General features: G+C 41.3%; 1 long non-coding RNA gene across 1 annotated transcript; it reads right to left on the minus strand.

The window, feature by feature from the left end:
* Positions 1-10897: 10897 nt before the first annotated feature.
* Positions 10898-47411, minus strand: LOC133569870 (uncharacterized). Its single transcript, XR_009809955.1, has 6 exons — positions 47279-47411; positions 37984-38070; positions 37795-37918; positions 27630-27702; positions 22232-22452; positions 10898-12748 (listed from the first exon to the last, which is right to left on the minus strand). It is a non-coding gene; the product is annotated as an uncharacterized LOC133569870 (long non-coding RNA).
* Between the last annotated feature and the right edge of the window lie 7499 nt (positions 47412-54910).

Below are 54910 nucleotides of genomic sequence, written 5' to 3' on the forward strand. Positions count from 1 at the left end.
ATCCACTCTTCCCTCACTCGTGAACAAGACTCCGAGGTACTTGAACTCCTCCACTTGGGGCAGGGTCTCCTCCCCAACCCGGAGATGGCACTCCACCCTTTTCCGGACGAGAACCATGGACTCGGACTTGGAGCTCCTGATTCTCATCCCAGTCGCTTCACACTCGGCTGCGAGCCGATCCAGTGAGAGCTGAAGATCCCGGCCAGATGAAGCCCTCAGGATCACATCATCTGCAAAAAGCAGAGACCTAATCCTGCAGTCACCAAACCGGATCCCCTCAACGCCTTGACTGCGCCTAGAAATTCTGTCCATAAAAGTTATGAACAGAATCGATGACAAAGGGCATACTCATATTAATACTTGTAAAAATGTTTATTAGTTTATCTAGGAGATCATTTTGCCATCTATTGCTGTCACAATGTGTTCCCGAGACTCCGGCACCAGCGGTGGTTGCGCCACATTAATGGCACCGGAGACGGTGGAAGAATGTCCGGGCTTTGTGCCACGTACAGCTGTTACCGCAAGTCGCTCTCCTGGGTTCTAATAATAAATTGAGTAGTCAAACAAGAGTCAAAGTCTTCCGTATCGTTTTTGATATGCCGACATGAAAAGATAGCCAACAAAATATTACATAATTTTCACATGTGACCAATCTGGCTGTAAGCAGGCCACTGTATGAACACATGTTGTTGTAAGTTACACAAATTATATTTATCTAGGGCAGGGGTAGGGAACCTATGGCTCGCGAGCCAGATGTGGCTCTTTTGATGACTGCATCTGGCTCTCGGATAAATCTGAGCTGACATTGCTTAACACAATAAGCAATTCCACTTGTAATTACAGTGTTAAAAATGACGTTCAAAACATAAAACATTTTCATGCATTTTTAAAGCATCCATCCGTTTTCTGCCGCACCTGTTCAAGAAGTTGCGTTAATGGTAAGAATTTATTTATTATTGGTTAGTGTGGGCTTGCCCTCCTGGGGGTTCTTCATACCACCAAGTACCAACATGAGAGCCTGTTTCAGGGTTACAATATTGTTTTAATTTTAAATAGGTCTCTCAGTTGCTTTCCAGCAATTGTCTTTTTCTCTTTCGTTCTCGCTCGCGCTCTGGCTCCAGCCCCATCTCCGTCTCTCCCCCTGGCTGCTGCTTATAACAGAGCGACAGGTGATTAGATAACAAGAGCCAGGTGGGCCATTTATGCACCTGTCGCTGATTTCGAGCCCGATCCTGGCAACACCCTGCTTCGCTGCAGGCCCGCAGGCCACGCCCCCTCCAGTTAGCTTCAGAATAACAATGTTATTACAAAGAATAAGAGACCTATTATACTCTAGAAATGTTGGTCTTACTTAAAAATGCACGCGTTTAGTTGTGTTCAGTGTTAAAAAAAATGTTATATGGCTCTTACAGAAATACATTTTAAAATATTTGGCTTTCTTGGCTCTCTCAGCCAAAAAGGTTCTCGACCCCTGATCAAGGGGGTAATCAGAGTTCCACACGTGCTCCCAAATCTTACGTATCATTGCAGCGACTGCCTTTTCAAGCAGGGTGCAGCGCAACTTTATCTCCGGTCCCCTCGTCTGTTTTGGCCATCTTCTTCTTCTTCTTCACCTTCTTCCAGATGTGAGCCACTTTTTTCTCATTTTTTCCTGTGCGCGGTTCTCTGACTCCACAGCATTGACATGCTCACACACGCTATTCCACTCAGTCCTCTTTTGTTCGCTCGGAACACGAGAAAGACACACCTCTTACTGAATTTTGATCGGGCGTAACGTGCGGGATGTCAAACACATGGCTAATTTCTATAGGATGTGTTTGATTATACGGGAGCGTAGCCTAAGCAAGTAGGCATCTGGTGACCAATTCCTCATTGATTGGGATGGAACAAAGAAATGTGCTTGGATTAGTACATGCACATGCTCACTTAAATACATCAGAATTTTTTCTTGCGTTTGCTGTTTTCTGGATTTGAACGCACAAAAATTTTTGTCGGAAATCCACACAACTCTTAATGTTAATGAGCTGTGGTGCTCTGAAGAGGAAGCCCACACAGCTCATTCCTTGTGGGCTTCCTCTTGTTGAAGTGCTCCTTCCACCTGGGCATGATGTCTTGAAGGTCTGTAAGCAGCTTACAATCACCCACTGACTTTGCTGAAGTGGCAGCGTTGGTGTTGGGTCCATAGTCCGAATAATTAAGGTTATTGTCATATGCTGCAGTTTTTCTTTGCCACTGGTCATTCATAAGAGCTCTCACTTTTCTCTGCACCTTGGCCTTGATTCCTGCAAGTGCGCTCTTGCTCCTCTCACGAGTTCTCCACGTCTCACCTCTCCTATTCCAGGAGTCTCTCAATTTTTATTACCACGCTCTCAGAAGCAACCAGGATTATTTCTGAAAAGATGACCAAGTGTTTTCTTGCTTGCAGAATACACCGCTTCCTTCAGGACATTTCAATGCTGATCTACCTTCTCTACACACTCTCCAACTCGTCAATTCTCAACAGTCCTCTGTGTTAGCCAGCTTGGCACAAGCAGAGTGATCTTCATTCTGACTTGGCATCTCACAAGGTAGTAATCAGTGGAACACTCTGGTCGTGCTCATTACTTTTGTTTGGAGTACATCTGCCGAGTCTGACTTACTCGTACCGGCAGACTTGAGCAAGTGATAGTGACCTGAGCGTGGTTGCTTCAAGGTGAAATAGTTTTGAGGTAAAACTGTGTTGGTAATGCTGAGCTGTAGTTGTGCACAGAACTTGAGCAGAAGCTCACCATAGGAGTTATTTTTTTCTTGCCAAACTTGCCTGCAAAGGTTTTCCAGACCGTCCCAACTCGGGCGTTGAAGTCACCCAATATTAGGAGCATGTCTCCTCTGGGAACACTAATTACTACTTCAATCAATCAATCAATGTTTACTTATATAGCCCTAAATCACTAGTGTCTCAAAGGGCTGCACAAACCACAACACAAACCACTACGACATCCTCGGTAGGCCCACATAAGGGCAAGGAAAACTCACACCCAGTGGGACGTCGGTGACAATGATGACTATGAGAACCTTGGAGAGGACGAAAGCAATGGATGTCGAGCGGGTCTAACATGATACTGTGAAAGTTAAATCCATAAAGGATCCAACACAGTCGCGAGAGTCCAGTCCAAAGCGGATCCAACACAGCAGCGAGAGTCCCGTTCACAGCGGAGCCAGCAGGAAAACGTCCCAAGCGGAGGTGGATCAGCAGCGCAGAGATGTCCCCAGCCGATACACAGGCGAGCAGTACATGGCCACCGGATCGGACCGGAAAGAAAAGAAACGGCAGATCAACTGGTCTAAAAAGGGAGTCTATTTAAAGGCTAGAGTATACAAATGAGTTTTAAGGTGAGACTTAAAGGCTTCTACTGAGGTGGCATCTCGAACTGTTACCGGGCGGGCATTCCAGAGTACTGGAGCCCGAACGGAAAACGCTCTATAGCCCGCAGACTTTTTTTGGGCTTTGGGAATCACTAATAGGCCGGAGTCTTTTGAAGGCAGATTTCTTGCCGGGACATATGGTACAATACAATCGGCAAGATAGGATGGAGCTAGACCGTGTAGTATTTTATACGTAAGTAGTAAAACCTTAAAGTCACATCTTAAGTGCACAGGAAGCCAGTGCAGGTGAGCCAGTACAGGCGTAAAATGATCAAACATTCTTGTTCTTGTCAAAAGTCTAGCAGCCGCATTTTGTACCAACTGTAATCTTTTAATGCTAGACATGGGGAGACCCGAAAATAATACGTTACAGTAATCGAGGCGAGACGTAACAAACGCATGGATAATGATCTCAGCGTCTTTAGTGGACAGAATGGAGCGAATTTTAGCGATATCACGGAGATGAAAGAAGGCCGTATTAGTAACGCTTTTAATGTGTGACTCAAAGGAGAGAGTTGGGTCGAAGATAATACCCAGATTCTTTACCGTGTCGCCTTGTTTAATTGTTTGGTTGTCAAATGTTAGAGTTGTGTTATTAAATAGAGGTCGGTGTCTAGCAGGACCGATAATCAGCATTTCCGTTTTTTTGGCGTACTACAGTGAGTTCTTGAAAGAATGTCTCCTTCTCCTTACCAGTGTTTTTAATCTTGAGGGCAAACACATTTATCAGAGTCAAGTATCTTCCTTTCGCAATAGGCAATCTCATAAACGATAGCCTGGGTAAGATTGCTGTGGGAATTGATGTCACTTTCCTGGGAATCTTGCTGTGAACCGCAAAGGCAACTCCAGCATCTCTTGGTCCTGTAGTATTCAAAACCCAGAAGAAGATGTATTTCTCATGGAGACGTCCCTGTCCTTCAAAATGTGTTTCCTGGAGGGCTGCAATTCCCTTGCAATTAATGGAGTCCATTATTTGGGTCGATTGCCTCTGTTTCGCATAGTTCGCACATTTAATGTCGCAACAGTTCTTCATCTTATAGTTTCTACAGACAAAAGTGAAGTCCCATTGACCACGGGTAGCCAGCCAGGTGTGAGCTGAGCACACGTTATTTACCCCAACATTTGTAGGGGTTTCCAATTCCAGGGCAGGCAGTGCTAGCCCTACAGAAGGATGCCTGGACACTTGCGTTGATTACTCAACAAGGTGGTGCTAATGGGTCAGCTGGGGTTGCGACCATCAAATGCTAGCAACTCAAACCTGCTGTTGACGGATTCACCCCACGGTTGCAACTCAAAAACTTTAAAAACAAACAACACACCTTGGATATTTCCAGGGCGAGTCATCAGACTGTCTCTCAGAAAAACATTGTTGACGAGGGGGTCGCCCTGCAATTGCACCTCACTTGTTAGTTGATGTCATCTGGAGGCCAATCCACTTGGCTATCCTGCCATCGGCTCTTGATGAGTTCTTTTATCGCTCGCACCACCTAAGAACCTGCTGTGGGTGCCTAGGCCTGTATCCTTAGGTAGAGAGGCAAGAGGGTACTATTTCTTTCTTTGCTAAGCTTAGCTGGAAGCAGGCCGAGGACTCGATGGCGTAGATTGTCCCTCATTTGCTGCTGGCTGTAGAAAGCCGTCTCCATTGTGGACTCCTTCCATTTCTTGGGCACCACCATCACCCAGGACCTCAAGTGGGAGCCAACCATCAGCTCCCTCATCAAGAAGGCCCAGCAGAGGATGTACTTCATGCGGCAGCTGACCAAACTTAAGGTGCCGACCGAGATGCTGGTGCAGTTTTATTCAGCCATCATCCAGTCCATCCTCACATCCTCCATCACCGTGTGGTTCCCCGGCGCCAGAGTCCAGGATAAGCATAGTCTGCAGCGCATTGTACGTGCTGCTGAGAAGGTGATTGGCTGCAAACTCCCATCCCTCCAAGACCTGTTCTCCTCCAGGACAAGGAGGCGTGTGGGTCGGATCACAGCTGACAAACTATTCTCCCCTCTCCCCTCGGGCAGGAGACTACGGTCCATCCAGACCCACACCTCCCGCCACCTGAACAGTTTTTTCCCCTCGGCCATCAGGCACATGAACAATAACAAGATCTGATAGCTCAGTTACAGATCATGTTATTCTATTCTGTGTTATACTGTATGTCTTCTATGTTGCACGATTGCACCAAGAAAGTTTGTGAACCCGTTCTCAAACAATGGCAATAAAAACTATTCTGATTCTGATTCTGAGCTTGAGTAGGCTCATACAGGTCCTGCCGTTGTGGACGCAGAAGGCCGGGTACGGCTCCTGTGGCCGCATTTAGCGAGCCAACGATGGTCATCAATGTTCAAACGTGGCGGTGCCAGCACACATTTAGGAAATGAACAGTTTGACCAGGCAGGGAAAAGGTCCTGGCAAACTGTGACATTGAACATTTCCATCACAAGCTGCTATTTTCAGCCAGCAAATACAGTTCAGCCACATTAAACGGCTCTTGCGGGGGCTTAGCCGTAACGAGGCCATTTTTCTGACAATTACCGTATTAAACTGTCGTTGCTTATTGAGAGAGTGTCATTACGGCGGCCATCATTTGAGGGGGAAAAAAGTGTGTTTCCATCATCTTTTTTAAATGGCTTTGCCTGACAGCGCTATTTCTTCCTCTAATGAATCCTGGGCTCTTTGCCGACAGCTAATTAAAGATGAGCTGGTTCCAGCCGAGGACCAGGTCAAGGGCCGACCCCCCCCCCCCTGCAAATTAACGCCTCGTCCCGTCCAGAGAAGAGACGTGAGAGAGAAGAGATAGGAGGGGGCCCGCATGCCCGCCAAAGTCAAATGGATTAAAAGGAGCAGGTGAAGCATCTCTTAAACCCTGAGAGGAGGGACCACCAGGATTTTAAGGAGTTTGGGTCCTTGCAGGACAGCAATAAAGTCTGCTTAACTCATCCCATCCATCCATTTTCTAATGCTTATTTCCTTCAGGGTAGCGGGGGACACTGGAGCCTATCTCAGCTACAATTTGGGTGGAAGGCAAAGTACACCCTGGACAAGTCGCCACCTCATCGCAGGGCCAACACAGATAGACAGACACCATTCACACTCACATTCACACACTAGGGACCATTTAGTGTTGCCAATCAGCCTATCCCCAGGTGCATGTTTTCAGAAATGAAAGGAAGCCGGAGTACCCGGAGGGAACCCACGCAGTCACGGGGAAGACATGCAAACTCCACACATAAAGATCCCAGGATTGAACCCAGGACTACTCAGGACCTTCGTATTGTGAGGCAGACGCACTAACCCCTCTTTCACCGTGCTGCCCCTGCTTAACTCAGTGCTTGTCAAACATTTTCTGTTATGCCCTACTAGGAAAAAGAAAATATCCCCTCCACACTCTCCACCATGACTATTATGTACTTTCTCTATAAAATTGCTATGACAATACCTCTGCATACCATTGTAAGCTTGTTAAAGGGGAACATTATCACCAGACCTATGTAAGCGTCAATATATACCTTGATGGTGCATAAAAAAGACCATATATTTTTTTAACCGATTTCCGAACTCTAAATGGGTGAATTTTGGCGAATTAAACGCCTTTCTGTTTATCGCTCTTTTTGCGATGACGTCAGAACGTGACGTCTTCGAGGTAATACAGCCGCCATTTTCATTTTCAACACATTGCAAACATTGGGTCTCAGCTCTGTTATTTTCCGTTTTTTCGACTATTTTTTGGAACTTTGGAGACATCATGCCTCGTCGGTGTGTTGTCGGAGGGTGCAACAATACTAAAAAGGAGGGATTCAAGTTGCACCACTGGCCCGAAGATGTGAAAATGTCTGCCGCCAGACCCCCATTGAATGTGCGAGAGTGTCTCCACATTTGACCGGCGATGACAGACATGGCACAGAGATGTATGGATAACCTGAAGATGCATTTGCAACGATAAAGTCAACGAAATCACAAAGGTGAGTTTTGTTGATGTTGACTTATATGCTAATCAGACATATTTGGTTGCGGCGTGACTGCCAGCTAATCGATGCTAACATGCTATGCTAATTGACGCTAACATGCTATTTACCGGCGGTGCTAAAGCAGACATGGCACAGAGATGTATGGATAACCTGCAGATGTATTTGCAACTATAAAGTCAACAAATTCACAAAGGTAAGTTTTGTTGATGTTGACTGCCAGCTAATCGATGCTAACATGCTATTTACCGGCGGTGCTAAAGCAGACATGGCACAGAGATGTATGGATGACCTGCAGATGCATTTGCAACTATATTACGTTTCCTTCCACCCACATTTAATACGAAAAAAACACTCACCAATTGAAGGCTTTAAGTTGCTCCAGTGTCACGAGATGCGAAAGTCCTGATCGTTTGGTCCGCACATTTTACCGGCGATGCTAACGCAGCTATTCGGCCATGCTATGGCTATGAATAGCGTCAATAGCTATTTGCTCAATAGCTTCAGTTTCTTCTTCAATACTTTCATACTCCAACCATCCCTTTCAATACATGCGTAATCTGTTGAATCGCTTAAGCCGCTGAAATCCGAGTCTGAATCCGAGCTAATGTTGCTATATCTTGCTGTGCTATTCGCCATTGTTTGTTTACATTGGCAGCACTGTATGACATCACAGGGAAATGGATAGTCGCATCGCAAATACCGAAAATCAAGCACTTTAAAGCTCTTTTTTTAGGGATATTCCAGGACCGGTAATATTTTGAAAAAAAATTCAAAAAATACAACAAGCCACTGGGAACTGATTTGTATTGTTTTTAACCCTTTTGAAATTGTGATAATGTTCCCCTTTAACATTAAAAGGAAACAACATTGCACCCACTATTTGAGAAGGACTGGCTTAAAATGCAATAAAATAAGGTCATTACTTTTTGTTCAAAATTTGTGAAAATGAGCGCAAAGCAGGAAACAACGTCACACCGGTTCAAAAGTTCAGTCTGAGTTGAACATGACAATATTTGTCCAGACTCGACTAAAAAAAGGGGGACAGTGGCGGGGTGGATAAGACGTCACCCTATCAGACCCGTCCTATCGACGCTGATCACTTTCAGAGCTGCTATCACTGTTAGCATCGCAAACACATTAAAGTCACATTTCCACATATTTGACCTTAGCTTTGGTAAAATAACTAACTGATCCATACTGTGTCACTTCAAATTATATTTTTTCTTCATTTTATTAAGCAAATTCTGTTGGCTCTATATGTTTTCTGTGCAGATTTGGTATTCCTTTAAAATACTTGTCATTAAGGTTAAAAGTAAGTTCAATTATTTAAATGTGCTAGGTTGTGGGACACACCTTTTAAGCCATATTCAAACAGTTACAATTATTAAAATTTCATGAACTGGCAGAGTATAACATCCTTAAAATAATGTATAAAGCACATGCAACAATTCTACCAAACTACATTCAAAACAGATTTGTAAAAAGAGAAAGTAATTATAATCTGAAAGGCACTGAAATCTTTAATAAAACTGGATTTAGAACAGTCACAATGGAAATAAGTATTTTAATTTTAATTATTAATTGGTTTATGTGGACCCCGACTTAAACAAGTTGAAAAACGTATTCGGGTGTTACCATTTAGTGGTCAATTGTACGGAATATGTACTGAACTGTGCAATCTACTAATAAAAGTTTCAATCAATCAGAGGTGTTAGTTTATGGAACAATCTTGACAGTGGAATAAAAACATCGTACATCTCTTTCTGTATTCCAAAAAAAAATAAAAAATCATGATGAAAATATATGACGAAATATAATTATTTTTTTTATTATTGGTTTAATTGTTGTAAAATCAAAATATGGTTTTGTCGATGCCAACATTGAAAGTTAATTGTTGTATTTGTGAAAATAAGGGCAGATATAACTTTTTATCGTCTTTCTGCTACTTTTCATTTATATTTTACTTTAATGTTGATTGATTTTTATTTTATTTTATTCCATTGTTTGATTTTTTTTAAATAATGAAATAAATTGTGAATTATATTTATATGGCGCTTTTCTCTAGTGACTCAAAGCGATTTACATAGTGAAACCCAATATCTAAGTTACATTTAAACCAGTGTGGGTGGCACTGGGAGCAGGTGGGTAAAGTGTCTTGCCCAAGGACACAACGGCAGTGACTAGGATGGCGGAAGTGGGAATCGAACCTGCAACCCCCAAGTTGCTGGCACGGCCACTCTACCAACCGAGCTATACCGCACCTAAATAAATAATTGAACCAAAAAAATGTTGTTAAAATAAAGTTAGAAAAAAAAGGAGCTCTTGGTCATTTCCGGGGTTCACTCATCCCACAGACACGAGTGTCTTCTCCCACGGTTTCGAAGCAAGGTGTGGTTTAAAAGTGGCCGTTGTTTCAAAATGATTAGTTCCAGCGCCAACATTAAAGTGCATGTCGCTGCCACTACTGCACGTGTGGAAAAGAACTACTAGTCCAAAGATTGTGCCTGACTGAAAGGAGGCTCACTTTGTCCATGTAATTTCACTGTCGAAAAAACGTGCTCAGTGTCTGAGAGTGAGACCTCTTGTATCCAGTTTAGAATACGAAGATGAACCAATTTATCAGTGACGGCAAAGTTATTGAGTTCATTTTCATTTATTGTTTGATTAGTGACTATCATCTCGGGATGGGCGGTATGGCTCGGTTGGTAGAGTGGCCGTGCCAGCAACTTGAGGGTTGCAGGTTCGATTCCCGCTTCCGCCATCCTAGTCACTGTCGTTGTGTCCTTGGGCAAGACACTTTACCCACCTGCTCCCAGTGCCACCCACACTGGTTTAAATGTAACTTAGATATTGGGTTTCACTATGTAAAGCGCGTTGAGTCACTAGAGAAAAGCGCTATATAAATATAATTCACTTCAGGACAACGATTGTATTCCTTTTTTTTAATGCCTCAGGACATCAAATTCAATGCTTTTTAAAGCCATTTATAGCCTTAATTATCACAAAATCCATTAAACTACTTTTGATGATTTCTACTGACATGCGGATAAAAAACAAAAAATAACTAAATGTGACCAAGCTGGGTAACGTTTGCTATGGTCTATAATGCATCACAAGCAACTATCAGAAATGCATTATATACATCATGAGACATGCAAATATAAATTAAATACACAGAGGACATAAGTAAAGGAAAGTAAATGAGCTCAAATATACCAACAAACGAGGCATAATGATGCAATATGTACATACAGCAAACCTAAATAGCATGTTAACTTGATTAGCTTGTCGTCATGCACTGACCAAATATGCCTGATTCCCACTCCAACAAGTCAATAAAAGCAACAAAGCTCACCTTTGTGCATTCACGCACAGCATAAAAAGTTTGGTGAACAAAATGAGACTAAGAAGGAGTGTCATAAATCACGTCTTTCTGTGGTAGCGTCTGAGAAAGTTGTACGTGTCAACCAGGAATGTCCAAACTTTTTCCACTGAGGGCTGCACACTGAAAAATCAAAGCAACCGGGTGCCATTTTCATATTTTTTATTTTAAAAACCAATACAATATATGTATAGAAAATATACATTTTGGCTTCCACTCAGTTATGATCCCGGGGACCCCAAAGGGTTTTGGTAAAAAAAAAAGTTAAAAATGTGTAATTATTCAGTAATATTATTTTCATTATTATTCAAGTTTTAAATCCCTAGATCAACATTAGGAAAAAAAAATTTAAAAACACAAACTATGCAATATTTTCACCCAATAACATTTTTTAGGTGGAATATTTGAGATTATATAATAATTGGAGCCTTAATTTTGGATTTTGATTCATTATTATTTTTTGAGCAATGACACTTAACAAATCACACTAAACTAATTGGGGATTCAAAAGTGTCCTACTCATTAAAGTGTTAAAAAATACATTATGTATATATTTTTTTAACGGTTTACTTTTAGCACAATAATCTCGAGATCAACTTCAGATATATTCGTCAATTTTAAGTTTTATTGTTTATGTTTTTTGTTTGTTTGTTTTAGGCCCTTCTTTAAAAAAACAACTCAGTTTTTTGTAAAGCAAAACACAAAATAGGCAACATTTTCCCCCAAAAATATCTCAAAGTGGAATATTTATTGTGACGTAATTGAAGCCTTGAATAGGTCAATAATTCAAAATGACTGATTTTGATTCATTATGATTTCTTTAAAGAAAGAAACAGCCTGCATGGCAGCTTCGTGTTAGTAAAGCATTGCGACATTTTCTTGTTACATTTCACCTGTTTTCTCTTTTATACCACTTTTTATGTTTTTAATTTTTTTCAATTGTATTTTCAAAATGGGCCATGGGGCCTAAAAAAATGACCTGCGGGCCGCACTTTGGACACCCCTGGTGTAAACAAACTACAGTGAGTTCAAGGGCCGCCGAAATTAGTAGGACAAAACGGCGCTTGCCAAATACTCTCGTCAGTGAAGCATGTTAAAATAAACAGTGGGATTTCTAACACATAGAAAGGTTTGTGTCATGTTTGTCTTCCTAAACAAACCATATGAAAACAGAAATATACTTCCCCCACCATATTTTTCCATCCATCCATCCATTTTCTATCGCTTGTCCCTTTTGGGGTCACGTGGGGGTCGCTGGAGCCTATCTTAGCTGCATTCGGGCGGTAGGCGGGGTACACCCTGGACAAGTCGCCACCTAATCACAGGGCCAACACAGATAGACCACATTCACACACTAGGGACCATTTAGTGTTGCCAATCAACCTATCCCCAGGTGCATGTCTTTGGAGGTGGGAAGAAGCCGGAGTAACTGGAGAGAACCCACGCAGTTACGGGTAGAACATGCAAACTTCATTCAGAAAGATCCCGAGCCCGGGATTGAACTCAGGACTACTCAGGACCTTTGTATTGTGAGGCACATGCACTAACTCCTGTACCACCGTGCTGCCCCCCTTTTTTATATAATTTTGAAAAATCTCCAGGGAGTAAAGTTGCCGACCCCCGACTTAAGAGGACAGCGACACAAAGAGAAGACACTTTGGAGGTCATACCTTAAAGCCCAGCTTGAGAACGTGGTCAACTTTGCTTTCGGTCCTCTCCAAGGTTTCTCATAGTCATCATTGTCACCGACGTCCCACTGGGTGTGAGTTTTCCTCGCCCTCATGTGAGCTCTACCGAGGATGTCGTTGTGGTTTGTGCAGCCCTTTGAGACACTAGTGATTTAGGGCTATATAAATAATCATTGATTGATTGATTGATTGAACTACTAAAGGTTGTCCAAGTTGGCTCGACCCTGCCTGAATGCCAGGCAGCGCGGCCGGATCTGCTTGTCGAGGCTGTAGTCGAGGTCTTTGCCCCCCGTCTTCAGCTCCACCACCTGCGGTAACACGAGACATTTTTCAAGTGTCAAACAAGGACTTACGCAAACGAGTAGCTTGGCCGCATCCTGCATTTTGGTTTGAAGGTGTCACGATGCAAGGTGGACGGAATTCAATCACAGGGAGGTAATTAAAATGTTATCCAGCAGATTAAAGGTGCGGCTGCCCGTGAGTGCCCACGGTTAAGTGCTTTTCTAAATATAGCGCCGCCATTGAACATCTGCTCCAATATATATTGGCCCCAAGCTCTCTTTTCATTAGCTTTAGAGCAGTTAGCGCTTGATAAAATGTGCTCATCACGGTTCATAAAGACGGCTTTATCATGACATCATAATGTCTGCGGGGGGGTAGGAACAGCCAGCGCTTCTCCTCTTTGCACGAACACGAGAACCTGTATGTTATGTAATAACAGGCACGCTCATCCATCCATCCATCCATCCATCCATTTTCTACCGCTTATTCCCTTTTCGGGGTCGCGGGGGGCGCTGGCGCCTATCTCAGCTACAATCGGGCGGAAGGCAGGGTACACCCTGGACAAGTCGCCACCTCATCGCAGGGCCAACACAGATAGACAGACAACATTCACACTCACATTCACACACTAGGGCCAATTTAGTGTTGCCAATCAACCTATCCCCAGGTGCATGTCTTTGGAAGTGGGAGGAAGCCGGAGTACCCGGAGGGAACCCACGCATTCACGGGGAGAACATGCAAACTCCACACAGAAAGATCCCGAGCCTGGATTTGAACCCAGGACTGCAGGAACTTCGTATTGTGAGGCAGACGCACTAACCCCTCTGCCACCGTGAATCCCCAGGCACGCTCATGTCACTATTTAATATTTATGCATGTTGGTCATTTTAAAGGGGAACATTATCACAATTTCAAAAGGGTTAAAAACAATAAAAAAAAATCAGTCCCCAGTGGCTTGTTTTATTTTCCGAAGTTTTTTTCAAAATTCTACATCTCCCGGAATATCCCTAAAAAAAGCTTTAAAGTTCTTGATTTTCGCTATTTATGATGCAACTGTCCATTTCCCTGTGACGTCATACAGTGCTGCCAATACAAACAACATGGCAGTTATCACAGCAAGATATAGCGACATTAGCCCGGATTCAGACTCGGATTTCAGCGGGTTAAGCGATTCAACAGATTACGCATGTATTGAAACAGATGGTCGGAGTATGGTGGCAGATAGCGAAAACGAAATTGGAGAAGAAATTGAAGCTATTGAGCGAATATCTATTGACGCTATTCGGCCATAGCATGGGTGTACCCAATGAAGTGGCCCATAGCATGGCTGCCTTATTAGCATCGCCGGTAAAATGTGCGGACCAAACGATCAGGACTTTAGCATCTTGTGACACTGGAGCAACTTAAATCCGTCGATTGGTAAGTGTTTGTTTTGCATTAAATGTGGGTATCTAGTTTCAAATGTACATACAGCTAGCGTAAATAGCATGTTAGCATCGATTAGCTGGCAGTCATGCCGCGAGCAAATACGTCTGATTAGCACATAAGTCAACATCACAACAAAACTCACCTTTGTGATTTCGTTGACTTAATCGTTGCAAATGCATCTGCAGGTTATCCATACATCTCTGTGCCATGTCTGCCTTAGCATCGCCGGACAAATGTGCAGACACTCTGGCACATTCAATGGGGGTCTGGCGGCAGATTTCTTGCCAGTGGTGCAACTTGAATCCCTCCCTGTTAGTGTTGTTACACCCTCCGAAAACACACCAACGAGGCATGATGTCTCCAAGGTTCCAAAAAATTGTCGAAAAAACGGAAAATAACAGAGCTGAGACCCGGTGTTTGCAATGTGTTGAAAATGAAAATGGCGGGTGTATTACCTCGGTGACGTCACGTTCTGACGTCATCGCTAAAAGACCGATAAACAGAAAGGCGTTTAATTTGCCAAAATTCACCCATTTAGAATTCGGAAATCGACTAAAAAAATACATGGTCTTTTTTCTGCAACATCAAGGGATATATTGACGCTTGCATAGGTTTGGTGATAATGTTCCCCTTTAAGCATTATGGAGTCGCATTGATTTCACAGAACGCAGCCCAGAGTTTGGTATTTCCTTCAACAACAACTGCATATCATGGCAGACTTCACGAGAGCCAACAGGCTAACCTCCTCCAACCTCCAGGGACAAAGCAACGAACAATGGAAGACCGGGCTACCTGCTGCGCCGCTCCCAGTCTGTGGAACGCTCTCCCTGACCACCTGAGGGCACCACAGACTGTGGATGCTTTTAAAAAAGGCTTAAAAACCCTTTCTTTCAAAAAAGCCTTTTTATCAGATTTATGCGTGCTAGTTTTGGCTATTAGGCTGTCCTAGTTTTTTTGGGTTTTTTTCGAGAGAGGCATTGTGTCACATCTATGGGATCATGTTTTGTTTCGGTCATGTTTGGTTTTGTTTTTTGGACATTCAGTTCCTGTTCCTGCACTTCCTTGTTTGTTTTATTACCATAGCAACTCATTAATTTTCACCTTGTCCTCATGTCACGCCCCTGTCCTCATGTCTCACACCTGTTTGCACTTATAATGGCCATTATTTAAACCTGTAGTTGCCAGGTGGTCAGGTGGCGACTTTTGTCAAGATTTGGACTATGGGATGGTTTGTTTTTCCGATGCAAAGGAAAGGTGGCATGAGCAAGATGTGAATGTAAGTACATATTTATTTCTTTACTGACAAACTACAAACAAGGGAAGCAAACAAAAGGCGCGCACAAGGGCGGAGAACAAACTTGACTAGAAAACAAAACAAGCACTATGGCATGACTATAGACAAAAAAACTCAACTGTGACATAACAAAACCAAAAAACGTACGTGGCATGAGCAGGAGGGAAACTATGGGCAGAGTGATTAGCAAACATGGAAAGGCATGAAGGGAGTAGGAGTAAAGTCGCTAGGCTGACCACCTGGCAAATACATGTTTAAATAATACAGGTGATTAGTGCCAACAGGTGTGAGAGATGAGGACAGGGGCGTGACATGAGGACACGGTGAAAACTAATGAGTTGGCATGGTAACAAAACAAACCAGGAAGTGCAAACATAGGAACATGACAAAACCGAACATGACCAAAACAAAACGTGATCCCATAGACGTGACACACTGAAATTCGTGAGTCTCCCGTAAAATTCGGGAGGGTTGGCAGGTATGGTTTAGCAGTGTTGAAAGATACACAAAACACAACAATTTAATCTGGTAGCATTTCACTTAAAAGCCATATGGGTTCAACGGTACAATTGGACGTTACAACAGAGCTCAATAGATGAGAGCCTCTGTGACGTCGAACAAAAGTGATGCTGATAAGCTTCACAAGACTGTTGAGTCAAATGTATGTGGAATGAAAGTCGTTCCTCCTATTGACTCATTCTTATGTGTGATTATGTGCTAATGTAGGAGAATTACTGTGGTTATCAGGCTCTGCTGGCTATCTGGCGGGGGCAAATGGAGGGCAGGCTGCTCCCGGGTGTGTGCCTAATCTTCCACAAATTGTTTTCCCTACGCTGTTTGCCGAGGCCGCATTGTGACCGGGCCATTTCAGGTGCTGTTTGAGAGGAGCTAATAAGACGCGTTAAGGCCCTGAGTAAACAGTCGGGGAGCCTGGCCTTGCGCTTGGGGACCAGACGTGCCTGAGAGTTGCCGGTAGCTTCTGTGAGGCGTGCTGAGATCATCTCAGGAGGAAAAGGCAGCGGGGAACGGTCAACAGTGTGGTTGTGTTCCCACCACAGCCTCCATAGCGACGTGCTTTATCTCAACGGGGGGCATAAGAAGTGGCACACAACCAGCAAAATGAATTATTAACGCCACAAAGAGGGTTCAAACAGAGAGAATACATCGAAGCTGCAGAAAAACACCATGTCAGGGAGCTCCTTCAACTAAATGTTCTGCAAACGCTAATGAAAGACAAAATGAAAGAAAAGCGGCAAAAAACATGCAAAGGCCCTATTTAAATCGTGCGTGGTAATGACTGCAGATTGCAAATATAAAATTTGAGTATAACATGTAGGATCCTACTGTGGAAAGATCAGTAATACTGACCGACTAACCCTACGCGTGGTCTTGATGGGATATGTCGTCTACCACTAGCTCTTTGGTCCACGGGCACCGCCAAAATCAACCAAAAGTGAAAGATCCTAAGTGGGCCTGTAAAGACAGCGTTAATATATTTCAAAATACGTTGCCTGAATGGCAACATATGTTGCTCCAAGACCTGTGTGGACAGTTCAGCATTAACGGTGCCTTCACAGATGTGTAAGTTACCCATGCCTTGGGTACTAATACACCCTCATACTATCAGAGATGCTGGCTTTTGAACTTTACGCCCATAACAGTCCGGACGGTTCTTTTCCTCTTTGGTCCGGAGGACACCACGTCCACAGTTTCTGAAAATGTTTTGAAATGTGACTTCGTCAGACCACAGAACACTTTTCCACTTTGCATCCTTCTTAGAGGAGCTTGGCCCAACAAAGTCGTCCCCGTTTCTGGGTGTTGTTGATAAATGGTTTTGGCTTTGCAAGGCAGAGTTTTGGGGGTTAGGGACATATTGAAGAACACAGCGCTTCCGTAATGTTTTCAGATCAACTTGGAGACACAAATTGAATGTGTTGTTTTTAGGTTGGTCTCTCCAAAGCTTTGGAATAAATTGCAAATTACCTATTCTGTTCTGGGTGATCATTTAAACTCAGTTTATGTGTCATCAAAAGAACCTGGGATTGACTAGTAACTTAAATTCCCTTGGAAGAACATCTGGTCCTAACGCAACAAACGCAACAAGGGTCAATATCATTATTGGAACAAAAATTGAGACACCCTCAAAAATTAATGTATATCACTGCTGTGATCCCAGTTACCCAAGCCTCTCCCGGATTGACTACGATGAAATTCAAGCCCAACTCCTCCACATTACCCTCGTAGCTCTTAAAAAAAGAGAAGGTTCCGGTACATTCAGGGGTCCAGCAAGGCCAAGAAGAGCCTATGGAAAGGATTTACAATGAAATCAGATTCATTGATAAGATGCTAACAAGAGAGTGATTGCGAGCAAAACACAATCCAACTGAAGCACATCAGCTTCTGATTCACTTGTGTCTAACTTTATAAATGACAATTCTCACCTTGACCTTAAAAGCTATTAAGCAGCACAGGCGGGCAGGTGGCACATAAAAGCCAAAAGCTAATGTACTGGAATAGTTAGGAAAAAGAGCTCATTGGAGACATTAAAATATGCAGGTCCTTATAAATGATAGTGTTAAAACCCTGACCACATCAGCTAAATGGATTATAAATCTGGAGCATTTCCATAATGCATGCATCTTAAACACACAAACGCACATAAATCACAGCTATTTCCTAAACACAGGTTAATAGCGGAACTTAAAGCTTTGTCTGTTTTTTATGCAAAATAATCCATTTAGTATTTCAGTGGTGGCCAGTGCTCGTTTGAGAGCATATGTGACGCATGGCCCCCTGAAACCTATCAATAACACTCATGTCGGGAAGAGGCAGCACTCCCGCCTTGTTCTTTCAATGGCGCTTACTTTATTTACGAGTGTTTATTGCCAGAAATTGTGCCAAAATGGCTAAGGACATTAAGAATTAATTGTTATGGGCCAGGCATTTTAATATAAGTGAGTGCAGTGGCAGCGCAATTAAAGCAGATCGTGGCACCATCAGGTGGAATAATTGCCAACAACTTTACAGGTGCATTCTGTTTGCTGCCAAATAAATCTTTTAATTTACAACATTTGGGATCAGTAAAATTATAATGCCTTTAAAAGGCATCACCATCTATCAGAAGAGGCCTGCAGGGTGAGGACAGATTTGGTCTCACCTTCATAGTTAGCAGTGACGTGCGGTCAGGGGAGGCAGGAGAGGCAGTGCCTCACCTGTGATCATTCAAAGAAATAAAATATATAATGATTGTAATTGTTATTTAGCGTCACCAATTTGGATAATTTTTTCTTCAAAATCGCTGAATTTTTGCAACCCCCACGTAAACTTCTCTGTCTGCCGTGTGTTGCTGAGCGTTCAAAACGGCAGAGAAAAATGTCTGAGGTGAGGCAAACAGTTATCATGTCTCACGATAGGGGCGCTCATGATCAGAGACATACGGTGGCGTAAGCGAGTCAAGTGCCGCAGCGAATAACATGTTTTGTGTGTTGGTTGAGCCATCAAAACGGCAGAGAAAAAAGTCTGAGGTGAGGCAAACAGTTCTTGTGCCTCACGTTAGGGGCGGGCGCTCATGATCCCAGACATACGGTGGCCTCAGCGGGTAAGGGCCGCAGCGACTTATTTTTTTCCGTCTCATGCACCCCGACTTTCAACATGGATGACTATATTTCCGCACTTAAACAGTTTTCTAAAGCGGACTTTCAAGCGAAGCAGGAGATAATTACTAAAGAAAGACCAACGCCGGCGCTGAAAGATTTGTTTCAATCAGCAGGACGGAAAGTAACCCGCTCTTTCAAAACGGAGTGTTATACGTGAAAAGACTGGCTTTGTGGATGTTCTGCAAGAAACCGCCTTTTCTGCTTTACTTGCCTTTTTTTTTCAACCTGTGGAACTGTGTGGACACAAATGGGATTTTGTGACCTAAAGAATTTGCAAAGAAGCCTCACCAAACATGAGCGGTCGGACGCTCAAATTCAAAGCTAGATTGCGCTAAAAATGTTTGGGATGACGAGGATAGACTTGGCTTTGGATGAACAGCGGCGACTCAACATCAGTGTCTACAATGCTAAGGTAAATAGGAACTGAGAGATTTTAAAAGATGTCATCAATGCCACCTGCTTCCTCGCCAAACAGCAGCTCGCATTTCGTGGAAATGATGAGAGTAGGAGCTCTGCTAATCGCGGCAACTATGTTGAACTCTAATAAGACTTTTAAAACTGAAGGAAGTGAAGGAGAACTTTTACCAGAAAGTGACGGATATTTTTATCCAGAAGAACCGGCCCATGGACTTCATTTATAATGTAAGACAGCGGTAACATTATTTTTGTTTTGTTTTTATTAAATGCACATTTTGTGGGCGACAGTTTGTATGTGTAAAGAATGCAGAAATGAAACATAACTCGTAAACTGCTGCCAATCAAATGGCAAATAATCTGCGCAGAGTGCATACTGTATATTTGTAAATCTGATTCTGATTACGTCAGTGCCTCACCAGCTATAAACCTCACCGCATGTCACTGATAGTTAGGGACCACTCATGCCTTTCTTCATTAGACATCATTAGAAGTTCATTTATTTCCCATGAAGACTAAAGTCAGCAATAAGCAAAAGACGCCAATTTCATTCATGTTTGACCATTTGAGGGTTTCAATCTTTGCGCCTGTCACGAGTGTGACAAGTGAAGAAGAGGGATGACGAGCAGCCTATATTCTGATCTTCAATCCCATTTGGGTGAGTACCCCTTAGACAAGCCACTCCCGCCTGTAATGCATCACCCCCACAACAATGGCAGACATTAATGAACAGTATTAATCTCCTGTGTCTTTAGAGCAGGCGAGTGCACGTACAATGTACGCCGCCACGGTTGTGATGCAATCCTAGTCTATATGAAGGCTGTGCTTTTTATTCCACCAATAACCACACTAACTAAGAAGTATCAATGGGCCGCGCTAACCTACATTGGTATTGAGGGAGAAAAAAATAACTTAAAGGCCTACTGAAACCCACTACTACCCACCACGCAGTCTGGTAGTTTATATATCGATGAAATATTAACATTGCAACACATGCCAATACGGCTTTGTTAGTTTACTAAATTACAATTTTAAATTTCCCGGGAGTTTCGTCTTGAAAACGTTGTGCAATGATGACGTGTACGCAAGACGTCACGCGTTTTTAGGAAGTATGAGCGCTGCGCACACACACAGCTAAATGTCGTTTGCTCTAACGGCATAATTACACAGTATTTTGGACATCTGTGTTGCTGAATCTTTTGCAATTTGTTAGATTAATATTGGAGAAGTCACAGTAGAAAGATGGAGTTGGGAAGCTTTAGCCTTTAGCCACACAAACACACGGTGATTCCTTGTTTAAAATTCCTGGAGGTGAAACTTTACTATGGATCAGAGCGCGGTCAAGCGAACATGAATCCAGACCAAATGTCAACCAGAAGGTTTCAGTGAAAAGATTGTGGTTAAAAATCGCTTCTTACCGGAGGAAAGCTGAGCTTGTGCCGTCCATGAAGCTGCCGTCGACTCCCCTGAGACACTGGCGTCAACACACCCGTGGACACACCCTTCCGACTATCAGGTAATATTAAACTCACAAAAAAACTAGCAACACAATAGAAAGATAAGGGATTTCCCAGAATTATCCTAGTAAACGTGTTTAAAAACATCGGAATCCGTCCCAATGCAATCGCGTTTAATTTTTTTTAACCCTTTTTTTTTTTCTAGTCCGTCGCTATCAATATCCTAAAACACGAAACTTTCATCCTCGCTCAAATTAATGGGGGAATTGTCGTTTTCTCGGTCCGAATAGCACTTTTTGTTGGAGGCTCCCATTGAAAACAATGTGAATATGTGAGGAGCCATCACACGTGTGACGTCATCGTCTGCGACTTCCGGTAGAGGCAGGGCTTTTGTCTTACCAAAAACAGTTGCGAACTTTATCGTGGATGTTCTCTACCAAATCCTTTCAGAAAAAATATGGCGATATCGCGATATGATCAAGTACGACACACAAAATGGACCTGCTATCCCCGTTTGAATAAGAAAATCTCATTTCAGTAGGCCTTTAAGGTCGGGTTGATTGAATGTCCAACTAATTAATTTCGCCCCCATTATTTATGACTTGAAATGGAGAGCGGAGCATGGAAGGACTCCAGAGAATCCACTGCTGAGTGTAAAAGAGATCAAAATGCTATTAGCACATGCTTTGAAGGCTTATTTATGTGCTGTCTGTGTGCTGCCTGATTTAGGAGCGGACAAATGCGATGGCTACACAAACAAGAGGTAGGAATCGTCGGCTAATGGAAGCTCTAATTGAGAAGCCACCGCTTGTCATGTGGTCATTTTGCTCTGGTTGAGTTGATCGTCACACACACTCACTCACAAACACAGACACACACACACTCACACACACAAGCGTACAGGGATGAAACGTTACTTGCTCATGTGTTAAAGGACCATTTGTAATAAATAGCCCGAGAGGAAAAAAGGGCTAAACATCAAGCTGATTTATCCTTTAGCCGAACCAGAACACATTTTTTTTACCCCAAAAAAATGAGATCAAGTTCTCCAAACATTGCAGTTTCTAGAAAAAAACAGTGAGGGCCGTCTTGACAATGATTAAACTTCAACTCGGCTCTTAAATCAAGCCTGGCTGTGTGAATAGCAAACAGCTCATAAATCTTCACATATTTCACGTTGGCCACAGGCTTTTTGTGTTTATTTGAAAACCGGCAAACACCTGCGATCTGTTGGTGCTAATTAGCAGAGCAGGCACTCACCTTTCTCAGGATCCTGCCCAGGAAGTAGTAGTGTCGCGTGAAGGATTCTCCCACCAGCATCTTGGCGATGGGGTTGGGGGTCCTGAAGACGCCCTGGTTGGGGTTGCAGCGTGACTTTTGGAGCTTATAGAGGACCTCCCAAAAGATACCGCCTCCATCTATGCCCTCTACACCATGAGTGTTCAGCAGGTGGACCCTAATTATTTTCTTCAAGTCTGGTTCTGAAAAAAAAAAAAAAAAAATGTTGTCACAACAATCTTTTAATTTATTTTCAAACAGCATATAGAAAAAAAGTTGGAGATAGATAGATAGATAGATAGATAGATATATAGATAGATAGATAGATAGATAGATAGATAGATCTTTATTGATTCCTTCAGGAGAGTTCCCTCAGGAAAATTCAAATTCAAGGCATAGTCAATTCTCCACAAAGAGGAAAGTACACACAACAGAAGACATTTATTGAGTATCATCTACTGCAGAGATTCTCAAAATGTGGTACAGGTACCTCTAGTGCAGGGGTGTCAAACTTTATATATATATATATATATATATATATATATATATATATATATATTAGGGGTGTTGGAAAAAATCGATTTGAATATGAATAGAATACGTTGTGCGATTCAGAATCGATTCTCATTTTTAAAAAATCGTTTAAAAAAAATAAAAAATGTGTTGTTGTTTTTTTAATCAATCCAACAAAACAATACACAGCAATACCATAACAATGCAATCCAATTCCAAAACCAAACCTGACCCAGCAACACTCAGAGCTGCAATAAAGACACAAACACGACACAGAACAAACCAAAAGTAGTGAAACAAAAATGAATATTATCAACAACAGTATCAATATCAGTTATAATTTCAGCATAGCAGTGATTAAAAATCCCTCATTGACATTATCATTAGACATTTATAAAAATAAAAAAAAGAACAATAGTGTCACAGTGGCTACAATTGCATCGCATCTCATAAGCTTCACAACACACCGTGTCCAATGTTTTCACAAAGATAAAAAAAGTCATGCTTTTGGTTCGTTTAATAGTTAAAACTAATTTACATTATTGCAATCAGTTGATAAAATATTGTCCTTTACAATTATAAAAGTTTAAAAAAAAAAATCTACTACTCTGCTAGCATGTCAGCAGACTGGCGTAGATCCTGCTGAAATCCTATGTATTGAATGAATACAGAATTGTTTTGAAACGGAAAAATATCGTTTTTGAATCGAGAATCGAATCGAAAAAATCGATAAATTATTGAATCGTGACCCCAAGAATCGATATTGAATCGAATCGTGGGACACCCAAAGATTCACAACCCTAGTATATTATATATATATGTTTATATTGTTTTAGTTTATTTCTGTTTATTATTAGTATTAATGTATTACTATTTCTTTTTTGTTTATTTAATTGATGTATTTGTAGATACTGCTTTGTATTTTTGTTTTTTTTGCTGTTTCTTTTTTGGGGGGGGGGGAGGGTTTGGTGATAGGATGGTGATATGGTTGGGATATAAACAAAAAATATTTTGACATGTAGGGCAGACAACAGATCTATGATGTATGAGAACACGATGTAATGGATAGGAATGTCTGATGCTGGATGTCAATAAAAATAAAATGAAATAAATAAATAAATTAAATTAAATTAAAAAAACAAGTTGTTTTAGAGGACTTTGACGGCAACGCTGGTTAGCCGCATCTTCCTAGCACGCCCCCCAAAAAAAGAAATGTGTGTTCTTATCTCTCAGAATGATTGTGAACGACAGGCAAAATTTCCCCCAGAAGTGCGGTTCCCTTTTATGGCAGAGCTGCACAACCCTATGTAGTACCATACCGTACTCCAATACAAATCTGATGTTTTGTCTTTTTATGTTCCTTGGTGTTTGCGGAGTACAAATACATAGGAAGGGGAACATTAAGATGGAGTTCCTAAACCAAAGTCATTGCCAGAGAAGTAAAAAGGGCTAAAAAAAAAAAAATGTTTCTTCATTTTGTCTTATTTTTTTAGGCAGCAGAGAATACTCGCACTTCTTACATGCAACAAACCAACATATAAACAGATTCGCTGCATCTTAATAAATGTTTTTGTTTCAATTTTTTTTTTTCCAATTCAGCAGAATATTCTAATCCACCTGCTAAAAGGTCATCTTTGACAATAATTCATGCGACAATAAATCAGCGGCTATAACTTATAGACACACAAATGATATACATCATGTCCCTATACTACTCTTTTTAATCAGACTGCCACAGCTCAAGTGGCCCTTTCAATTCAAAACACAAAGGAGGTGACTTAAAATAATTGATTCTGCTTTTATGTGATCCATTAGAATATTCGCGACCGCCATTATGCGCCGCACTGAGATCCGCTTCTCAGCTCGAGGCGAGTAACTAACCTTGATTTCTACCTTGATCCTGGATATAAAGATTTTATAAACCTGAACACGACTTTTAACAGAGTGTGAGGTATTACTGTAGCGCCAGCACGAGTCAAAGGAGTTATATATTGTTTTTATGGAGAGAGTTTGTCATAGGCTTCTTTGTAGATGTAGTTGTGTTGGTTGGTGACGATGGTGTTTCACAAATTCTGTGCCCAACAGAAAATAACAGAAAAGTACTGCGTGCCACATTTGGCTTAAACAAGGGACAAGCGGTAGAAAATGTATGGATGGATGGAACAGGTTGATGAAAATCACAATTAAAAACATTTGGTACAAAAACTTCCATTTTTTTTTCCATCCATTTTCTACCGCTTATTCCCTTAGGGGTCACGGGGGGCGCTGGTGCTTATCTCAGCTACAATCGGGCGGAAGGCGGGGTACACCCTGGACAAGTCGCCACCTCATCGCAGGGCGGTACAAAAACGTATAAATACAATAATCCAACCAGTTTCTAATATTTTGCCCCAATTAACAAAACTACAAGTAAAGCGGTAACCTGGTTTTGAACACTCTTTATCTTATGCCGAGAGTATAGAGCTGGTCCACAGTTCCACGACCAGGACGATCAGACAAAAACTCAAAGCTCCAATATCGGTATCATGTGAAAGTGAAAAAGTTATACCGGGACACTGAACATATGTAAGTGTCTGAAATGGATTAATCGCATTCACAATATTGCTTATGGGAAACATTGCTTCCGTTTTTGGATGACTTGTCCTTGGTCTGACCTTTTGGAACGGACTTCTAACAAAACTCGAGGTACCACTGTACATTAAAAATTAACATTGTTGAAGAAAATATCACCACATGGGCTCAGGAAGACTTCAGAAAACCACTGTCACTAAATACAGTTTGTCGCTGCATCTGTAAGTGCAAGTTAAAGCTCTACTATGCAAAGCGAAAGCCATTTATCAACAACATCCAGAAACGCCGCCGGCTTCTCTGGGCCCGAGATCATCTAAGATGGACTGATGCAAAGTGGAAAAGTGTTCTGTGATCTGACGAGTCCACATTTCAAATTGTTTTTGGAAATATTCGATATTGTGTCATCCGGACCAAAGGGGGAGCCAACCATCCAGACTGTTATCGACGCAAAGTTCAAAAGTCAGCATCTGTGATGGTATGGGGGTGCATTAGTGCCCAAGGCATGGGTAACTTACACATCTGTGAAGGCACCATTAAAGGCCTACTGAAAGCCACTACTACCGACCACGCAGTCTGATAGTTTATATATCAATGATGAAATATTAACATTGCAACACATGCCAATACGGCCGGTTTAGTTTACTAAATTACAATTTTAAATTTCCCGCGGAGTTTCTTGTTGAAAACGTCGCGTATGATGACGCGTGTTTGTGACGTCTCGGGTTGAAGCGGACATGTTAGCCCAGCACCACACACGGCTAAAAGTTGTCTCTTTTCATCGCATAATTCCACAGTAATTTGGACATCTGTGTTGCTGAATATTTTGCAATTTGTTCAATTAATAATGGAGACTATAAAGAAGAATGCTGTTGGTGGAAAGCGGTGTATTGCAGCTGCCTTTAGAACTGAAACACAGCCGGTGTTTCTTTGTTTGTTGTGAAGCTTTAACACAGAGCGGTCAAGCGAACATGTTTCTCTACGTCAACCAGCAAGTTTTTGGATGGAAAAATTGTGATATTAAGTCAGCTCTTACCGGAGACTTGAGTGGATTATGCAACCTCCTCCTGTAGCTGTCAAAAAGGTAGCTGTGATCTTGGCTCCCCTCAGAGACACTGGCGTTCACCGCAGCCCTCCGACTTTCAGGTATGACTTTATAATCTCACTAAAACACTATTAACATGATAAGCAGATAAGGGATTTTTCAGAATTATCCTAGTAAATGTGTCTAATAACATCTGAATCGCTCACACTGCTGTCGCCTGGGTCTGTCGCCATTTTTTTTTTTCCAAGCGCCTCACTCTAACTTTCCTCATCCACGAATCTTTTATCCTCGCTCAAATGAATAGGGAACTCGTCCGAATTGCACTTGTTGCTGGAGGCTATGATTATAAACAATGTGAGGAACACTACAACCCGTGAGGTCACGCGCACATCGTCTGCTACTTCCGGTACAGGCAAGGCTTTTTTATTAGCGACCCAAAGTTGCGAACTTTATCATCAATGTTCTCTACTAAATCCTTTCAGCAAAAATATGGCAATATCGCGAAATGATCAAGTATGACACATAGAATGGACCTGCTATCCCTGTTTTAATAAGAAAATCTCATTTCATTAGGCCTTTAATGCTGAAAGGTACATACAGGTTTTGGAACAACATATTCTGCCATCCAAGCGCCGTTTTTTTCATGGACGCCCCTGTTTATATCAGCAAGACAATACCAAGCCACATTCAGCACGTGTCACAATAGCGTGGCTTCATAGTAAAAGAGTGCGGGTACTTTCCTGGCCCGCCTGGAGTCCAGACCTGTCGCCCATCGAAAATGTGTGGCGCATTATGAAGCGTAAAATACGACAGCGGAGACCCCGGACTGTTGAACGACTGAAGCTCTACATCAATAAAGAATGGGAAAGAATTCCACTTTCAAAGCTTCAACAGTTAGTTGAAGTGTTTATTGAGTGTTGTTAAAAGAAAAGGTGATGTAACAGAGTGGTGAACATGCCCTTTCCTAACTACTTCGGCACGTGTTGCAGCCATGAAATTCTAAGTTTATTTATATTTGCAGAAAAAAAATAAGTTTATGAGTTTGTACATCAAATATCTTGTCTTTTTAGTGCATTCGATTGAATATGGGTTAAAAAGGATTTGCAAATCATTGTATTCCGTTTATATATACATCTAACTTAATTTCCCAATTCATATGGAAACAGGGTTTGTACTTACTATACGTGTTACCTTTTCTTGTTGATTGTTAATTAGATGGTGCAGGGGAAAGGACGGGTGGTGGGGGCTTATTACCTTGCCCCGCAAAGGAGCTTTGTCAGGATGTCCAGATGTCTCCCCGCTGACAGCTGGGTAGGCTCCGAGTCCACTGCAGAGGGATGCAAAAAATTAAAACTTGCATCATCATCATCATCATCATCATTAGCATTAGCATTCAGTTCCATCAAGCCTGTTTAATTGGCCCATCTTCAAGCTTTCCATCCATTAGGCTGATGTTTGTTTTCTGTTAAACTCTAGATTTCGACGTTTGAGGGGGAAAAAAAACAAAAAAACGCCACGATTGCAAAACTCCTCTACACCCTCCTCACTTAGCGTCCACTCCAGCTCAATTATTCTGCTCAATTAGTCAGTCTGATCTGCATTTTGCCATCAGCCTTCCATCTTTGAGGAGAAATACGGCCGCCGGGTGGTCAATACGCCGCTCGTCCATCAGCGCGGGGGTTCTGTTCAATTAAAGAAATGAGAAAAGGCCGAGCAAACAGGAGGAGCAGTTGTGGCTGAGTTCATCAGGTACTCTCAGGCTAATTGAATTAGGCCAACACAGGGAGCTCATCCGCACATTGTTAGCAGCTTCTTTTCACACACATTTGAGCAGAGCCCAATTTAGGATTAAAAAATATCTCGGGACTTAGCCTTGATGAGTGATGGATCTTTTAACATGTGCAAAATAGTGTTTGTTTTGCTTCCTAATACAGCATCTCAACTTTCAAATTCATCATTCATTTCTATTTATTCCTTTCATGAAAATGCATATATACAAACCCCGTTTCCATATGAGATGGGAAATTGTGTTGGATGTAAATATAAATGGAATCCAATGATTTGCAAATCCTTTTCCACCCATATTCAGTTGAATGCACTACAAAGACACGATATTAGATGTTCAAACTCATAGACTTAATTTTTTTTTTGCAAATAATAATAAACTTAGAATTTCATGGCTGCAACACGTGCCAAAGTAGTTGGGAAAGGGCATGTTCACCACTGTGTTACATCACCTTTTCTTTTAACAACACACAATAAACGTTTGGGAACTCAGAAAACTAATTGTTGAAACTTTGAAAGTGGAATTCTTTCCCATTCTTGTTTTATGTAGAGCTTCAGTTGTTCAACAGTCCTTGGTCTCCGCTGTCGTATTTTACGCTTCATAATGCGCCACACATTTTCATTGGGAGACAGGTCTGGGCTGCAGGCGGGCCAGGAAAGTACCCACCCTCTTTTTTTACGAAGCCACGCTGTTGTAACACGTGCTGAATTTGGCTTGGCATTGTCTTGCTCAAATAAGCAGGAGCGTCCATGAAAAAGACGGCGCTAAGATGGCAGCATTTGTTGTTCCAAAACCTGTATGTACCTTTCAGCATTAATGGTGCCTTCACAGATGTGTAAGTTACCCATGCCTTGGGCACTAATGCACCCCCATACCATCACAGATGCTGGCTTTTGAACTTTGCGCCGATAACAGACAGGATGGTTCGCGTTCCCTTTGGTCCGGATGACACAATGTCAAATATTTCCATAAACAATTTGAAATGTGGACTTGTCAGACCACAGAACACTTTTCATCAGTCCATCTTAGATGATCTCGGGCCCAGAGAAGCCGGCAGCGTTTCTGGATGTTGTTGATATATGGCTTTCGCTTTGCATAGTAGAGCTTTAACTTGCACTTACAGATGTAGCGACAAACTATATTTAGTGACAGTGGTTTTCTGAAGTGTTCCTGAGCCCATGTGGTGATATCCGTTAGAGATTGTTGTCGGTTTTTGATACAGTGCCACCTGAGGGATCAAAGATCACGGTCATTCAATGTTGGTTTCCGGCCATGCCGCTTAAATGAAGTGATTTCTCAAGATTTTCTGAACCTTTTGATGATATTATGCGCTGTAGATGTTGAAATCCCTAAATTTCTTGCAATTGCACTTTGAGAAACGTTGTTTTTAAACAGTTTGACTATTTGCTCACGCAGTTGTGGACAAAGGGGTGTACCTCGCCCCATCCTTTCTTGTGAAAGACTGAGCATTTTTTGGAAAGCTGTTTTTATACCCAATCATGGCACCCACCTGTTCCCAATTAGCCTGCACACCTGTGGGATGTTCCAAATAAGTGTTTGATGAGCATTGCTGAACTTTATTAGTATTTATTGCCACCTTTCCAAACTTCTTTGTCACGTGTTGCTGGCATCAAATTCTAAAGTTAATGATTATTTGCACAAAAAAAAGTTTATTAGTTTGAACATCAAATATGTTGTCTTTGCAACATATTCAAGTTTTCAATTGAATATGGGTTGAAAAGGACTTGCAAATCATTGTATTCCGTTTATATTTACATCCAAGACAATTTCCCAACTCATATGGAAACGGGGTTTGTACAAGCCATGTACAGTTGACACTTTCTCATACATTTCCATGATCAGAAAGGAGCAGATGGAAGAATATTATTGTTATATTTATCTGCCCCCTTTTTAACACAAATTATTTTAGGTGACTTTATCACTGTCCCCTGCACCAACACCCAAACTCCAACATACTTTTTAATTTTCCTTTAAGCATTTTCACAATGACGGTATGAATGTTGTCTGTCTAACTGTGTTGGCCCTGTGATGAGGTGGTGACTCGTCCAGGGTGTAAACCTGCCTTCAACCCGAATGCAGCTGAGATAGGCTCCCGCGATCCCGAACGGGACAAGCGGTAGAAAAATGGATGGATGAATGCCCGTCCAATTGAAATCAAAAATCGGTTGATATGATTCCTGTTGTCTCATTTTGTAACTCTTTTTAAATTCAAATATATTCTTGCAACTTTTTAAGCCTTTTTTTTTTAGAGAATTCCATGCTTGCATTGGAGCAAATAAAACCACCGGGCCGAGTGAGATCAGGGCATAGACTAAATAGCTCTCTGATTACAGCCCAGGTAACAGGTGACCGTCCCAAGCACTAACTAGAGGCAGGTGAGTGTAATCTGCCGTCATGGCAACTGAAACACACAGACTCTAAAGGTACTGTAAACACAAGTGAATCGAAAACGTAAACAGACTATGATCCAGGCAGCGGATCATAACAGTAACTCCGTTTCACAACACACGTACATAACTGCTTTACCAAAGGCGTAGCATAAAATAATTTAAAAAGTGCCTGAAAGATATTTATTGCCATTTAACAGTGTTACTTTTATACTTTGCATTGTAGTCCAAATAAAGGTGCTTTCTAATAAACTATGTAGCATCTCAGTCAATACTGGCTGTGTATTTGGTGCAACATTGAGATCATTCAACCCGGCCTGGTAGCGCACTGGACCATGGCTAGGGTATTCTATGAGGCAGTGGTTCTCAACCTTTTTTCAGTGATGTAACCCCTGTGAATTTTTTTTTTAATTCAAGTACCCCCTAATCAGAGCAAAGCATTTCGGTGAAAAAAGAGATAAAGAAGTAAAATACAGCACTATGTCGTCAGTTTCTGATCTATTAAATGCAAGGACTGAACCCTGGGGAACTCCACACGTTACCTTAACACTGTTATTAAGTGCAAAATATTTCTCATTTGTAGTGGTCTTTCTTGACTATTTGGAAAAAAAGATATACAAATAACTAAAAACTTGTTGAAAAATAAACAAGTGATTCAATTATAAATGAAGATTTCTACACATAGAAGTAATCATCAACTTAAAGTGCCCTCTTTGGGGATTGTAATAGAGATCCATCTGGATTCATCAACTTAGTTCTAAACATTTCTTCACAAAAAAAGAAATCTTTAACATCAATATTTATGGAACATGTCCACAAAAAATCGAGCTGTCAACACTGAATATTGCATTGTTGCATTTCTTTTCACAGTTTATGAACTTACATTCATATTTTGTTGAAGTATTATTTAATAAATATATTCATAAAGAATGTCTCAATTGTTGCTATTTTTCAATAAATATATTTATAAAGGATTTTGAATTGTTACTATTTTTAGAATATTTTTTTTAAATCTCACGTACCCCTTGGCATACCTTCAAGTACCCCCAGGAGTACGCGTACCCCCATGTGAAAACCACTGCTATGAGGGATGCCTGCTTTTGTTCCCCTTGTCGCAAATATGACAGTTAATGTTAATGAGAGTGATGTTTTTACCTTAACTGCATTTAAAAAGCGGAAAGTAACACTTGAAGCAGACAAGGGGCTACAGAGGCATGTGTCCAACCACAACCATGTGCATGTTTCATATCTATGGACATAGTCCCAGACCTCTTGACTCCCTGTTAGTTGGTAAAAACACCCATCCATCCTTTTCAGGGTCGCGGGGGGTGCTGGAGTCTATCTCACCTACAATCGGGCAGAAGGCGGCATACACCCTGGACAAGTCGCCAACTCATCACAGGGCCAACACAGATAGACAACAGTCACACTAGGGCTGGGCGATATATCGATATACTCGATATATCGCTGGTTTGTCTCTGAACGATATAGTCTATATCGTGATATTCGAGTATACGTTCTCAAGCAGTTCCTTTTAGCTGCTGGCATTACACTACAGACTTTTTTCACTCTTCGTTGTCTCTCCTTCTCACAGACAGCAAGCGCACCTTCTTACATACGTCACATACGTATACGCCCTCGCGGAGCAGCATGGGCAACGTTAGCTGTGATGCTAGCGGAACCGTGCGAGTGGTAATACGAGAGAAAGAAGGTGCGAATCGGGTAACAAATGAAGGAAGTAATTCCCAAGAAAAACAGCAGGGGGTCCATCGTCTGGCGGTGGTTTGGCTTCAAGTGGGAATATGTCGAACAGACAAGTGTGGCGCTAAAGCGTTGCTACAAAAACTAGCATTACTGCTAATATGTAGCATCATTTGAAAAGTCACCTGATAGAGAATGAAGAGAGCTTTCTCTGCATGTCAACATCTCCATTCGGAGTCACACGCCCACAAAATCATGCACAAAAGTGCACTTTATTTGTTTTAAACTATTGTAGTGGCGTTCTGTACAAAAAGTGCACTTTAATTTTGTTTCGTTTTGATACGTCATCTTAGTGACATCATGCACAAAAGTGCACTGATTGCTTCTTTTAAAATGTCTATGACAATCTTGCATTTTGTTTTGAAATGACATGAATGTTTAAGCCACTAATAAATACAGTTTTGGTAAATTGACTTAGTTGTGATTTCAATCTCTGCATAAAAGTTTAAAAGTAGTATATATGAATGCAGTATGAAAAAGAATGTTTTAATGTAGACACACAGAATCATCATACTGTTGTGATTGTATGCATCAAGTGTTCATTCAAGGCCAAGACAAAATCGAGACATATATCGTGTGTCACGATATGGCCTAAAAATATTGAGATATTAAAAAAAGGCCATATCGCCAAGCCCTAATTCACACTCACATTCACACACTACGGCCAAATTAGTATTGCCAATCAACCTATCCCCAGGTGCACACCTTAAAAAACATTACTATGAGTGTGGGCAATGCTGTTAAGTTTCTCTGTTTTTCATATAGAAAATCATGGCTCTTTCAGTTAAGAATACGAATTAATGCATTTAAAAAAAGCATTAAAAATGTAATCCATCCATCCATCCAACCATCCATTTTCTACCGCTTGTCCTTTTTTGGGTGGCGGGGGGTGCTGGAGCCTATCTCAGCTGCATTCGGAAGGAAGGTGGGGTACACCCTGGACAAGTCGCCCTCTCATGTCTAGATAAATGGTAAATGGTGAATGGGTTATACTTGAAGCGCTTATCTACCTTTTTAAGGAACTCTTTCACACTATTTCCACATTCACCCACATTCACACACTGTTGGCGGGAGCTGCCATGCAAGGCCCTAACCAGGACCCATCAGGAGCAAAGGGTGAAGTGTTTTGCTCAAGGACACAACGGCCGTGACTAGGATGGTAGAAGGTGGGGATCAAACCAGGAACCCTCAGGTTGCTGGCACAGCCACTCTCCCAACCGCGCCACGCCGCTCTAGATACCATAACAACCTATTGTTGCTGAAATTTACAGCATTTTTAAAGCCAATTTTAAAATGATGAGACCAGACTTTTCTGGAAAAAGATGTCTAATAGACTTACTTCGCAGCGGAGGAGAAGTGCTGCCTTTCGTTCAGCGGCACCTCTTAAAAAGTACACGAACGCACACGCACACACACACACACACGCACACACACACACACACACACACACACACACGTCCCTTCGCCCCTGTTTCGTCTCTTCTCTCCATCTGTCTGTCTGCTACTTTCTCGTCAGCTACTCCTTTGCCGATGTTAATTTAGGTTAAAGTTAAGGATTTCTGATCGTTTCTGAGGACACCGAAGGGACTTTTGGCAGAGCAGTGCATGCAGAGGACAGCAGCTCATTGTTGTTGTTATTTTGGATTGTTCATAAAGAGTTGATCCGTCACCCCATTTTTATTTGTTTGTTTGATATAAAATAGCATTGTGTACCAAGTGTACAAACCTTCACTAAAATATATTTTTTTGTCAAGGGTTATCATTCATATTTACATTGTTTCTTAGGGAGAAATTTGGTTCATTATACAAACTTTTCCATTTACAAACCCTGTTCAAGAACCGATTAAGTTCTTAAATAGAGTTGCCCCTGTATTGTTATTGTATTGTTTTTCGGACTATAAGTCGCAGTTTTTTTCATAGTTTGGCCAGGGGTGCGACTTATACTCAGGAACGACTTATATGTGAAATTATTAACACATTACGGTAAAGTATCAAATATTATTATTTAGCTCATTCACGTAAGAGACTAGACGTATAAGATTTTATCGGATTTAGCGATTAGGAGTGACAGATTGTTTGGTAAACGTATAGCATGTTCTATATGTTATAGTTATTTGAATGACTCTTACAATAATATGTTACGTTAACATACCAGGCACCTTCTCAGTTGGTTATTTATGCCTCATATAACATACATTTATTCAGCCTGTTGTTCGCTATTCTTTATTCATTTTAAATTCCCTTTCAAATGTTTATTCTTGTTGTTGGGTTTTATCAAATACATTTCCCCAAAAAATGCGACTTATACTCCAGTGCGACATATATGTTTTTTACCTTCTTTATAAAGCATTTTCGGCAGGTGCGACTTAAACTCCGAAAAATACGGTACATCCAACTCATTCTTGTCGGGCTGTGAACATTCTACTGAAGACAATCTTCTGTGTTTGTCCCTCTGCTTATAGACAGCCTCCGTTTAACCTCACCTCCACAAGACCGGCTAAATGAGTTCCTATGTCCCTCATAACAGTCGCAGCAGGACCACTTCCATATAATACTTGGGGTGTAACGTCCCAATCGAAGAGTTCTCTTCTAATGCCCGTCATTTTCATAGGACGACAATCAATCCTGGCCGATTGCTGGGAGGCAACTGAAGTCGGCAATAACGGCAAGTGCAAAATGCTGTAAAAGGAGCTTGGCGCTGGGTTCGTATGCGCTCGCCCCTGACTCCGAGAATGAATAAGCATTCCTTGATTAGCCCATCGGGTTAAGTGCAAGCCTTAATGGGCCTTTCCCAAACTCCGGCGTGACATTGTTCTCCAAACATGGCCAAGAAGAAAGTTCCATTAGCAATATTAATACAAGCTTAGTTGATCATTTTCATTCAATTAACTTCCTCCAATTAAATAGATAGCACGACAATGGAGGCGATAAAAGATGGGGAGGGATGGCTGATGACACCAAACAAACATTAGCGTGTTAAGGGTCAGCAGCGTTAAACCGACTGTAAATCCCACTGTTCAATTTGGAAAATGCACTTTCCCTGCTACCCACTTCTTTAATGAGTCATTTTAGCTGACAGGAGGCCTTCGAGCAGCTTCTTAAGTGGTCACTTTTTACCTTCTATCAGATAATCACATCACCACTTGTTCCGAGACAGAGAATAGGGACACACGTTGAGGGGAAAGTCTATTTTCTGCCACAGTTCCTCTGGTTAAACAGCCAATGAACAACCTCCAGAGCTGCACTCTTCGTCACTGCCAAATAATCTTAAGCAACATCGATGACCAAGAGGTATGCTGGGCGGCATGAAGCCAAAAGACCGCAGAAAGCGCCGCCCAATTGCTGCTGTGCTTCAGCAAAAATAACGTGCTCTGATGTCATCCTTGATGCTCACAAGTACCGGTTCGCCATATTTTTTTTTAACCTTCCTCTTGTGTTAGATTTCTGTTACCACCTCTTATGTTAACGGATCGGTTTTGACCCATGTCTTGAATCAGCTGTAAAATGCACTAAAAACAGTTATCTATCATCCAATTTTTTCTCATCTCTTGGTTACCTTGCTAGGCGTCCTTATCCATTGGTTTTAATATTTTTGGTGTGGGCCATCGGGCCTTTTTATGTCAGTATACCTGTAGGGCCATACTTGAATCAATGTTTATTTTATTATTTTTGAGTGATTGATGTGTGTATGTCAGTGTGCACCCTTTGCAGGTGGTGAATAGTTCCCACGCAGGCCTATAAGGGGCTGGAGCGCGCAGGGCGCGTGATTGGCAGTCGGGCACCAGCATACCGTCTTTGACCTCACCTGACCTCGGCTTTTTATAAGCTACCATTTATTTTGTTTCCCGAGTATTCTGTGCCTTGATTATTGTAAATGAAACCATCTTCAATTGCGCTGCTGGATCAGTTTGAATTAGTGGAGGGAAAGCGGGAAAAGGAAGAATACGTGACAAGGAAGGCTGTGAATATGGTGTGAGTCAGACAAGATGCCCGCGCCCGAAGTGGAACAAACATTTGAAACAAAGGGGTTACAGGAACAATCACTTTCAGTGTTTTATGCCACTTCAATACCCTTTGATTTCAATTAAAAAATGTTTTAAATAACTCAAGAGAATCGTATAGATCAGGGGTCACCAACCTTTTTGAAACCAAGAGCTACTTCTTGGGTATTGATTAATGCGAAGGGCTACCAGTTTGATACGCACTTAAATAAATTGCCAGAAATAGCCAATTTGCTCAATTTACCTTTAATAAATAAATCTATATATATAAAAAATGGGTATTTCTGTCTGTCATTCCGTGGTACATTTTTTTTCCTTTTACGGAAGGTTTTTTGTAAAGAATAAATTATGAAAAAAACACTTAATTGAACGGTTTAAAAGAGAAAACGGGGAAAAAATGAAAATTAAATTTTGAAACATAGTTTATCTTCAATTTCGACTCTTTAAAATTCAAAATTCAACTGAAAAAAAAGAAGAGAAAAAACTAGCTCATTCAAATCTTTTTGAAAAAATGTAAAAAATAATTTATGGAACATCATTAGTAATTTTTCCTGATTAAGATTAATTTTACAATTTTGATGATAAGTTTTAATTAGGTTAAAATCCAATCTGCATTTTGTTAGAATATATAACAAATTGGACCAAGCTATATTTCTAACAAAGACAAATCATTATTTCTTCTAGATTTTCCAGAACAAAAACTTTAAAATAAATTCAAGACTTTGAAATAAGATTTAAATTTGATTCTAAAGATTTTCTAGATTTGCCAGAATAATTGTTTTGAATTTTAATCATAATAAGTTTGAAGAAATATTTCACAAATATTCTTCGTCGAAAAAACTGAAGCTCAAATGAATAATTAAATTAAAATGTATTTATTATTCTTTAAAATAAAAATAAAAATACTTGAACATTGATTTAAATTGTCAGGAAAGAAGACGAAGGAATTTAAAAGGTAAAAAGGTATATGTGTTTAAAAATCTTAAAATCATTTTTAAGGTTGTGTTTTTTCTCTAAAATTGTCTTTTTGAAAGTTATAAGAAGCAAAGTAATAAAATAAATGAATTTATTTAAACAAGTGAAGACCAAGTCGTTAAAATATTTTCTTGGATTTTCAAATGCTATTTGAGTTTTTCTCTCTTAAAATTAAAAATGTCGAGCAAAGCCAGACCAGCATTCTAGTAAATAAATCCAATTTAAAAAAATAAAGTCAGCTCACTGGTAAGTGCTGCTATTTCTGTAAACAAAGATTTGTGTCAACCTGCAACACATAGTCATTTTGATAGTAGGCTAATATAGCTAATACAGACACTTATATCATGTTTGACTTAATTGTATAAAATTATATAGAAGGCGTTGACCTGTATTTTTTGCCGCTCCAGAGAGATTTTGTTTTTTGTTTTTTTGGTCCAATATGGCTCTTTCAACATTTTGGGTTGCCGACCCCTGTTTTAGACACTTACACTGTGGAAGTCCGCCATATACTCCTCACGATGTGGTCTTTTGGTCTCTGGGTAGGCCTCAGACAGCGAGACAGCGTCACCAGCTCCAACAGAGTAAAGGGTATCATGGAGGACTGCATCTGACCTGTTCAGGAGGTGAACATGCTGGGTTAATGACCTTTCCAGACAACGTTGCCAAATCTAACATACCTTCCATTTTATGTCCAAAAAACTTGTGTAGGTTGTCCGTGTTTGGGAGGCAAGTCTGGTCCCTGGGGGCATGGAGCCAGGCTTGATCTGACAGGATCAATCAATCAATCAATCAATGATTATTTATATTGACCTAAATCACTAGTGTCTCAAAGGGCTGCACAAACCACAACGACATCCTCGGTAGAGCCCACATAAGGGCAAGGAAAACTCACACCCAGTGGGACGTCGATGACAATGATGAACCCCCGCCTCTAGGGGACCGAAAGCAATGGATGTCGAGCAGGTCTAACATGATACTGTGAAAGTTCAATCCATAGTGGATCCAACACAACCGTGAGAGTCCGGTCCAAAGTGGATCCAACACAGTAGCGAGAGTCCCGTCCATAGTGGAGCCAACAGGAAACCACCCTAAGCGGAGGCGGATCAGCAGCGCAGAGATGTCCCCAGCCGATACACAGGCGAGCGGTCCATCCTGGGTCTCGACTCTGGACGAGCGGTCCATCCTGGGTCCTGACTCTGGACAGCCAGTACTTCTTCAATGGCCACCGGACTGGACACCCTCCACAAGGGAGAGTGGGACAGAGGAGAAAAAAGAAAAGAAACGGCAGATCAACTGCTCTAAAAAGGGAGTGTATTTAAAGGCCAGAGGTTTAAGTTGAGACTTAAATGCTTCTACTGAGGTAGCATCTCGAACTGTTACCGGGAGGGCATTCCAGAGTACTGGAGCCGGAACGGAAAACGCTCTATAGCCCACAGACTTTTTTGGGCTCTGGGAATCACTAATAAGCCGGAGTCCTTTGAACGCAGATTTCTTGCCGGGACATATGGTACAATACAATCAGCAAGATAGGCTGGAGCTAGACCGTGTGATCGCTTGTGGGTTACAGTCAGTTCGCCCGGGGCTGCCAGAGCCGGCAGGAGCAGCAGCAAGATTGCGAGTGAGGCTACAGGCTGTCAAGAACAGAAATGAGCGAGTGGCTAAAGAGGTAGAAGAGAGGAATGATGCAATTGGAGTTATCTGGAAATCAGCTGTAGCAACGGAACCACAAAGCTGAGGTTGGAAACATTGAAGGCTAAACCTGTGGAGAAAGAAGGGGCCATGTTCAATCCATCCATCCATTTTCTACCACTTGTCCCTGTTCAATGTCAACATTAATCATCGGTAGTGAAGAGCAGAGCTTTCACAAGCCAGTGACAAAAGTGTAAAATGACTGAGCGCCAATCTGTCTGTTATGTCTGCTCTTAACTTTTGCCCGTTAAGCAGAGAGGACGCAAAGGAAATAAATAACTGTTAACTAACATGTCATTCCTGGAATTTTCTTGGTCTCTCTGCTCCAATTCTATACCTCGCCAGGGCCCAAAGGAGATTAAATGAGCCATTAAGCTTTATTTAGGCGAAGCACCTTCCATTAGTAAACTGGTTGCTGGCCAAGGGTACCCAGCTCGGGTCATAAACAGGCCTGCGGCTTCCTGCTGGAGCCCCATTTAACTTAATGGCCAAGGGATCGAGACAATGGAGGGGAGGGAGGGGGGTAGCGGGGCTACACTCGCCGTGACCTCACGGTGTCAAACGTGCTTCCATACTCACAGAGAATGACATGATAACACAGAGGAGGGCCCGCATACCTCGCTTCAACGAGCTGTGTTGCACCGAGGTGCGACGCTGTCTTTGTTTAAACGTGTCTATGCTCTTAAACTGCATAACTTTTTCACACAGTGGGTAGGGACAGGTGGCAGTAATGTGATAAATACACAAGCAGGCGTAAGATGAAGCTCGCCTGTATATAAAGACTTCTTGTCTGAGGACTAACTGCTAGAATGCTTTGTTTTAATGGGCTATCTAGTCATCAGGTGGAGGAAAGCAAACGTGTTCATCTCTCAAATCAACCAGAAACAATTTGAAAAACTCCCCCTCCCTCCTGCAAACGAGCTGACCCGGGCGAGCGGAAGGCGGACGAGGCTTGAAAAATTGCTCGCGGCCGCCACGCGCCATCTGTCAGCGGTGCAAGGCTCAGGAGAGAAGCTGGAAGTGGTGCAGTGGGCTCATAACAAGTGATGCGGGTGTTTGATTGAAATGGGAAACAAAGCACTAAATGCCAGCTGACACGCTGATTTACAACCTCTTTTCAATCACGGAATGAGGCGCTAATAAACAAAGTCACGGCGTGTGGCGGCGTTTGTGTGATGAATAATGGCCGGATCATTTCATTTTGGTGCTGATTAAAAGAATCTCGGGCTGAACCAGATCCAGGCTCTGTGTGCTTTTGTTTGGAGTACTCTTGCATAAAATCCATGGAAATCACAGCAAGTGTATGAAAGGGTCTTGTGCTCATCTGTGCATACTGTCAAGACAGTTGGAAAAAAGATATTTGGAGTAAAATGACACCAAATATTCAATGCTGACAATTAAAATGGCATTACACTCCACCCACATAATAAGCAATCCACTTAAAATCTATTTGGGGTCCTGAGTCATGATAATACTTTTAAATCGTGTTAAAATAAGAGACTTTCAAGATATTTATGAAAAACGCAAGGTTGGCAAGACAAACGGAAACCTTTTTTTCTTGTGGATTGGCGCAGTAAATCAAGGCCGGGATGCAATTTGCTCCCCTTAGCCTCTTGTAAAGCTATCCCGTCCACTCCTGCAGTGATTAATCTTCCTCAGAGAGCTAATTATTTTGTACAGATATCCAATAATGATGGAAGACGAAGGGCAGGATTTATGAGAAAAGTGACGAAAATTAAAAGCGCTTTGGATTGCAATTGGAATTATTTTGCTTTCGTCTGAATCGCAATGCCCTGTTAGAATTAGAATAAATAATGGATACTGGTGCTAGTCATGCTAAAGAAGAACAATTATTGGTAATTGATTGCTTCAAATGCTTTAGTCCGGTAAGTAAGCACAGTGTCAAGACACACACATACACACGCGGATGATGGGACTTTTATTAATGATTAACTGAAGAAGGTTGACCAAGCATGAAACCTCAAACACATGTTGGCAATCAGCACCTCTGACATCCTGGCCCTAATGTAATCAGGCCCCCACAAGAGCTAATTGCCCTCATTCAGCACTGACAGCTTCACTGACATCTTCTGCTTCCTCTACGGTTGTAAATGCCAGCGTGCACCGACCGCCGATGGCCGCCCGCCTTCTCTTCCGCCGTTATTCACGTTACTGCTTACTGTGCGGAAAGACACTAAGATAGAGTTGTGCGCTTAATGCTGATCAGTCACACTGACAGCAGGTGACTGAAAACATTTTGAGTTTTTCAAAATGCATTCGGTAAAGTCCCTCAATTTTAATTTGAAAAATGTCCGGCGAAGACGTACGAAAACCGAAGCATTGAACTGTTTTAGAAGCCAAAAAATATGAAAACTAAACACACTTTGCACCAGCTTTTTCATTATTGATTGATTGATTGATACTTTTATTAGTAGATTGCACAGTTCAGTACATATTCCGTACAATTTACCACTAAATGGTAACACCCCAATAAGTTTTTCAACTTGTTTAAGTCAGGGTCCACGTTAATCAATTCATTAACTAGGAGCAAAAGTTGCGACGTTTTGAAGCATCTTTTTATAAATATATTGTATCCACTTGTGATTTTATGAAATAGAAAAACATTCAAGGGGACCTATGGATGTCTTTTCTGACTAGAAATTAGGGGTGTGGGAAAAAAATCGATTCGAATTTGAATCGCGATTCTCACGTTGTGCGATTCCGAATCTATTCTCATTTTTAAAAAATCAATTTTTTTTTTTGTTTGTTTGTTTATCAATCCAACAAACCACTACACAGCAATACCATAACAATGCAATCCAATTCCAAAACCAAACCTGACCCAGCAGCAACACTCAGAACTGCAATAAACAAAGCAATTGAGAAGACACACACACGACACAGAACAAACCAAAAGTAGTGAAACAAAAATGAATATTATCAACAACAATATCAATATTATTTATAATTTCAGCATAGCAGTGATTAGAAAATCTCTTATTGGCATTATCATTAGACATTTATAAAAATTAAAAAAAAGAACAATAGTGTCACAGTGGCTTACACTTGCATCGCATCTCATAAGCTTGACAACACACTGTGTCCAATGTTTTCACAAAGATAAAATAAGTCATATTATTTTTGTTCGTTTAGTAGTTAAAACCAATTTACATTATTGCAATCAATTATAAAAGCTTTTTACAAAAACATCTACTACTCTGCTAGCATGTCAGCAGACTGGGGTAGATCCTGCTGAAATCCTATGTATTGAATGAATACGGAATCGTTTTGAATCAGAAAAATATCGTTTTTAAATCGAGAATTGCGTTGAATCGAAAAAAATCTATTTATAATTGAATCGAGACCCCAAGAATCGATATTGAATCGAATCGTGGGACACCCGAAAGATTCGCAGCCGTACTAGAAATGTTGTTTCACTGTTGGATACTCGTGTAAAACAATGCCAAATTGTCAAAGCATAAGCTGCATGCATTGTGGTGTGAGCTTGCAAAGAGTTCACCGGGGTTTTGCAGCCTGGTTACACCGCGGTGTCACAGCAATCTGGACGTTGTTATTTGGAAATTAAGACAAGCTATCAACCAAGTTATGATGATTGATAATTATTACTTTGACTTAATTGTAGCATGTGCATATTAAGACATAGAGTGATGTTAATGCTGCTAAAATACACTCTCAGAATCAGAGAGTGTGCAGGTGTACCTAATGTTGTGACCGGGTAAATCTATATGTGTATATAGTTTATTTTCCACCGTGTCTGAAAAAACTATCCTTGACAACTTCAAGATATCTATTTAAACAGTTTACATTTATTTCAAAAGACATTGGAGGTGGTACCTCTGGATTGGCAGACCGAGGTGGTGGTTCCTCTCTTTAAGAAGGGGAACCGGAGGGTGTGTTCTAACTATCGTGGGATCACAATCCTCAGCCTTCCCGGTAAGGTCTATTCAGGTGTACTGGAGAGGAGGCTACGCCGGATAGTCAAACATCGGATTCAGGAGGAACAGTGTGGTTTTCGTCCTGGTTGTGGAACTGTCGACCAGCTCTATACTCTCGGCAGGGTCTTTGAGACTGCATGGGAGTTTGCCCAACCAGTCTGTGCTTTCTGGACTTGGAGAAGGCATTTGACCGTGTCCCTCGTTAAATCCTGTGGAGAGTGCTCAGAGAGTATTGGGTAACGGACTGTCTGTTTGTGGCAAACCGCTCCCTGTATGATCAGTATCAGAGCTTGGTCTGCATTGCCGGCAGTAAATCGGACCTGTTTCCGGTGAGGGTTGGACTCCGCCAAGGCTGCCCTTTGTCACCAACTCTAGGCGCAGTCAGGGAATTGAGGGGATCCGGTTTGGTGGCTGCAAAATTAAGTCTCTGCTTTTTGCAGATGATGTGGTCCTGATGGCTTCATCTGGCCAGGATCTTCAGCTCTCACTGGATCAGTTCGCAGCAGAGCGTGAAGTGACTGGGATGGGAATCAGCACCTCCAAGTCCGGGTCCATGGCTCTTGCCCGGAAAAGGGTGGAGTGCCATCTCCGGGTTGGGGAGGAGACCCTGCCCCAAGTGGAGGAGTTCAAGTACCTCGGAGTCTTGTTCATGAGTGAGGGAAGAGTGGATCGTGAGATCGACAGGCAGATCGGTGCGGCGTCGTCAGTAATGCGGACGCTGTATCGATCCGTTGTGGTGAAGAGGGAGCTGAGCCAGAAAGCAAAGCTCTCAATCTACGTTCCCATCCTCACTTATGGTCATGAGCTTTGGTTTATGACTGAAAGGACAAGATCACGGGTACGAAATGAGTTTCCTCCGCCGGGTGGCGGGTCTCTCCTTTAGAGATAGGGTGAGAAGCTCTGTCATCCGGGAGGAGCTCAAAGTAAAGCCGCTGCTCCTCCACATGGACAGGAGCCAGATGAGGTGGTTCGGGCATCTAGTTAGGATGCCACCCGAACGCCTCCCTAGGGAGGTGTTTCGGGCACGTCCGACCGGTAGGAGGCCACGGGGAAGACCCAGGACACGTTGGGAAGACTGTCTTCCGACTGGCCTGGGAACGCCTCGGGAGGAGATGGACGAAATGGCTGGCGAGAGGGAAGTCTGGCCCTCCCTGCTTAGGCTGCTGCCCCCGCGACCCGACCTCGGATAAACGGAAGAAGAGGGATGGATGGATGGATAGACAATATTTAAGTTAACATCATTTGCGATTACGTTGAGTACATATATTTTGTTTTCTCCCAAAAAAGAAAGAAACAATACATTTAGTAAGAAAAGTTACAGCACTTTATTGATACATATTATTTCCTGGATTTCGAGGGCCAGATAAAATGAATCGGCGGGCCACATCTGGCCCCAGGCCTTGAGTTTGACACCTGTGCGCTCCACGAGTGGCAAGCGATTCCAAAGAATTGATACACTGGGAACGGGTTCTTCCAATCCCTAATCATAATACCTTTTATCACAAAATTTGTGTTTGCCTTTATTAAGTACTGTTTTAATATTTGATGGATTATTTTGAACACAAAATACAATATCCACGGGTAGGTAGGAGAGGAGGAAATGGTGCCCTGTAGGGAACTCAAGAGGAAGGCCTCAAACGGGGGAAAGAGAGGGTGCCGACAGGGCTGGGATTAAAAAAAAATAAAAAATATGCTTGCGAAAGTGCACAGAAATAAAGTAATCGGTAAAAACGGAAAAGACAAAGTGCCTAAAACAAAAATTGTGTTTTTTTTTAACTTTGGATGTGAAGAGCTACCATTCAAGTTAGTTAGTGGTGATGATGCAACCACCCGGCCATTTTTCCTCCAAACAGATCTGCTTTGTGTGACTGGGTGGCTCACATCTGGCGGCCCCCTTGGGACACATGATTAGCGGTCACACTCGTAGTGTGTACACAAGTTTCTCACTCCCGCCTTGCTTTTCTTTCAAGAAGAAAAGCGGGCCTCGCTGCGTTTGGCCATAAGAATGTCACTAACTGAAGGCAAATAGTCGCGTATTCTCCTCGGAGGGAAGCGAACATGACATGTGTGTGGGCAGTGTTAAGGGGAGGCTTTTACAGCTTGTTGTAAATTGACTTTGCTGTTGACTCAAAAAAACTGCCGTAGTCTGTCTGATCAGGATGTTTTAAAGAATTCACTGAAGACTTTTTAGCTCAGCCTGACTTATGTTGGGAGTAGGAGGAGTCATTCCCAGATAATTCCCATCTCATCAGCGACAGATGCTTAGTAAAAAGATTATTCTCATAAAGGAGCGCCTGATATGCTCATCTTAACTCACCTCCAGCAAAGTACAGGTAACCTCACCTCATTTAAGCATTTTTTTATTTTTATACATATATTATATCATATATTAGGGGTTTAACGGTACACAAAAATTTTGGTTCGGTACTTACGTCGGTTTAGAGGTCACGGTTCGGATCATTTTCAGTACAGTAAAAAAACAACAAAATATACATTTTTGGGTTATTTATTTACCAAAATTGTAAACAATGGCATAACATACCATAATTTGATTAACTTGGACCCCGACTTAAACAAGTTGAAAAACTTATTCGGGTGTTACCATTTAGTGGTCAATTGTACGGAATATGTACTGTACTGTGCAATCTAATAATAAAAGTATCAATCAATCAATCATAACATACATATACACACAGGCTCCACTGCCAGGGTTAATGTGGTCAACATATATAATATAAAAACTAAATAAAATAAGGCTCAGTATGGTTTCTTAACAAAACCTTTCTACATTTAAAGTGCATTTTTTGATTGATTGATAAATTGAAACTTTTATTAGTAGATTGCACAGTACAGTACATATTCCGTACAATTTACCAATAAATGGCAACACCCCAAAGAGTTTTTCAACTTGTTTAAGTTGGGGTCCACGTTAATCAACATTAAACTGCCTCCAGTTGTTCCTCAGATGAAATAAAATGAGAAAACTTTTCTTCTACATATAAAAAGTGCAACATTAAACAGTTTCAAGTCAACTCAGCCTCAGGTTAACAGGAGTGACATCGACAAGCACGACAATAATCCAGCACTGACTGGAAGACAAAACAGGTAAAATTAGGAAATCGGGCTGATTGACACCAGGTGTGGCCAGGTGCCAATCAGCCGCCACTGAGGGGAAAACAGCGCACAGAGGAAAAAACAGGAAACAGACAAAATAAGAGCGCTGAAAGGAACTAAAAACAGGAAATAGTAAACACACACAGAGGAAAAACTAAAACACAAACAGTCAGTGGCAAGCCTGACAATAACAGGACAATGCATACGTTTATCATTTGTTTTCAAATCGACCTCCAAAATTTACTGTGGAACCCCATTTTTATGACTTGATGGGGTCCACGGGACCCCATTTTGAAAATTCCTAGCGCCAACACTGCTGTCAACAGAGGAGAGAAAATGCTTTATTTAAATAAATATAAACAATATATTTGGCGCTAAATTGGCCCTAGTGTGTGAATGTGAGTGTGAATGTTGTTTGTCTATCTGTGTTGGCCCTGCGATGAGGTGGCGACTTGTCCAGGGTGTACCCCGCCTTCCGCCCGATTGTAGCTGAGATAGGCGCCAGCGCCCCCCGCGACCCCAAAAAGGGAATAAGCGGTAGGAAACGGATGGATGGATATTATTTATAAAGCAAGTTCAAGTATCATTGGCACATTTTCACCTAGTCCCGGCCTTGGCACACATATATGTGTCCTCTTTTTGAGGTTTCAGAATATGGTCAACCTAGAATATATCAACATCCATCCATCCATCCATATTCTACCGCGTATTCCCTTTCGGGGTCGCGGGGGGCGCTGGCGCCTATCTCAGCTACAATCGGGCGGAAGGCGGGGTACACCCTGGACAAGTCGCCACCTCATCGCAGGGACAACACAGATAGACAGACAACACTCACACTCACATTCACACACTGGGGTCAATTTAGTGCAACATTTTTACCTTAATTGTTATGGTTATTTTGTTCGAGAAAAATCTTCAGCGTTGTTGCGCATGCTCAGTAGCGTTGGGCAGCCCATTTTTATGGGGAGCGCATTTTGACTTCTTCGCTAGCTAAATGGACTTCAAACTAAATTAAACTTGACTTTCTGAGTTCTGTGATGTGTGTACACATATTTAAATGTTCAACGACATGGTCACAAATGTTTGCATAGCATGGTTTTGTTGACGTAAGCGACGAGGCGTCAGAGGAGGTCAGCGGTCATCCAGGCTGCCTTTTTTGACATTTCGACTTTAACACACAACGTGACTAAAAAAAAAAACGCAGCACATTTACCTGTGACTTTAAGCTGTCCGGGTCGAGCTGTAATGTTGTCTCGTTCTTTCACATTAACCCCGACGTCATTTTTGTCAAAATCAACAAAACAGCTGGAAGAGGAGACCACGCTACTTCAGATACTCGGCCCGTCACGTGACCTGTTTGGGCAATGCGCGCGTCACTATCAACGCACAATAATGCTGCGTTCGAGTGCCCGATCAAAGTCGTAATTTTTACATTCCAAAGGCACACACGGTAACTGCACTGCAAAAAGTCAATGTTCAAAAACAAGAAAAAAAAAATACAAAAATTATTGGTATTTTACTTTAACTAAGCAAAATTATCTGCCAATAGAACAAGAAAATTTGACTTGTCAAGACATTCCAAAACAAGTAAAATTAGCTAACTTCAATGAACCAGCTATAAATACCTTAAAATAAGTATATTCTCACTAGTAACAAGTGCACTTTTCTTGATAGAAAAAACTAATAGACCTTTTTGCTCAATATGTTGAAAAATATTCTTAAATTACATAAATGCTAGTGTCATTATCTTGACATAATGATGTGCGCTCGACATTACATTTCTTCCATCCATCCATTTTCTACTGCTTATTCCCTTTTGGGGTCGCGGGGGGCGCTGGCGCCTATCTCAGCTACAATCGGGCGGAAGGCGGTGTACACCCTGGACAAGTTGCTCCCTCATCGCAGGGCCAACACAGATAGACAGACAACATTCACACTCACATTCACACACTAGGGCCAATTTAGTGTTGCCAATCAACCATTATATTTCTTACATTTTCCCATCGATAACATGACATCATCCAGTCAATTAGTGAGAAAAAAAATACATATATATATATATATATATATATATATATATATATATATATATATATATATATATATATATATATATATATATATACCGTATTTTGAATTGTTGCAGGGCATATAGTATGCACCTGCCTTGAATTACTGCCGGGTCAAACTCGCTTCGCAAAATAATTAGCGCATGCTTAGTATTACCGTCTGCTCAAACTCGTGACATCACAAGTGACAGTTCCCAATAACGGTAATTTGAAATCGCATAAAGGGAAGAAGATTAAGAGCTATTCAGTAGGATATAAGGTCCAAGCTTACATCACACTCAAATTTTTACTGCATGCCTTTGGTAAGTGCCGAAGTGAGAAGAGGTTTTAAAATAATTAGCGCATGCTTACTTTTACCACATGCCTTTGGTAAGCGCAGGAGTGAGAAGAGGTCTTAAATTAATTAGCGCCCCGGCGGCAATTCAAGGAAATACGGTATACATATATATTTGATTTTCTTAATTGTAATATGAATTTTGTTTGAAATGTCACAAGTTAAATGTTTAAAAAATAACTATCAGTTTGCTGTACTGTGCCAACTGTACTACTAGATGAGTACTTGTGTTCTATTGTTTCATTGAAAATAAAACAGCAAAGTCCATTTCGCTGTCATCTGTTTTAACTGTGAGACACACTTGTGTCAAAGCAATGATTTTTTTTTTTGTTTAATGCTTGAAATAAGAAATGATTACTTTAAAAGGGTAGTTTTATACTTGTGAGTGTTGATGACACAGCTTTGCATCAGTTGATATTAATTTTTCAAGCATGTTTTACTCAATATAGGTCATCAAGTCTCAGCTACAAGCTGTAATACAGGGGTGGGCATTACGTCGATCGCGATCGACTGGTCGATCTCGGAGGGTGTGTCAGTCGATCTCAAGCCAGGCATTAAAAAATAGACATAAAAATGAGCAATCATCAATCATACCAAGACTTCACTTTTGTCAGTTGTTTGACATTCTCGGCACCCGAGGATCTTGTGAGATGACGCTGGCTGCTGCGAGCTCATATTTAAGAAAAAAATCACTAACAGGGCGGACGCAGAGAAACACATTTTATTTCTAGAGACTCCGTACCTACTGTCAAAACTCTAAAGACCGACTGCACAGTTCCTGTCTTCACCATAAAAGACCTGTTTCATCCTGCCTGTGCTAACAAAATAAGAGTCTCAGAAAGCTAGCAAGCTACGGAGTTTGATGCCAATGTATTTCTCCCCCGCCCTCAGCGACCGCTTTCTCACTTGCTTGCCCACCCGCACACTCACTGACGTCACTCACCTGCTGCCAGACATTAAAGGGCCACACACATATGCTACTCTCATAACAAAGTGTTTGAAAACGAGTATGCAAGTTGGACAAATGAGATGCCAAATCCAACCACTTTCATGTGGTAATGGACAGAAAGGAGGACTTTTTTTTTCCTCCCTTTGAAAATGCGGACGTTATCAGCACCACTGTCTAATTCCAATTAATGCAAGTCATCAGAATCAAATACACCAACTTATATTCTTGTCTTCATGAAAGAAAGGAATCTATGTGTGTTAAACATGCTTGTATTATCATTAAACACCATTAACTTGTTAACAAAAATGTCTCTTTAATAAATAAATAAATATAAATTATAAATAGGAATGAGGTAGATCTCCTCGACTTGGTCAATTGAAAAGTAGCTCGCCTGCAGAAAAAGTGTGAGCGCCCCTGGTGTAATATCTTACTGAGATCATTTAGGACCAAAACATGTAAAACAAGTAAAACACTCTAACATAAAATCTGCTTAGTGAGAAGACTCATCTTATCAGACAGAAAATTTAAATTTATTTAATCTTACTTAGATTTCAGTTTTTGCAGTGTGGGCTTTTTATACTGAAAAGTACTCTACTATATTTATTGATTCTGTGTGTAGAAGCATTTCTACACACAGAGTCGTATAAATCTAGATTTTTATTTATTTATTTAGATGTATTTTTATATAGGGCTAATATATTAATGCAGTGGTCCCCAACCTTTTTGTTTTGCATCACGGACCGGTTTAATAAAGGCATTAGTTTCATGGGCCGGCGTTCCACTTGTGCCAGATAAATGCAGCAAAAATAAGTGTGTGAAAAACACAACTCACTATAACGCTGAATTAGTGGGAGCCCGGTGGGCTTGTTTCTTTACAATGACATGCAGATGGAAATCAGCCTTTGGCTACAATCTGTCACATTTATATTTTATATGTTCATTAAAGTTGGAACAAATGGCAAATTCCAAAGAGGAGCTTTATTGTACATCTATAAACAAAGATTATTGGTGTGTCTAGCGGGACTGGCAAAAGTCAAGTCGAAGAAAATGCAGTCGTTTATAAATTATTGGTAACACTTTAGTATGGGGAACATATTCACCATGAATTAGTTGCGTATTAAAATGCAAATTAGTAACATATTGGCTCTTAATTAGGCTTTATTAAGTTCTTGTAATGCCTTATTCTGCATGGCCTTATTATACAACCTGTAACCCTAACCCTAACTTCCTAACCCTCTAACCCAGGGGTGTCAAACTCAAATACAGAGTGGGCCAAAATTTAAAAATTGAACAAATCCGCGGGCCAAAATTGAACAAATTAACGTTTTAATAGGACCTGAACAAGTTTTGCAATGAATATTGAACAAGCAAAGCTTATGTTACTTTATAGTGACAAGCAAAATCGAGTTTCAAATAATAATAATAATAATAATTAAAAAATATCAATGGCATATCAAATAAAATTTGAATAAAAATGTAATGCCTCTTTTCTATTTGCAGCCCTCTGAGGTAAGTATCAAAATAAACTTTTTCCAAAGGCTAATAATACATTTGAAAATAAAATAACAATAATGAATGAATCGAACATTCAAGTAGCCAGAGAAAGTGCAAGAATAAAAACGTTAATTATTGCTCAGTTTGCTAAACTGATTTGCTTTAACACCGAATATAAAACAAGCAACGCTTATATAACTTCCATCCATCCATTTTCTACCGCTTATTCCCTTTTGGGGTCGCGGGGGGCGCTGGCGCCTATCTCAGCTAACTTAACAGTGCAAAATCAACTTTCAAAAAACAAAACGAAAGAATATCAATGGCATATTAAATCAAATGAAAATTTTAAAAAATGGTGGTAGCGGGGGGGGGTTGTATAGTGTAGCGTCCCGGAAGAGTTAGTGCTGCAAGGGACTCAGGGTATTTGTTCTGTTGTGTTTATGTTGCAAATGTTCTCCCGAAATATGTTTGTCATTCTTGTTTGGTGTGGGCTCACAGTGTAGCGCATATTTGTAACAGTGTTAAAGTTGTTTACACTGCCACCTTCAGTATGGCTGTTGACGAAATATGCCTTGCATTCATTGCGGTGCGTAAAAGCCGCATATATTATGTGACCGGGCTGGCACGCTGTTTGTAGGGAGGAAAAGAGGACATGACGACAGGTTGTCGAGTACGATAAAGGCAGGGTCCTCAATATTGTTGTCCGGGTGGAAATCGGGAGAAATTCGGGAGAATGGTTGCCCCCGGGAGATTTTCAAGAGGGGCACTGAAATTGGGGAGTCTTCTGGGAAAATCGGGAGGGTTGGCAAGTATGAGTATCAGCGGTGAATGCGGTGTTACAGCGGCACCACTGCTGAATAATACCGGCGGGCCAGCTCTAATGTTAATTTCATATTGCCTTAAGGGCCAAATTAAAATACACCGAGGGCCAAATTGCCAGAGTTTGACACCCATGCTCTAACCCTGACCAACTGTTTTTCTTTATACCTAACCCTAACCTTAATCCCAACCCCAACCCCAACCCTAACCCTAACCCTTCCACTAACGCGGGGGTCGGCAACCCGCGACTCTAGAGCCGCATGCGGCTCTTTAGCGCCGCCCTAGTGGCTCTCTGGAGCTTTTTCAAAAATGCAGGAAAAATGGAAAAAAATATAAAAAATATATTTTGTGTTTTAATATAGTTTCTGTAGGAGGACAAACATGACACAAATCTCCCTAATTGCTATAAAGCACACTGTTTGCATTAAACAAGCTTCACTGATTCAAGTATTTGGCGAGCGCCGTTTTGACCTACTCATTTTGGCGGTCCTTGAACTCACCGTTGTTTGTTTACATGCATAACTTTCTCCGACTCTCTAAGACGTGTTTTATGCCACTTCTTTTTCCGTCTCATTTTGTCCACCAAACTTTTAAGTTTTGTTGACGTTATTGACTTATGTAGAGTGCTAATCAGACATATTTGGTCACTGCATGACTGCAAGCTAATCGATGCTAACATGCTATTTATGCTAGCGATATGTACATATTGCATCATTATGCCTCATTCGTAGCTATATTTGAGGTTTCCTTTAAGTCCTCTTAATTCAATTTATATCTCATGACACACTATCTGTATGTAATATGGCTTTTATATTTTTTGCGGCTCCAGACATATTTGTTTTTGTATTTTTGGTCCAATATGGCTGTGTCACGCCAAATTTCTTCCCCCCTACAAAAACCTTCCCCCCGGAAGAAACTACTTGAAGGACCCCAATGAGGGTGGAAGGACCTTAAAGCAGCCCACACAGCTGCCTGTTTTAAAAGCATTATAATCGGCTGATTGTCATAGGTGAAAAATAACGGTGAGGAAAAAATATTAGCATTTCAGCATGCTAACCTTTCAAGCTATTTTTGTTTCGCTAATTTTGCAGCTGTAACCCTTAACGGTGAGGAAAAAATATTAGCATTTCAGCATGATAAACTTTCAAGCTATTTTTGTTTTGCTAATTTTGCAGCTGTAACCCTTAACGGTGAGGAAAAAATATTAGCATTCCAGCATGCTAACCTTTCAAGCAAATTTTGCTTTGCTAATTTTGCAGCTGTAACCCTTAAGAGTCATAAAACTTGGTATTGTCACGCCCTCATTGGAGTCCTTCAGGCATTGGAGGGGCTGTCACGCCAAATTTCTTCCGGGGGGAAGGTTTTTGTATGGGGGAAGAAATTTGGCGTGACAGGTCCTTCAACATTTTAGGTTGCCGACCCCTGCCCTAACCAAATAATTCTAAATTAAGTCTTTGTTACTTAAAATTTGTTCCCTTAGTGTCCAAATAACTCTTAATTAAGTCTTTGGCGACCCCGAAGGGAATAAGCGGTAGAAAAATGGATGGATGGACGGCAATTAAACACTTAAACTTGTTAAATATTGCATTTTTTTAATATTTTCAATTTATTTCCTTTTTTAAAATAACTTTGCGACCGTCTTTTCTGCAATAATAATGATAAAAAAAAGACTTACCATAATGATTGTAATGGATGTATAAAGTGTGCAGATTTGTCACGTTGATTTGTATTTGAGCTAATTGTCCAAGTCATTAAAGGGCAGGAAGGGTTTGCTTCTTCCCCGTGGATGGGATTAAAATCAATCAGGTAAATGGCTCCATATTTCACTGCTGCCTTAATAGAAATATTCACGCCACCCACGCCCCCTCCTTTTATCAAATTACAACACGGCGGTGGACTCCTCCACTAATCATGTTTTATAAATCATAAAAAGTAATACTAATAATAGTAATTAGCTCTTCAGCACAGATATTCGTTCATCACTTAAACCATGCCTGGGCAATTATTTTGCTTCGGGGACCAAATTTAGAGAAAAAATGTGTCTGGAGGGCCGGTATATCTATTTTTAGGAACGCTATAACAAGTCCTCACAATAATGTCTGAATGCTAAAACGTTTTACTGAATGAGACACCCAGAATATACAAACCCTGTTTCCTTATGAGTTGGGAAATTGTGTTAGATGTAAATATAAACGGAATACAATGATTTGCAAATCATTTTCAACCCATATTCAGTTGACTGCACTACAAAGACAAGATATTTGATGTTCAAACTCATAAACCTTTTTTTTTTTTTTGCTAATAATAATTAACTTAGAATTTCATGGCTGCAACACGTGCCAAAGTAGTTGGGAAAGGGCATGTTCACCACTGTGTTACATCACCTTTTCTCTTAACAATTCAATAAACATTTGGGAACTGAGGAAACTAATTGTTGAAGCTTTGAAATTTGAATTTTTGCCCATTTTTGTTTTATGTAGAGCTTCAGTCGTTCAACAGTCCGGGGTCTCCTCTGCCGTATCTTACGCTTCATAATGCGCCACACATTTTGGATGGGAGACAGGTCTGGACTGCAGGCGGGCCAGGAAAGTACCCACACTCTGTTTTTTTTACAAAGCCACGCTGTTGTAACACGTGCTGAATGTGGCTTGGCATTGTCTTGCTGAAATGAGCAGGGGCGTCCATGAAAAAGACGGAGCTTAGACGGCAGCATATGTTGCTCCAAAACCTGTATGTACCTTTCAGCATTAATGGTGCCTTCACAGATGTGTAAGTTACCCGTGCCTTGGGCACTAATGCACCCCCATACCATCACAGATGCTGTTTTTTTAACTTTGCGTCGATAACAGTCTGGATGGTTCGCTTCCCCTTTGGTCCGGATGACACAATGACGAATATTTCCAAAAACAATTTGAAATGTGGACTCGTCAGACCACAGAATACTTTTTTACTTTGCATCAGTCCATCTTAGATGATGTCGGGCCCAGAGAAGCCGGCTGCGTTTCTGGATGTTGCTGAGAAATGGCTTTCACTTTGCATAGTAGAGCTTTAACTTGCACTTACAGATGTACCAACAAACTATATTTAGTGACAGTGGCTTTCTGAAGTGTTCCTGAGCCCATGTGGTGATATCCTTTAGAGATTGATGTTGGTTTTTGATACAGTGCCGTCTGAGGGATC

Source organism: Nerophis ophidion, linkage group LG15, assembly GCF_033978795.1.
Source record: "Nerophis ophidion isolate RoL-2023_Sa linkage group LG15, RoL_Noph_v1.0, whole genome shotgun sequence".
NCBI classification, from domain to species: domain Eukaryota; kingdom Metazoa; phylum Chordata; class Actinopteri; order Syngnathiformes; family Syngnathidae; genus Nerophis; species Nerophis ophidion.